General features: G+C 36.8%; 1 pseudogene; it reads right to left on the bottom strand.

The window, feature by feature from the left end:
• Nucleotides 1–21,582: 21,582 nt before the first annotated feature.
• Nucleotides 21,583–62,283, bottom strand: LOC125930493 (protein FRG1-like; annotated as a pseudogene).
• Between the last annotated feature and the right edge of the window lie 9,806 nt (nucleotides 62,284–72,089).

Below are 72,089 nucleotides of genomic sequence, written 5' to 3'. Positions count from 1 at the left end.
AAACTTCAGATCACCGAAACAACAATAGCCGCAACAAACAAACTAACAAACAAACAAAATCAGAGTGACTAGGGAGAAAAGCTAGATTCCGTACACAGAATTGACAACTGCAGACAGCAGACTTCAATGGACACCAATGAAGCCATGAGGAAAGCCAACACCAGAAGCCGACACACTGTATTGACAGAATATAGGTTTCAAGCCAGCACTGTTGTTTAAGAATAAGTGTGAAATAATATTCTCAACATATATAATAAAACTTAGTATTACATTTAGAACATTAATAATTAAAGTTCAAAAATAACTTCAAAAAAGTACTTCAAAAGGAAATGTGAAGCAAAAATAGAAGGTGAGATGAGGAAAAAATGGTTGGAAAACCTAAAAAGGGACTATATAAAATAATATCTACCTGAAATACAGGGAAATAATACACACATGAACACATTTCAAAATGTCAGTATTATATAAACAGGTGTTTTAAAAAACATGTAAAGGAATTAGAAACAAAGTTAGAAATTATAACAAAAAATGCATGGGGGAAAATTGTATGGTGCCGCTACATCACTTAGACTTCAAAGATTAAAATGGCCTTATAAAATTACTAAAACAGAATTAAATAGTATGAAAATATAAATGTTCATTTAATATTTCTAAGTTTAAGTTATAGATGTTTCTTAATTTTATGCATTTTAAAAGCCTAATTCAGGCATTGTGTTTTCTAAATGATATGTAAGGTAAATAGAAGTGTGTTTACATATGTCTACACATGTAGATTTGGGATATTTCCTTTATATGTTATGAAAAAATAATTTCCTTTGTTGTATACGTTTTCAGTGTGTAGAGATACCACTTTTTGCTTTCCATGCACTTTCCTAGCTATTGTTTAAAAAAAATTTTTTTTAATGTTTTATTTATTTTTGAGACAGAGAGAGACAGAGCATGAACAGGGGAGGGGCAGAGAGAGAGGGAGACAGAATCCGAAGTAGGCTCCAGGCTCTTAGCTGTCAGCACAGAGCCCGACACGGGGCTCAAACTCACCAACTGTGAGATCATGACCTGAGCCAAAGTCGGACGCTTAACTGACTGAGCCACCCAGGCACCCCTCCTAGCTATTGTTTAAATAATTTTTTGGGATCTAGAAAAACATTAAAGCTATGAAAAGATAGATGTCTAGAAACTGAAGAGTTCTTTGATATTTTGCTCCTGGTTCCTATATGGAAACTCTTTAACAGTGTTCAAGTAATCTCCATTACTTTAGGCACTCAAAATAGAATTTTGCTAATTAACATGTTTCTTTTATACATTCAGGTATTATATTTTTAAAAGGTTAAACAAGTAGGATACAAAGCCAAGTTTCCTGTTGTCTGCTTTTCTCCCTAGAGTTTTGATTTTAGAAAGAGAAGGTTAATGTTTACAATTACACAGATTAATTTCTGTTAGAAGATTTAATAAAAACCCATTTTCTAAGAAAGTTCTAATAAAGTTAACAGTGGCTAACATACTTTTAGCCATAATATATTTCGAATGTTTTAAGAGTCTTATATCTATAAATTGATTTAATTCTCAAAATACTGTTAGTATTTCCATTTACAAGTGGAAAGGCATTTTGGTGATTTAAAGTAATTAGGAACACATGTGTTCGAGTTGATGTTCAGCAGACAATTTAACAGCACAGCCTGTGCTCCTTATATTATTGCACTAAACAGGAATCAAAAAATATACATTTTACGACCCTGTTACTCTGCAGGAAAAAGTGTAAAGGAGAAAAAGAAGAGGACCAAGAGAAGGTATATTTGAATATGAATAAGGGTTGACCTGTTTTTAAAATTCTGCAACAGAATCCAGGGGCTTACAATAGAACAGACCGTAGAACAATGAACAGAACGAAATCCTTGAAGTCTGAAGAATGGAAGAATCATTGAACACAGTGCACAGAAGAAAATCCTTGAAGTCTGAAGAATTAAAAATTGAAAATGACAGTGTTTTGCTTAACAAGAGCGTTAATGAGGAAGGGAGGATAGAGATGTAGATTTGTGTTGCTTAGGAATGAAGAGCAGTGAAGGAAGTCTTGAATACACGCTGTTTTCTTAAAGTAAGTTTGAGTGAGTAGGATTGATAGGAAGAGAACAAACACTTGTTACATGAATGACAGCAATGCAGAATTAGCAAGAAATCAATAATTGTAGGCTATGGAAACTAATTTTCACTAAGAGAAGGAAAACATTTAGAGATTAATTGGTAGAAAAATACGTTGGAGTGATTGGAGCCATTTGGTATCATTATACTAGCACATTTTTTCAGAGCTCTGAAGCCCAAAGGAGGCAAGATATAGGAGCAAAATAGATTTATCAGGGTCTAAACGCTGTCAAGAATGATGCCGAAGAGATACAATATAAGACTTCACTCGTTTAAAAGTCTAAAGTCAAAGAAATCTTAGTAATAAACTATGGCCAGAAAATGTAAAATGAGTTTTCTCTTATTTACTTCCAGGTAATATTTAATAATAGAAAATCTTCAAATTATCACACAGCTGCACAAGATACTTTTAATATATAAATGTATATACACATATACCTATATACAAAGACAGATATATACATACGTATATATTCCCATACGTATATGCGTGTATACATACATATCTACGTATATGTATGAGAGTTACAGAGAATTTCTGGTGATTAGAAACCAAACCAATGAACCTAAGGAACAAACGGGATTGGACCACTTTCTGGCTGTTGTAAAATGTGAACTGCATGTGTTTGTTGTTTTTATCCTCTCCTGTAAGTATATTTAGGGGGTTTAGGATTTGGCATGGCTCTCGAAAAAGTGTGATTGTGGCGTAACTGGAGTACAGACCTGAGTGGACCAGTTTATTTGGAGCATAGGAACTTGCTAGCAGCATCAAGCTGCCTCATGCAATCACATTCCTTCCACCCAGCCTCCCCCACTGAAGGTAGACATTCAAGTGTTACGTTGGAAAGGGTTGAACTTTGGCCATGGTTACTTAGAAAGTGAGTCTTATTTTGGAGTGGAAACAACTGTGTAAAAGCTTGACTGAACTTTGCCTGAGACATAGTTTGCATCCATAATGTGGAGGGGAGGAAAATCGTGTGGTCTTTAAAAATCTCCCAATATACTTTTCACAGATTATGTCTCAATTATTCTTACCATAAATTTTCTATCAGCACTGTTGGAGTTGGAGTACAGGTCATTGGTATTGGAAAGAACAAAACCGTAAGATTAAAACCAGTAAATACTCTAACATAGTGAGAAGAAAGTTGATGTTTCTGATCATGTAGCCCAGGCTAAGTAGAGAAGCATGTGCATATAGCAAAAAGCTGATGAAGGGAGAAAATGGCGGTGGTGCCCAGAAAAACAAAGCAGTAATGATTGGAAAAGTATACATGTCATCGTCTCAGAAGAGTAGAAAACTTACAAGGTAGCGATTTGGGCTAAAGTTAAGTTTTCATTAGGAGATAATGGCATCAGAATATGTTTGAGTTGAAATGCTCTTAAGGGGCTACCCAGCCATTTACCAATATTTTCAAAAATTACCCCTCAACCAATGACCAGCTAAACTTTTATTAATATGTCAATGGATGAAACCAACTGATAGAAAGGTTATCTCACAGATTTTCAATCCTAATTGTTAAGGAGCTAATTGATCATTATACCAAGCTATATTTGTTTACCTATAACTTAGATTCACTAAATCCACTTTAATTATCTGGGCTAACCTAGAATACATTACTCTCTTTCCCATGTTGAAAAGATTTAAGTATTTGTCAGATCTTTGGCTTCCTTCTAGTGTTATTTTCTCAAGATAAATCTTTCCCATTTTGTCAACTATTTTTTAATTATGTCATTTCAAACAACCCAAAGTAACTCATCTTCTTTGTCTAAATCTTGTATATTTGTCGACAGCTAACAGGTATGACCTCTAAGCCTAAACAAACTTACTAAACAGTACACTCTCGGGGCACCTGGATGGTTCAGTCAGTTAAGCACGGGATTCTTGATTTTGGCTCAGAACATGACCTCAAGGTTCATGAGATCAAGCCCCACGTTGGGCTCTGTGCTGATGGTGCAGAGTCTGCTTGGGATTCTCTCTCTCTCTCTCTCTCTCTCTCTTCCCCCTGTCTCTAAAATAATAAAAAATAAATAAATAAAATACGGTCTAATTAGTCCAAAGAGAAGTGAGGATGATTTCTCTTCTTGTATACATTATAATCTGGAAAGTGTTCTAAACTCTATTTTTATCACTTCTATAATATTTTGACTCATATTTAATATACAGTGAATTAAACTCCCTGTATTTTGTTTTCATATATCATGGTGTTAAGTCGTGCCTTACCATCTCACACTTGACATTTATATTTGTGCTCCCGTTAAATGTCATCTTATTTCAATCTGTAATGGATTTTTAATTTTTTTATTCTTCCTATATTTATGTCATATAAAAATTAGTTAAATGCACAATCAGCGTTATTCTAGAATGAATTAGATAAAAAATTATTAAAATTATGGTCATGGTGAAGATAAAATCACTAGAATGTATTTGTTGTCATGAGAAAGAAGGTGAAATAGGGAAAAATAATGAGACAGAATAATCTTTTTTTTAATGTTTATTTATTATTTTTGAGACAGAGAGAGACAGAGCATGAACGGGGGAGGGTCAGAGAGAGGGAGACACAGAATCTGAAACAGGGTCCAGGCTCTGAGCTGTCAGCACAGAGCCCGACGCGGGGCTCGAACTCACGGACCGCGAGATGGTGACCTGAGCCGAAGTCGGCGGCTTAACCGACTGAGCCACCTAGGCGCCCCTAGGAGACAGAATAATCTTACTGAACCAAAATTCTGCTCTCTAACGGGGTATTCTGTAAGACACGCATAACTTCTTTAGAGAGGGTACTGGAATTAAGATATTTGCACCAGCAAGATTCAACATGTTGGTACTTTAACAAGAGCAGGTTTCTAAGAGGAAGGGAGGAGGGAAAAGAGGGAGGGGGTGGGGAAAGGAGCAGGGGAGAGGGTGGAGAGGAAGAGATAACCTATGAAAAATATGTTTTAAGCTTACTTCTTATTGATTTTTCTTTTCCAAGCTAAAGATTATTATTTTCCTAATGGAAAAATTTTACGTAGTTAAATCCAGGCAGAGTTTGAACTAAGTGGTGTGATAAACCAAAGACTGCCATTAGGTACTATACCAGAATTGAAGCATAAATCAAAAGATTTCCTTTCCTAAATAATTGAATTCATAACCCATGGCTTTGAATTTCAAATTTTATTAATTCATTTTATGATGGCTTTCTAAATTGCCTTTTTCCAGCTAATATGCCAAATTTGGTAGCCCCAATTTTCCCATTATAGAACAACTTTGATTAACTTTGAAGTCAATAGGATCGTTACAGGCAGAAAGGAGTGATTCTGCAGTGCTTGCAAATTTAGGTCAAAGTACAAAGATTATCTTAAAAAATATTTTGTAATTGTAGTGATTTTCATGTCACTGTGCTAATTATTAAGAATACAAAAAAAAAATCAAAGTTCCAGAGCTTACCCTTAGTGTGTTTGAAATCTCATAAGGTAGAAACGAAATGTCGTATTTATTTATTCATTTATTCAACAGTTTATGTTGATAAAATACATTCCCTATGCCAAACACTCCTAAGCATTAAAGACACATCAGTTAACAAGGCAAATATTCTTGCCTTCAAGAAGGTTATATTGCAAGCAGAGATAGACGATAAATAGTATGAGAATCAATCCATAATGAAATGATAGGCTAGAATGTAGTATGGCTATGCTGGGTGTAGAATAAGAGCAGGAAAAGTAGTGCTTGAGATTTTAGAGGTGAGGAGGGATGCTGTTTTACATGGAAAGGTTAGTGCAGGGATTACTGAGAGTGATTTGAAAAGATTTGAATGCAGTGATGGAGTTGTCATGGCTGGAGACCATTTCAGACAGAAGGATAGTAGGTAGAAAACCCCATGACAAGGGCATTCTTGGTGTGTTCAAGGTGTATTCAAGGTGTGTCTCCAGTGGGGGAACCACTGGGACAAAAGTAATGTAGACAATAGAGATAGAATGGGTGATAAGGAAAGAAAAGGCTGGATTGAGAGAGAGAGAGAGAAAATCATTGTGGTAGCTGGCAGCTTCTAACGTGGCTCCAGGGATTCTCCACTTTCTGGAGTTCATGCCTTGTGTAGGGCATGAATCCAGTGAGGGATGAGGGATGGATCCAGTGAGTTGCTTCTAGCAAGTAGAATACTCTACACTTGATGAGGGATCATTTCAATGATTATGTTACAAAAGACTGACATTTGTCTTGCTGGTGCTTTCTCGCTTCCTGGAACGTTTTCTTGCTCTCCTGCTTACTTGCTCTGATAAAAGCCAGCTGCTGTGTTGTGAGATGCTCCATGGAGAGGTTTAATGGCAAGGAATTGAAAAAGGCCATTGGTCAGCAGGTCATGAGGAGTCAAGGCCTCCAGCCAACACTGCACTAGGAATTAAATCCTGTGAACGATCTTGTGAGTGGTCTAGAAAACAGTGTCTTTCCTGTTGAAGCTTGAGATGGTTTAAGTCTTGTAGAGTTGCCATATAAAAAGATCAGTTAAATTTGAGGCTCAGATAAACAATGAAATGTTTTGTAAGTATACATAAGTGGGACATACGTTAAAAATTATCGGTTGTTTATTTAAAATAAAAATTTATTTGTGCATAGTATATTTTATCTGCCCAGTCTAGGAACCCTATTTGTGAGTAATCCAAAGCCAGAGGACTCAGCTAACCTTTCTGATTCCTGATCCATAGAATAATAAATGGGTGTTTATAGCTGTTTGGCTTGGAGACCATTTGTTACACAGCAATAGCTAACTGATTTAAGGCAGTTTTTGATGAATGTCAAAGAAGAGGGCTCACCTAGCTTCGAATAAAGGTCAGGGGACTAGTGAGGAAGAAAGTGAGATTTGTGCTGTTTGTAAGAATGGTAAGACAGGCTAGAGTATGCTTAGAAGGATAAACATCTTGTTTCTTCTTTTAATCTCGCCTAGATTCCATAATTTATTCATCAATAATAAATAATTATAAATTGTCTCTTTGAACATATTCTTAAAGTAGCTTCATTGTGTCAACTTTTAAAGAAATGGACAAAAAGGAGTATATGATAGATTCTTGCATCTCTGTATTATAGCAAAACTAATATATAAAGCACTTTCTATGGGCCAGGAACTTGTGCATGCATTATGTATATGAATTTATTTACTTTTCATAATAACTAAAGTAAATGTGTAGATGAGGAAATGGAGACAGATGGTAAAGTAATTTGCCTAAGATTATACAGATAGGAAGAGACACAAAAGTCTCAGCAGACACAAAAGTCTTTGATTTTAATGAACTTAAATTGTTTTCTTTCTGTTGGATGTCATCTGCCATAACCTCTAGGTTCAACACTTGCTATTTAGGCTACTAATATTTTTATCACAAGAATATACATCTCATGTCTTAGAAGCTTCATTATTTTTCCCATGAAATCCATCCCTTGCAAATCAAATAGTCACAGGCAGTTTCATGTTAAAAATGAGCCTGACTTTCATTTGATTCATTTATCCCTTCTGGCAGATATTCAATCAATTTGGATTTAAGTCCCGGTTCTGTCACATAGGAACTTCAAATCCGTTAGCAATTTCGCTAATTGCTCTCAGCCTCAGTTTTCTCAAGTATGAAATGGAAATAATAATTATTATGACAGGAGACAGAGGAGATTAAAAAATATATCGTACCTCAAATGTCTGTACGGTGTCTGATCTAAGAGATGCATGCTAACTGCTAATGTCATGCATCTCCCATTTTTCACTTTCCTGAGTATCCAGTCATTTCTTTCTTAATCACCGGAAATCTGGCCAGAACTCACAAGTAACAGAGGAGACGCCAGTGATTTATTTCTGTCCCAAACCAGAAGCATTTCTTCAGTCCTAATTCTCCTTGTTGTCTTTAGAGTTTTTGACACTTTTACTGTCCCTTGCATTTAAAAATGTATTGCTTCCCAACTTCTGTGGCACTTTTACCGGTCTCTCACCCTTTTCTCTGACCCTTCCTTTTTTATTCTATTTTAGTAGCAGTATTGAGATGAATCAATTCATGTCCAAGTAGTATTAAGCATGTCCTATGTGATCATCAGTCGTCTAGGCTTCTCACATCGGACAGCCATACATGTTTACTTAGTTTCTTCTAATTACATTCTTTCTGAAATTCTTTCCTTAATTAATTTTTTTATTATGGATTTTTAGAGTGAGTGAAAGAGAGAGAGCATCAGCAGGGGAGAGGGGCAGCGGGAAAGAGAGAGAGAGAGAATCTTAAGTAGGCTCCATGCTCAGTGCAGAGATCAGTCCCACGACCCTGGGATCATGACCTCAGCTGAAATCAAGAGTCAGACGCTCAACCTACTGAGCCACCCAGGTGCTCCTCTTTCTGAAATTCTTACTGTGAGTAACCTAATTTTTTTGTGCCACATGTGAATTTGTCCCAATCCAGCCTTGCTTGCCTTGCTTGCCTTGCTTGCCTTGCTTGCCTTGCTTGCCTTGCTTGCCTTGCTTTGCGATACTGGACCTAGACTCTGTGAACATTTCTTCTTGGCCAGCTGAGATGTTACGTTTGGTCAGTAAAGGGAACGGGAGGGAAACTGATGGAGAAGAGGATTCTCCTGGTTCTGGTGTGCTTTTTCCCTTCAAGCCCTGGCAACGTACACGGAGCCAGCCTTGGAGCCAGCAGCGTGCACACCGAGGGAGTGCTTGTCCTCTAGCACGTTTCCTTGCCCATCCTGTCCCATGGTTTCCTACTCACCAGCCTCAACCTACCAGCGGTCTGGCAGGAAGCTTCCTGCTCATCAGGCTTTATCTAGTATCTGTGGGCCAGCTCTAGCAGGGGACCACCTAGATTCCATCTTCCCATTTGGTTTGTTTCTTAGTTCCCAGCCTTGACCCCACAGCTTTGGACGAACTCCGTAACCTTCTCCAGCATCAATGGGCTGTAGCCACACCCTGCCCAAGAAGGCTTGAATCTCAGCTTTGGGCAGGTAGTCCTTTTCCTTCTTTGCTGCTTCTTTGCCTGTGCTCTCTCAGGCTTAGGCTTTTCTCGAACACTCTGTTTTAATCAGCCTTTCTAGGCATTCCCCTATTCATAATTAATATTATGTTTTCTATGAATGATTTCCTTGTTCAGATTACTGGTGTTTTTGTGTCCTCGCTGTGTTCTGATGCAGGATAGATATGGAGAAAGTTTCAGGAGATAACCCCTAAAATAGGGTATTTTGGAATTAGCTTAATCATGTGTATGTGCTTGAGCATAGCACTGGGCTCCTTGCCAATGGGAAGTGAGATGCCAGCAAATCCTAAGTGTAAGTTCGACTTAGTATGTTAGGCCAGATAGTTGTCTGAGCTGGTTGTACAAATTTACACTGTGACTAGCAGTGTCTTTCAGCGCCTGTTTATGTTCTTGCAAACATTCGCCGCCATGTATCTTCCTGACTTGACTAATTCTGGCAAATGTGTAGGGTTATCTATGTTTGGTTTTCATTTTAATTTTTATTTATATTCAGACTAATAAGGTTGAACACCTTTTTGTATGTGTATTGGGATATTTAGAATATCTTTTAAAACGTGTCTTGTTTGAATAACTTTTCCATTTTTCCCCATTGACTCAGCTACTTTTTTACTTATTGATTTATGGGAGTTCTTTATATACCATAAAATGCAGATTTTATTAGCTATGTGTGTTGCAGGTATTTTTTTTCTCCCAGTCTGTGGAGATACTATTTAGAATAATAAGAGAATTCAAATGCTAAGGAACAAATCCTAAATTTATAGGACACGACTGTAAAATTATAAATTGGAGAAAATAATATAATTTATATGAGATATGCTATGTTCTTGGACTGGAAACCTGTAAGACATAATGTTACCAATTGTCCCCAGTGTTATCTGTAAATTCAGTAAAATCTCAACAAAAATCTAAGCCAGTCTTTTTTGGAAATTGAAAAATGAACTGCAAAACATAGGAAAACATGATAATCTTGAAGTGTTTACCAGATACCAAGACCTACTCTAAAACATCACTTATTTACACAGTGTGATTTGGACAATAATATATACAAATAGAACAGTGAGAAATGACAGAGTTAGGACCACAACCAACATTCTTTTCCTTGGAGCACCTTGTATGGTCCTAAAGATACCTGACTTGTAATTCTTTGACCTTTATGTATATACAAATATTCGCTCTACCGACTTCTTCCAAATCCTTTTGTGTATTGGCATCTTGTATTACTGCTTCTTCCATTATGTAATTTTCCCTAAATATGATTCATGAAGGAAATTTTGAGTAGTCGTTTGCATGTAACTGACCCACCACAAGGGATTCCCCCTTTGGAATCTACTGTACAAGATTTTATTCTTAGAGGAATTTTTCATGTATTTTATTTCTTAAATTGTTTCAAGATAACATTCAACATGTTAATGTCCAAAATACAGTACATTCCTTCTTTTTCCTTGTAAGTAAATCGATTCCTTTTTTAGTAGTGATCGTGATACTTTAGCAGAGGTTAATTTAACATCTCTCTGTTAGTTTAGTGGCATAGCTGTGAAGGTTGAGGGGGAAGGGGGATGATCTCATTTGATTAGCAGTGTTCCTAATAAAAAAGCATACTATTTTGACAGATTTGTGTGTTTTCAATGAAAGATACTTAATTTCTGAGGGCTAGTTTAATAGAGAAGATTATTGGTCCTTCATAGAAAACAGTAAATGTCAGTGTTAACACAACATGCTTACCTTTTGAAGATGCTGTTGACCTTTAGAGCTTACTTGAAAAGATCATGCTAGGTTGGGATGACATTCCCAATAATAAAAATTGAAAACTCTGTTAAAATCATCACTCACATTCATGTCAATTTTGATCACATTTTCTTCCTAGCTGATTAAGGTAATTAATCTTAAAATAGTTTCACATTTTTCTACAATTCAAGGCAATGCACTGCTCAAATCTTACATGCATGATTTTTTTGGGTATGCTAGATGCTAGATGTTTTTTTTTTTCCTCTCTTTCACCTCTTCCTTGTTCATATTAATCTGAAATAATTGGGATTTTTCAAGACATAGAATGAATAGAAGAATAATAGAATAGGACTTCAGTGGGTGAATGTAGGAACTGAAATGAAGGATGAGCCATTCTGAATTACTTAAAAGTGAAAGGATTTTTTTTACTAATGTTATTGAAATAGGTATTTAAAGGATGGCTTTTTTGTTTACAAATAAAGGGTTACTAAAATTTATGGAAATATTTTCTATTTATATTAAGCCAGCTATAAGAAGGGAGGGGCTAGCTGATAGCCCCCAGCTGTTAACTGCTTTAGATTTTGCTTCAGTTCTTACAGGCTGAGATCTTAACTTTGCTTACAGCACTGCCAATGACTGAGCAACATGGCACAGTGGAGGACTTGATTTTCCAGGATGGACTGCACTCAGTATTTGAGCAAGGCAGTTGTAAAACGTTCTAGCCATTTGCATCCAACGTGGAACTTGTTCATTGGGTAATATTTACTCTGGAGCTCAGACACATAAATTAAAACCAAATAGTGCTGCACTTTTATATATGAAAATAAGTAGGGTGAAAACTTCATAAAGAGATGACTATGGGTCTTGTTAACTATCTTTGGAGTGCTTTGTGTAAGAAAAATAGAAAACAAGGAAATTTTTCAAAGCAAACACACGTACATGCTGACTACACAATTCAATATCAAACATTGATCGCTATGATGAAGAGATATTGAGTGACCATTATTAAAAATTGCCTTTAATGTTTGTGTTGTGTTTGTTTTTTTTTTGAGAAAATACTCTTTTGGAGAAAAATAGTTATCTTACTATCAGAACAGAAATAGACAATTTCATTATTATGTTTTAGGAATGACTGATAAATATTATGATAAACATTAGCAGGGAAAAATACTTGTCAAACGCCCCAATTATTTTTCTTTATTGTAATAATAAAAAAGCTTTAAAAATTTTACTTAGAGGTTTGCCATACTTTTGCTCAGTAACAACTATTACTATGGAACTTCATTTGAACTATGCAAGCATATTTCAATTTAATGATTCTTGTTTTAATCTCAAGGCACCGAATTCAGAAATTACATAGATAAGTCAATATCTACTTCTACATTATAATTGAATTACACAAAAGATGTTGATATACTTGCTAATTGCCCTCTTTAACATGGATGTTATCCATAATTTGGTTTTCAGAGATGGGATCCCAGAAATCTTCTAATACACATAGTATGTGGGATGCACATATATCTTTATGCAAACATTGCTGACCTAAAGCTCTCCATTTGTTTTGTTTTGAGGGAGTTGAAGAGAGTCCCCTGTTGGATGCTGGGGTTATACCCTGCACACATTACCACTGTTTTCCTTCTGTCCTGTATTCCAAATTTCCTAACATAGTATAGAGGAGGCCCACCAGGGACTGCTAGAAACTTGATGCTTTTAATAGGGTTTCAGAAAGTAAGTTTGAAAAGATGGCTTCTCACAGTTAAAAATACTCCCCTTCTCTGTATGTGGCCCAAGATTTATAGCTCTGTCTCCATTCTTCAACCTCCTTAAAACTTATCCTAGTTCTCTACCTCCTTCAGGAGGCTTCCTCCTGTAACACAAGGCCCCATTGAGATTCCTTGTCGCTATTCTTTGGATTACTTGATTTTTTTTGATATTTGATTATATTCCATTTAGCACTTTCTTGCTGTAATTTTGCATTATTCCCTAATTTTTACATGCCTCATGTGCCATTTTTTCCCCCAAATCTTGTAACCTCATGCAGGGATGAACAATGTCAGGTATTTGTTTTGGCTCCATTTTTTCTCCCACAATATTGTAACTTCTAGCAGGGATGAGCCATGTCAACCACTTAAACATCTGGGAGAATGTTTAAAGTTTCATAACACTTTTATTAAATTGAGCTGGCAGTAAATCTGCTGTGGGTAATACTGTTCTTAGTGCTATCTTCAGTTATATGGCTGAATGAATGGAGTGAGTCATTCATGGATACTGAATTTTGTATGTATGTTTTCCATGAATAAAATTCACTATGAGAATCACTCTATTGGGGGATCTGAAGATTAAATAAGAGAATCAAATAAAACACATCTGTTTTCTCTTATAGTATTGGGATTTAGTTATGGCTCCATGTGAGAAAACATTACAGATATATAGTTTTCACTTAAATATAATATGGTTTCTTTGTCTTTGATCCTTCTTTTACTGCTTTAAATTCCATTGGTGATGTAAACTCCCCACTCCCGTTGTTGTATCTCAGATCGAAGAATCCAGGTATATTTGCATAACCTTAAGTGAAGTGAAGATGGGACTAGTCTGTACAGTGGCATCATATCTTTGTACAATCTACTTAGTGGGTGTTAAAGAAGTTTCACGACCCTCAAGAGTTAATAAAGAGACACAGGGGCATTAAAAACCAGTGGCAATTTTACAAAATCAATCATGTTTATAATACATAATTAAAAATTTAAAAAGTATATAATTATATATATGAATTACATATATACTTATGTGTAATTGAGTCAGCATTGTTTAGAATTCCCTTCAATATTGCGTTTTATTTATTTTCATTTGTGTGCAGTGGTATAATACACACATATAAATTAATGATAAAATCAATTTTCACTTTATACTTGCTCGAACTCTTGTGTGTGTTCACTGAGTAAATATCAGTAAGTCCTTACTGTGTTCCAGGCATTGTAAATAAAAGAGAAAAAAAAAACATTGCTGACCTACAGGATTTAGATTGTTGAGTCCTTGAGAATCCAAATGATTACATTCTTGCATATATGATAAATACTTGTTTTATTTAAAAAAAATTTTAATGTTTATTTATACCTGAGAGAAAGAGACAGAGCGAGAGCAGGGGAGGGGCAGAGAGAGAGAGAGAGGTAGACACAGAATCCGAAGCAGGCTCTAGGCTCTGAGCTGTCAGCACAGAGCCCCACAAGGGTTTGAACTCACGAACTGCAAGATTATGACTTGAGCCACAATTGAACCCTTAAATGAGGGAGCCACCCAGGTGCCCTGAACGTTTTTTAAAAATATTTACTTACGTACTTCTTTACTTATTATTTATTTAGAGAGTGTGCAAGTTGGGGACGGGCAAAGAGAGGGAGAGAGAGAATCCCAAGCAGGTTCCATGCTCTCAGCACAGAACCAGACATCACAGGGCTCGATCTCATGAACCTGTGAGGTCATGAGCCCTGAGTCAAAAATGAGGAGTCGAGACACTCAACCGGCTGAGACACCCAGGTGCCCCAGAAACAGTTCTTACTGTTATAATTCCAGGTGAAATTGACCTGCCCGAGTAACATTATTTCTATACTGCAAAACATTGCTAGTCTTACATGTGAATTATTTATCATCACTCTGACATGGTATTTAATAGCTTAAAATCCTCATGCAAATCTGTCTTTGTGGGTGGTATTTGTGGGTAACACCAGTAGGAACATTAATACATAGTCAAAAACACTATAGAAATTTATAAGCGCATTTATACCATATTAAAAGTACAGATGTTCATAAAAAAGAGGCTAGGGGCACCTGGGTGGCTGAGTGGTTAAGCAACTGACTTCGGCTCAGCTCACCATCTTGAGGTTCATGAGTTCGAGCCCTCCACCAGGCTGTGTGCTGACAGCTCAGAGCCTGGAGCCTGCTTTGGATTCTGTGTCTCCCTCTCTCTCTCTGCCCCTTCCCTGATCGTGCTCTGTCTCTGTCTTTCTCAAAAGGAAACATTAAAAAAAAAAAAAGAGGATAGATTCTGTACTCACAGACACATGTGCACGCATACACCTCGGCGTCTGTGCTTGTGTGTGTCCCACAAGCTGGTTGTGTAAGTACAGAAATTAGAGACTTCGTAACTGTCCTTTTTCTTAGGGTACCCTCCACTCATCACCACACAAGAATACTGGCTAAGGCAGAGCATGTCAAAGAGAACTGCAATTCCGTTCCTGAAGGCAGATGTATGACAGCTGAAATGGAAAAAGATGGATTTCATACAAATAATTCAAGAAAGTTGTCAGCTGCTCTTACTTTTTTCTGAGCAGCCTCAGGGGGAAAAAAAGAGAAATTACCAACTAAGATTAGGTGATGGGAATCAACACAAAGGAAACAAAAAGGATTCTGCTAATATGATAGAACTTTCATCTAAACAAGTGCATTAAAGAGAAAGTAAAGTGCTCAGTTAGAGAGGGGCAGTGTATTTTGGGGGGAGGAGATAATTTTTGCATTTAGATTTTTAATTAGCTCAACTGTTCCATTCCTTAAAAAACAAAAATAATGGAATAATTGAACTACCAAAAGCAGTCTTGTAAGGCTTTTGAAGCAAGGTGATAATCCATTACGGAAGGAAATTTAACATTCTCTAGCTTTGTTGAAACAATGGCTAAAAGATCAATTAGTACATTAAATTCATCAGTCAATATTCTACTTTATTTTAAATTATCTTAAGATCAATTCATATGCTGTTTCTTTTTAACATCCATAACTCATGGTGTACATCCTCACTTGGACATATCAAAACTTACTAGTAACTTGAAAGCTGTAAAAACAAAAAACGGCTTAGGTTTTGAGTACCCACCTGAGAAGAATACTCAGTATAAGATTTTTAGATGATAACATACCCACAAGTATCTGTTTTGAGCTCCAGTGCATCATGCAATGGTGAGAGTTTAGGAATTATATTAGAATTTCTGTGTTACATTTACTGGTAGTATGATGCTGCACAATCCTATTTCAATATTTAAAATAGGAAAATAGCCATACCTACCTTGGAGTATTTTCCCGTTTTTGGTTTTCTTTTAATGTTTATTTTTGAGAGAGAGAGATAGAGCATGAGCAGGGGAGGGGTAGAGAGAGAGGGGGGGGACACAGAATCTGAAGCGGGCTTTGGGCTCTGAGCTGTCAGCAGAGAGCTTGACACAGGGCTGGAACCCAGGAGATCATGAGATCGTGCCCTGAGCTGAAGCCCGACACTCAGCCAACTGAGCCGCCCAGGCACCCCCAGCTATTTTTTGAATGGACTTTTAAAGTATAACATTTCTATAAAAGTGCACCTATCATTAACATAGAGCATTTAAGAAATTGACTCCTCTGAAAACCAGTACCCAGTCGAAGAAATCGTGCGTTCACTCGGAACCCAAAAGCCCTTTTGATGCTCCCTGCCAGTCTCTACCTCCTCTCTCGTTTAGCTGCTATTATTTCTTGCCTCGTTTTAAAGTTGAGGTGACATCTATATCATGTAATTAACCATTGTAAAACATACAATTCATTGGTAGGTAGTACATTCACAGTGTTGTGAAGTCACCTTTATCAAATACCCAAACATTTTTGTCACCACCCCAAAAGAAACCCCACACCTGTTAAGCAGTTACTTCTTACTCTCTTCTCCCTCCAGCCTCTACTAACTCTGCTTTCAGTTGCTATGGATTTACCTCTTCTGGATATTTCATATAAATGGAATTATATACTGCCTGATCTTTTGTATCTTTCTTCTTCCTGTATCTTTCTACATCCTGTTGTAGCATATATCAGTACTTCATTCATTTTTATACCTGGATAATATTCCAGTGTGTGTGTGTGTGTGTGTGTGTGTGTGTGTGTGTGTGTGTGTCTTACGACTCAAAAAAAATCAGCTATAAATCGACAAAGAACTTGAATAGGCATCTCTCCAAAGAGGATATACAAAGCTTTAATAAGTACGTGAAGACTTGCTTAACGTTATTAGTCATTAAGTAAATGGAAATCAAAATCACAAGATAGCACTTTTTGATGATTAGTAAAAAGTAGAAAAGAGTGAGTAGTAAAAAATAGGCAAAAAAAAAAAAAGGAAAATAACAAATGTTGGTAACGACATGGGGAAAATCGAACCCTCATATATTGTTGGTGAGAATGTAAAGTGACACAACTACTGTATAAAACAGTTTGGTGGCATTTCGTCCTTGACTATTAAGTGTGCTGTTAACTATAGGTTTATTGTAGATGTTCTTTACTAACTTGAAGAAATTCCTGGCTATTCTCATTTTCTGGGATTTTTTTTTTTTCATGAATAAGTGTTGAATATTGTCAAGTACTTTTTCTGCATCAATTAACATGATCTTTTTCTATCTTCTTTACCCCGATAATATGGCAGGTGTATTACAATGATTGCTTTTCAAATGTTGAACCATCCTTGCATCCCTGGAATAAACCTTACTTGATATTGTGTGTGATTATTTTTATAGGTTGCTGAAATCTATTGGATAATATTTTGTTAGAGACTTTTGCACCTATATTCAGGAAAGATATTGGTCCGTAGTTTATTCTAGTTTATTCTTTGGCTCATTTGGGTTTTAAGGTAATGATCACTCATAAAATGAATTAGGAAATGTTCTCAGTTGTATTGTTTGCAAAAGACTGAGTAGAATTGGTGTTAACATATTGGTAAAATTCTTCAGGTATATTATCTGGACTTAGAATTTTTTTAGGAATTTTAAAATTATGAATCCCAATTACTTTAGTAGTTACAGAGCTTTTAAAAATATCTATTTATAATGGATGACTTGGTATAGTTTTTTTAAGGAATTCATTTCATTTAAGTTGTCAAATTTACATATGTAGGATTGTTTGTATTCCCTTATGCTTTTAATATTAAAGGGTCTGTAGTGATATCCCATTTCATTCTTGATATTTTTGATTTCTGTATTCTCTATTTCTTTGTCAGTCTGGCTAGAGGTTTGTTAATTTCATTGATATTTACAAAGAATCAGCTCTGTTTCATTGATTTTTTTCTCAATTCTTTCATGTTTTCAATTTCATTGATTTGAGATCTTATTCCATTCCTTCTGCTTGTTTTAAGATTTATTTTTCTCTTCTCGTACTGGTTCTTTAGATGGAAGTTTAGATTATTATTTAGAGACTTTCCTTTTTTGATGTAAGCAGTTAGTGCTAAAAATTTCCCTTGAAGCACTGCTTTATTTGCGTCCTAATTTTTGTCCTATTTGTGTCCTTTTTTGATAGGTTGTGTTTTCATTTTCATTCAGTTTGATGCAATTTTACAACTTTCCTCTGAGACTTGCTCTTTGATCAGGGGATTGTTTTTCTAATCATATTGTCCAATGGTGAAGGGTTTGGGATTTTTCTGTTACTGTTCTCTAATTTATTTCTAGACTGAATCATTTGTAGTTGCATATACCCCAAATGATTTCAATTATTTCATATATATTGAGGTTTGTTTTATGGTCCAGGGTATGATAGTTTTTGGCATTTGTTGAATAGGAATTTGAAAAGAATGTGTATTCTGATGTCGTTGGGTGGAGTTTTCTGTAATGTGTATGACATCCTGTTGGGTGCATACACATTTAGGATCGCTATATCTTCTTGGGAAATAGGTTCTTTATCATTATGTGATGTCCCTCTCTGTCTCTGGTAATTTACTTTGTTCTGAAGTATAATTCATGTGTCATTAATATAGCCACTCAGCCTTTCTTTTGGTTAATATGTTCATGATCTATCCTTTGCCATAGTTAGCCTTCTTGTATAATTTTATTTGAAGCGAGTTTCTTATATAGACAACATTTAGTTGGGTCATGTAATTAACCATGCTGCGGTTCTATGTCCTTTCCCTTCTGTATTTAGACCATCTATATTTAATATTTAATGTAATAACTGATAATTTTAGGACTTACGTCTACCATTTTATTTAAAAAAGTTTTAAAGTTCTTATTTTTTTTAACGTTTATTTATTTTTGAGACAGAGACAGAGCATGAACAGGGGAGGGGCAGAGAGAGAGGGAGACGCAGAATCTGAAACAGGCTCCAGGCTCTGAGCCGTCAGCATAGAGTCTGACTCGGGGCTCGAACTCACAGACGGTGAGATCATGACCTGGGCTCGAACTCACAGACCGTGAGATCATGACCTGAGCCGAAGTCGGACGCTTAACTGACCAAGCTACCCAGGCACCCCTGTTCTTATTTATTTTTGAGAGACAGAACGCATGCAGGGGAGGGGCAGAGAGAGAGAGAGAGAGAGAGAGGGTGACACAGAATCTGAAGTAGGCTCCAGGCTCTGAGTACAGAGCCCGACATGGGGCTTGAACTCGTGAACTGCGAGATCATGACCTGAACCAAAGTCAGACACTTAACCAACTGAGCCATCTGGCATGCCTATTTTTTTTTTTTTTTTGCTTTCTATTCCTTATGTATTTTGGTTTCTGTTTTATTGTTTCTGCCTTCCTGTGGGCTCCTTGAACAAATTTACAGTTCCTTTATTTATTATTGTTTTTGAGTGTATCTCTTTGTGTAGTATTTTTAGTAGGTGCTTGAGGTGTTAACATGCACACATACACATGCCTATTTAATTTATTTATATATTGTATATAGTATATTTTTCAAATATAATTTAGGAACATTAAGACTTAGGAAGTCTGTTGCATTTGTCCATGTTTAGTTGCTCTGGATGTTCCATTACATATGTGTACGTATGTGTATATACATGTAGAAAATATATTGGGGTGCCGGCGTGGCTCAGACGGTTAAGTGTCCAACTTCAGCTCAGGTCATGATCTCGTGGTTGACAAGTTTGAGCCCCGTGACGGGCTCTGTGCTGCCAGGTCAGAGCCTGGAACCTGCTTCCCATTCTGTGTCTCCTCTCTCTGCCCCTCCCCTGCTCATGCTCTCTCTCTGTCTTAAAAATAAACATTAAAAAAATAAAATATATTTACATCAAGTATAATTTGGGAATATCAAGAATACTTAGAAAAAGTATTGCATTTATCTATATGTTTATTTACCATATTCTTCATATTCTTCTTTTTGATGTTCTAAAGTTTGTTCTTTAATGATTTCCTTTTTGTTGAGAGAACTTTCTTTAGCCAATCTCTATCTCTCTCTCTATATCACAAATTCTAGTTTTCCTTCATCTGATTATATCTTGATTTTCCCTTCATTACTAAAGGATATTTTCACTGAATATTAGGTTCTGAAATTGTAGTTCATAATTGGGAAATAGTGTGCCTCTCCTTTCTGTCCTTCGCTTATTCTCATAAGAAGTCTATTTTCATTAGAGTTGATTTTCTACTGTAGGTAAGGTGTTGTTTTTTCCTCTGGCTGCTTTCAACGTTTGTTTTCTGTCTTTAATTTTTCACGAGTTTAATTACAATGAATCTGCCATGGTTTATCCTTATTGGAGTTTGCTCAGATTCTTAGATCTATAGGTTATGTTTTTTTGCCAAATTTAAGTAGTTTAAAAGTTTTTAGCCTCATCTTCTTTTGGGATTTTAGATCTTTTGTTATAATCCCACATGTCCCTCAGTCTCTGTTTTCTGTTTTTGTTTTAGTGTATTTTCTCTCTGTTGTTTAGGTTCAGGTAATTTCTATTCTGTCTCCCAGTCTAATATTTCTTCTGTCCAGTTCGTTGTGTGAAATACATCCATCGGGTTTTAAAATTTTTGTTACCTTATTTTTCTGTCCTTAAGTTTCCATTCGGTTCTTCTTTATAGGTTCTTTTTTTTTTACTAAGGCTTTCTATTTCTTTTATGATACATTCTAATTTTTAAATCACTTCTTTGAAGAAGGAAGAAGAGGTCTGTTACTTTCACATGGGAATGGAAGTCCAGGCTTCCTATTCAGCTTCCACTGATACCCTGAGGTGGAGGGAAGAGGACTATCATTACTTGCTGACCCAGGAGTAAGAGTTCAGACCCCCTGCTAGGTTTCTCTTCATACCACATCTATGAAGGGAAGAGGTCCTTTGTTACTGTTTCGGGCACTGCTGCCACTGATGTTGTGTGAATGGGGCTCATTTTTCCAGAAATGTGGGGAAAGTCCTGCCTCTTTACTCGGCCTCCTTGCTATTACCCCAGTGGGGGAGAGAAGGGTTACTTTGTTACTGTTGCGTGGGGGTAGAATCCAGTCTTTCCATACTACTCAAGTAACACCATGAGGAATTGCTTTTATCTATTTATCCTTGATTTTTCTATGTTGCCAGCTTTCCTAGAAACCAGCCTTGTTTATTTATACATGTTGTAATGAGAGCCCAGTCAAATCATCACATACCATTTATCAGGGTTCAAGATTCCTAGCCTTTCTGCCTTCTTCTTTCCACCTTTCAAATTCTTCTTGGGTTTCCTTTATATTTAAAGATCTATGTAAACCCAGGGAAATAATATATGTGTCTCCAAGGGCTTTAGTGGTAGTCGTCAGGAGAAATAGAAACACATCTACTCTAAGAGTCGAAATTCTCATAAAATAGATCTTAACTACCCTTACTGAAGAACCCTCCGTGGCGGGGAAGAAAGAAAGAAAACATGTAAAGTTTTGAACTCTGAATTTTATTTAGGGTAACTTAAAAAAATTGGTGGCCCAACTAATAAAATAAGGATGCATATAAATAAGTGTTTGCATTTAATTTTATATGTTATATATATTTTGCAAAAACACTTCATTCCACTGACTGTTCAGAAAAAAAAAAATAGGAGAAGTCAGAGACACAAATTCTGGTCATTTGCTGTATCTATCAGCTTTCAATTTTGCTCTCCTGTCCAGAAGTGTTTGATGCAAAAACCCATCTCTCCAGGCCTGTTTGAGAATCTCACTGTCGTCTTTACTTAAGTTTGTGGGCTTGGAAGCTCTGAAATTTCTTTACATAATTGATTTCACACTGCTTAACATTTCTTTTGTCTTCTTCTGGAATATCATCCTTTTTCTTAATTTCTCTTTCAGCCCAGGATCTAATCTTTATCATTTCTTTTTCTCCTGCTGTTTTACTTTTTTTTTTCTATATTGCCTGCTTCATTGCATCTGAGCAGCTATTTGAGGCCAATAAAGCCATTTTCTCCTCTTGAAAGACTAGTTCCCCTTGTTCTCTTGGTCTAGTTGCTCCAAACACCCCACAATAAGTCCATCTGCTTTGATACCAAGGTATTTTCCATAGCCAGATTTCAGCACAATTCTGGAATCAGGCAATTAAACAGGTGTAAAGTGCTCTGGGGTACTAGGGCCCTCCTCATCTTCTTTATGTGGAGCTCCCAGTGTAAGAAGTCCATTGTCAAGTGCATGTATGTAGGTTCCTTTATCCATTTCAATTGCTATGGTTCCTGGTATTTCACCAAAGGTTGTTACTATCCACCAGATTATAAGATGAAGTTGTTTCTTCATCCTCTCTCTTTTCTTCTTCTGTTTACTCTTTTTCTTCTTACTCTTAGCCTCAGTCCTTGAACATGAGTCTGGTGGACTTCACATAGGGGTATTCAGCCTTGGTTCTAGTGATACTCTATGAAAAGGTGGGGGATGACTAAGGGCAAAATACCTCCCCTGGAGTAGAAACTGATGAAGGAGGTCCCAAAATGAAGAAAGAGCACAGACTCCCTGAAAGTGCATGCAACAGCAGGAATGGCGTGTCCCTCCTGGGTCCCTGGTGTTTTTCGCCCTGCATTTAATTATATTTTTAAATTCTCTTTATTTTTCAAACTTTCTTTCCAAATTTACTTTTCTTTAATAAGACCCTGTCTCAAAGACAATATTTTGTTAGTAATATTTAAGTTATTAAAGATGGGAGGTTGCTAAACCAGAATTGCCATTACTGTTATGGACCATGTGTATAATATTTCTAACTTAGATAACCCAAATAAAGACCAATATAACCCATATCCAGTGCCATCCTTTATCTGTTAGTAATAACCAAGGAAAGAAGGAAGCCCTGATAAATCATGACATGACTCATGATTAGAGGAGACCCCTCCCAGAACATACCTTAAAATTTATTTAATATGATGGACGTATTTTTATTTGCCGGATAAATGAGAAATTGACAGTTGGTGAAGTGTGTGTGTGTGTATGTGTGTGTTTGTGTGTGTGGTTTAGTGTTATAAAAGTTGTACTTAGAAATGGGAAACTCCCATGTAATGCTAGAAAATAATGTATTTAGAAATTTAGGATCTTGGGATTTATTTAACTTAAGATGGATAGTATCTAGTGCCTGTAACTTAACATCATTTCTATTTTACACATTCTGCTGGAAGACCACAATTTAAGTAGCCTACAGTTTTTCACTAGAAGCAAGTTGTAATTCCCCACCTGAACATATGTGCAAGTTTCTCTTAGGAGTAACCTAGAAATAAGATAGTTGACTAATGGAAATTGGAGCCTTCAACATTCTTAGGTAATCCCAAATTAGATTCCAAAGTACAGCAATTTAGTGTCCAAAGCCTCATACAAATTTCCCTTTTAGTGCTATACAGACTGTTTTACATTGGTCAATATGATAGGCATGAAATAGTATATGGCTTTCTAGGAAAATTGCAATTCTCTACTTATTGCTGAGATTGAGTATTTTTCATATATGTATAAACCATTTCAGTTTTTATATAATTTCTCTTTTTACATGATTTTCTAATTTTTTCTGTTGGATTGATTTCTAATGAGTTGTCATTTTTAAAATTTATTGTATTATAATTAAATGATCATTTTAAGTAATATATGTTAAAAATTATCTTCTTGCAGTGTATAATTTGTCCTTCTACTTTGAATCTGCAAGTTTTTTTTCTGAGATTTTCAGTGGATCCAAATTTATTGTTTTTATTACTTTTTGTGTTTCCTATTTTTTCTTTTTACAATGTCCTTTTTTTGATCTCAGGTCATAAGACATTTTCCTGTATTTAAAAAAAAATTGGAGCTTTGTTTTTCCCTTAGGTTTCGAATTCATCTACAGTTTATTTTTATATGTGAAATGAATCTGAGGCCTTAGAAGTGCTGGTAGGTTTCCATTTTTGCAGGACAAGTTACCACAAATGTAGCAGCTCAAGACAACCACTTCTTGTACACTTCTGTAGGTGAGATACGGGCATTACTGGGGGTTCTACCTAGTGTCTCACAAGTTTGAGATCCAAGTGTCACTGGAATAGCCTTTTATTGGAGTCTTGGGGAAAGAATCTACCTTCAGGCTCCTTCACCTTATTTGGCAGAATTCAGTTCAGGCTGTTGTAGGACTAGGTTTTGATTTTCTTGTTGGATGTCAACTGGGATCATTCTTAGCTTCTAGAATCCTCTCATGTCCTTTCTAAAAACCTTCTCCATCTTTGAACCAGCAATGAAATCTCTCTCCCTCCCTCTCTGCCTCTCTCTCTCTCTTTCTCATAATATCCTTTTTGCATTTGGATCTCTCTGATTTCCTCTTTTATTATCATCCTGAGAAAACACTGATTTATTTATTTTTTTAATTTACTTTGTAAAATTTACATCCAAGTTACTTAGCATATAGTGCAACAAAACACTGTTTTTATTTTTATTTTTTTAAATCTTTGTTTATTTTTGGTTTTGAGAGGGGGTAGGGTAGAGACAGAATCCGAAGCAGGCTCCAGGCTCTGAGCTGTCAACACAGAGCCTGATGCAAGGCTCAAACCCACAAACTGTGACATCATGACCTGAGCTGAAGTCAGATACTCAATCAACTGAACCACCCAGGTACCCTGGAAACACTGTTTTTAAAGGACTCACCTCATTAGGCTTGGTTCACCTGGATAATCTACTGATAATATGGTCAATTGATTAGTAACTGTAATTACATCTGCAAAATATCTTTTATCATGTAGTGTATCCTAGTTATGGATGTAATAACAGAGGTTGGGGATCATTGGGTTATCTTAGAATTCTGCTTGCCACAGAAGTGTACTGTGGGATGTGTTTGCTATGCAATTATTTTATATTTTCTTCATGGCTTTGTTTGAATCTTCCCCTTAAAGAGCTGAGAGAGAGAAAGAGGCTCTGACCGAGTGCTTCCGAAAATCATTTAATATATATTAAAATAATCATTATAAAGTCTATATTTTAACTTTATAATACAGTCAGGGATACAATGCAATATTTGTGTTTACACAGTTTTTACCCCAGTTAAGAAAATGTCCTATCTATACATGTCTATTTTTAATGTATTTAACTTAATAATTGACAAAGAATTATAAGATGTATATTCTATCCTTCTGTTGAAGACACTTAGATCACTTTTCATGTATATACATGCCATATTGAATTTGAGGCAGTAACTCAATTATGACCATGTTGATAGGAACAGATGTATGTGTGCATTTGGCATTTTCAGAAATTAAAGTTCTGCAGGAAGCATTAACTTTCTCTCATTTTTAATTTTAAGGAATGCAGCCAAGTGGATTTTTGTAATGGACTCACGTACCTTCTGGAGCTCCTTAAATTATTGTTTTGGTTTCACATAAAGTGAACATTGTGTGCAAGAGTGCCCTTGGGAGAATTGCCCTGACCACATAGCCATGATTTAATAGAAATAATGGAAATCCATGATTTAATAGAAATAATGGAAATAAGTGAGCTGCATTTTACTTTCCAATTGAATTATGTGGCTTTTCAATCGAAAGATAGGGATGGATACAGATAAAGGTAGATACAGATATAGATCTTCTTTCTTTGTTCTCAAGGCCACTCTTTCTACTGAGCTGGGTCCTAGAGATCAACAAGTCAACATAATCATCTCAGTTGTAAAATCAGTGAAACCTATGAAGATAAAATAACTTACTTGCCTAAAATTTCATTGACCTGAGTCTCAAATCTAGGCTGTGTGTCTCAGTTCATCCAGTCATTCAATTTTGTAACTATAGCTATATAGCACAGGTTATTTGAGGGTTATAAATCATGTGCTAAGTTCTAGGACACTGAATGGGTGAATATTTGGGGCCAAAAAATGTCACGTTAAGAAAAATCATCCACTTGTTGAAACCTGATTTCTTTTTTATATAAATAGAAAGTCTGTCTGTGTCTAAGTTGTATTTCTTACTTCATTTTAGGTTTTCTTTAGACATTGAATCCAAGTTCAGTGAAATTTCAGTGGAATATGACAATGACACAACTATGCCTTTTGCATTTTAGACTATTCACACATTTGATATTTTTATGTCTCTGACATTTCAAGCTATGGGATGATATATATAATGTATAATATATAATGTGTAATATATAAATTATACATTATTATTTATGTATATATGTATATATATAATGTATATGTGTGTATATATAATGTATAATATATAAGTTCATCAAATCACTGCAAACAAATATAATCCAATCTTTGTTGGAAAAAGAATTTGTCTTTTATTCCGAAGCACCTGGGTGGCTTGCTTTCTTCGGTTTCCCTGGAAGACGATGTTGTCGCCTTTTGGGGGTATTGCAGCAACCTTTACTCCCTAACTTCATCTATCATGCGAATTCCCCACCCTAAGAGTCCCCTCATCTTTACAAACTTGTCCTTTAAATAAGGTCATAAATCAGGTTTCTCATTACTTTTTCTGCTGCTTCAGTCAGCACTAGAAGGAGCATTTTGGCTTAACGGTATTGGAAAGCCACTAAAAATACCACGCTGGTGCTTGTTAACATATACTTAGTCCCACTTGGAGCCAGGGCTAAATTACTACCCAATTAATATGGGACAGACAAGGAGGGGCCGAGGGATGGAGAGATTCAAGAGCTGCTGTAACTCCATCCACCAGTTATCGATTTGTCCTGCTAGAACAGTTTAATGGAGAATTGCACACTCACCACACTTAATTTGACAGTGGTATAAAAAGTAGGTTAGAAGCCTTCACGTCGCCCCCGAGCTGAAGAAGTAGAACTGAGAATGGAAAGACTGTTGAAAGGAAAAGATGAGCAAGTCTTGATGATTCAATAGATAAGAGGAATCAGGGAGACAGAAAAGCAAAGGACAACTATGCTGTTCCATTCTTATGTGACCATCACTAAATAAGAAATGCTGAAACAAAATAGGTTTGGGAGAGAAGAATGTAAGTTTGATTGAAGATAGTATCAGTTAAGAGACCTGATGATGTGAAAGAAAATTATATCAACCCCTGGTCACTTATGGAAAAAATATCAGACACAGGTTCTTGTAAGATGTTGGTGTTTTATAAGCTCTATGAGACAAACAAAATTAACTATTAAATAATAATTTAAAAAATGTATAACTGATTAATTTACATGAAAATATATTTCATTCAACATCTTCGCAACTAAGGGAAAGATATCAGAAGATTAAAAAAAATAGAGAAGTTCCTGTATGATTGCCCCCACTCACCCAACTCCAGCCACATAGGCTTCCTTGATGTTCCCTGATTATGTCATGGTTACTCTTGTCACAGGGCCTTTGCACTGGCTTTTCCCTGTACTTGGCATATTCTCCACATGCCTAACACACTCACTACCTTTGAGTCTGTGCCAATGAACCTTGAAGATGTATTCACTATCTTTTTTTAAATTGTAGCCTAACTTCTGCCAGTATTGAACCCTCAGTCCTACTCCATTTTAATGTCTTTTGTTTTTTATATAGTACTTGACATCCCCTAACATACAATGTAACTATTATGTTTATTGGTCACTGTCTGCCTCATCTACTAGAAGTCAAACTTTATTCTTAGAGGTTTTTTGTGTTTTGGTCACTGAATATTATATTATATTATATTATATTATATTATATTAATATGTATATATTATTTATATTATATTATATATTATTTATATTATATATTATATATTATTTATATATTATTTATATTATAAATATATAATATATATATTTGTGTTGGCCACTGAATTATACATAGATAATTGAATTATATATATAATTATATATTATATAATTATAATTATGCTATACTATATTATATAGTATACCATATATAATATATATTTTAATATATATCCTATATTGTGTATAAATATGATTGAATTATTGATAAATATTATTTTACATATAATATATATATTTAGTGAGCAAAACACAAATATATATAATATATATTTATATATTGTTATATTTGTGTTTTGGTCACTGAATAATCTTATATATATAATACAATATATATATATTGTAATATATAATATATATTGTGTGTATATATGATATATATATATATCATATATATATATATGATTGAATTATTGAGCTGTTGGTTAACTTGACTATCTTCTAGTCATTTCTCATCAAAAGAAAATTTGCCTCCTGAAGCACCGTTCATATATAAATGCAAGGCATAAAACGTAACTTTAAATTGTCGTCAAAATTATTAAAACTAACCTATACCAAAACTTCTGATATGTGCCAGGCATTCAGTTAAGAGGTTTACAAGTAATACTTCTTCCTCAGATATGTTAGGTATATCACACACTCACTTTTCATTGAGGTACTTGAGGCAGTGAGGGCTTCCACAGCTTCCCTGGGGACATTGGGCAGGACCAGACTTCAAAGCCGGCTCCTAGTCCATGGTGAGTGTCCTAAGATTTCCTTAAAGGAGTATGACACCCATTACCTACAAAGACTCATTTTGGTTTGGTAGCAACATTTGGTCTTACACCGTACCGTGTAAGTCGAACGGTAACTTAATTTTTCTTGAGACATAGACCTAATCCAAAGGCTCTATTCACTTCATTGCTTTGAGTTGTGAGGTATTCTGAGAGCAGTAACTATGGAACATCTCAAATTTTCACCTAGAGCTCAGTACTGATCTTATACCAAGGGAAAACTATTTCTATCACTGTTTGGAAAACTGTGATGCTTTTAAGAACGCATCCTTTCATTGCTTTAAACATTCACATTTGTTCAATAGATATAGGTATTAAGTGTCTGTCACGTTGTAGGCACTGTGTCACGCACTGAGTTTATGATGGACAAAATGACTATGATCCATATCATCAATGATTGTATGGAAAAAGAGATGTTAGGCAAGTAGGCACAAAAAACTAACTTAAAATTATAGGTGTGACAAGCGCGATGAACAGACACATACATGTTACTAGGTGAAAAATATTAAAGAGAGCTAATTTTTAATGCATAACTTTAAAGAACATCTTTAGGGCATTATGATATAGATGATCTTTATGTAGTTAGTAAACTGGTTTAATACCTAAATCCCAAGACAGTATTTCATGTGTGGGTCTCTGGTGTGTGTGTGTGTGTGTGTGTGTGTGTGTGTGTGTGTGTGTTCATGTATTTATGTGTGCAAAACTTTTCAGTGCTAGGCTCTTGGGCTCAGCCAGTCTTCTCTTTCCTATTAATCATCCCTTTGCTGTGAAACACAAATGTGATAAAGAAACTTCTCTTTCCATATTGACAGAAGTTACAAAATTGGATATAGCATTTTTTATTTTTAGCTAATTATAAATCAATCCCTTTTTATGTAATACTCCAGGTGGTTTTTTGTTTTGTTTTATATTATCCTACTTCATAAGGATTCTATGGGAACATGTACTAGCTTATTTGTAGATCATGATTTTCAGAATGTAATGCAGAGAGATTTTGTGAGATGAAGGTAAACTATTTTTGAGTAATCCACTTTTTAATGTATGTAGGTAAGCAGCATAGTAATTTTCATAGCCATTTAAATTTGTTTCTCTATGTTTCCCTCTACCTCTTTATGCACTACCATCACCATTATTAGTGTTATCCTTTTTTGTCTTCTTTGAAAAATTCATTATTAGACTCGTTAAAATTAGTATAATAATGCAAGGGCAAAAATTAAATCTCCACTGGTCTAAGATTAGAAACTAATATTCATAATATTAAATAAATTTTACATTCTATTTTGATGAGACAAGAAATCACATTACAAAATCTGTCTTCAGGTGAGGAATAGCTTGACATAGAGGGTGAAAAACATCCACGTATTTGCCATGTATTTTTGCTCTTCTATTGTGATATTAACTTTCTTTTCTTGGTAGCAGAATGCTCAGTGTCTATTTAGATTTCATCATTAGTTTCAAGGGAAAGATTAACATATGGTTGGATCATATATTTAACTCATGTGAAATACGATGCACACTGGGAGGGAAATTAATAATAAAGCCATATTCTAAAAATATAAAATACATTCATTAATTATCTTCTAGTTCCTTGAAAACATTTAAAAATTTTCCAATTTTTTAAAAGCTTTTTCTTTGGAGCTTTTTAAAAGAGCTCTAACATATAACTTATTCACATGACAAAGAAACATTTTTAGTTCTGAAAAATTGATGCAAATAATGTTTGTGGTGCCAAAAAAGTTAATTTTCTCTAAAAATCAGGAAATTTATTTGTTTTTAAATCACAGAAAGTTGAATGATAAAGGAAGTGAGATCTATCCCTTCCTCCCTGAATGATCAACTGCCAATTTCCCCTGTGACTTTAAACATACTTCATTATCATGGAAATGCTTGATTATGTGAGCAATAAAATAATCTTCTCTTAAAAGTTGTTGATTTACTTTGTAAACTAAACCAAGCAAAATAAAATCGGTACTGTTCTTAATCATCTTATAAATGAGTACATTACAATCATATCATGATTTTAGGCAGAATGTAGATGAAAGGTATAGCCATAATTTGGTCATATTTTAATGAATTATTGTAGTCATACACTATTTTAAATTAGAAATAAGTGGGATATTTTCTGAATCTTAAAACATTCATTTTAAATGAATCTTAGTTTTAAATAAAAGTTCTACATTAACTTTTAATGTAGAACTTTACCCAAATAATTTTTTTTTTAACTCTAAAAATTTATTTTTGTTTCCCATTCTTTATTTTACCTAACTTCAAGAATAGAATTATAAAGCTCAGACAATCCATTCCTGGACCTTTCCAGATCTGCCTCAAGCCAAAATGCATTTATAGCATTTTGAGAAGTTATTTTCTCAGAAAACAATAGGACTATATTTTCAAGGCCAGAGAACTTCAGATAAAGAGTTGAGCTCTGAGCCTCTTGTCTAAAAATACAATACCAAAACTCATATTTATGCAGTTAATCTCATAACCCAAGAAATTCATAGAAAATATGGTATTTTCCATGTGCATAACCTTTTTCTGATCTAGCTATTTATAAGTGAATTTTTTGGAATGAGATTTAAAAGAATTTTTTTAACATTTATTCATTTTTGAGAGTGAGAAAGACAGAGAATGAATGGGGGGGGGTGGCAGAGAGAGGGAGACACAGAATCCGAAGCAGGCTCCATGCTCTGAGCTGTCAGGACAGAGCCTGACGCACGGCTTGAACTCGTAGACCCCGAAATCACGACCTGAGCCGAAGTCCAACGCTCAGCCGACTGAGCCAGTCCCTGGAATGAGATGTTTTTAAGGTTTGTGCAGTATAGTTAAATGAAATTCTTGTTTAACTTAGAAACATCTTTTCTAAATGTCTTTGTACATGGATAATTTTAAACAAAAACATATAATTCATGACAGAATTTATAAGAAATAGCAGAGGGAGGGAGGGAGGGAGAAAAGAAAGAAAGAAAGAAAGAAAGAAAGAAAGAAAGAAAGAAAGAAAGAATGAATCACAAGAAGGTTCCATGCTGTCAGCACAGAGCCTGATGTGGGGCTCAGTCCCGGCAAACTGTGATATGGTAACTTGAGTCAAAATCAAAAGTGAGACAAAATGGAGCCACCAGGTGCCCCCAAAACAAATGATTTTAGAACAATGTTAGAAAGATAGCTTACTACCTTACTGCTGATACTAAGTGAAGTCCTTTCCACCAAACTTGTTTTAAAAAATGTATTAGAATTATCCAGAATATGGCAAGTTGTTGCATGGAAGAAAGGGTAGGTTTCTTAAGCAGTAGAAATTATACACAGAGGTTATACATTATGCCTCATAAAAATGATTTTCCTTCCTTTAGAGAGGGGGAGAGAAATAGAAAAACTAAGTGCAAAAAAACAAGCAAACATACATTAGATCTATGAGTACATTTATTTCCCAGTTCTAGGCATGACTTCAGCTCCGTGAGGACAACTAAGTTTTGACATGAGGTGAAACACATGTGTCTTATTTTGAGTCCCTCTGGAATATCGTATTAAAAAGACTTTAGTGATGGTGGTTTTATTTAGGAGTAAATCCCAGAAAGATGTGCAGAGTAGAGAAAGCAGGAGAAGGTGACAGGAAAGTATGAAAAATCAATAAAGGGTCATTGAGGAGTGGGTATAATGCTGTGGGCAGTAGGGGCTTAATGTTACTGGGGTCCTCTAAGAAACCATGTGGAATAAGTTTCAAAATCGTCTTTCTGGGTACCCCTCCCATGAACGGGGTGGAAAGCTGATAACACCGGCCGCTGCTGTCCTCACAAGAAGGAAAAGCTGGATAAACTACAAGAGCATACGTTTTCATAAATTTTCTTCAGGTTATTGAAGAGAAGAGTTTGCAGGGCAAGCAAGTAGCCTGAACTCTTTGGAAAAACCAGCTCCTCCAAAGAGAAATGGAATACAAACCCTGGGTCACCTTGGCATAACATGAGCAAAATGGACACCAAGCACCACATGAGTGGATAAAAATAATTGAGCTACAATACTTAAAAATGTGCTGAACATTGAGCGTGCGCTAGGGGGAGTGTCTATGGCCCCTCTGAGCTTCAGACACAAAGGGAGTTAGGATGCATTTACAGACTTTCTTCAGAGACCTCTACTGGCTACGAAGATGATTAGGGGTGAGGCACATACTGAATAAAGCCTCCATGAGTGGTACAGAACTGAAGGATAAAAGTTGCTGCCATCGAAGGAAGAAAAAATGGTCCACAAGGACAATTTTTTTGTTCTGCAGAACAAGCATCTTAAGCTACTGGAGAAGGGCGGCAATCTTTGTGAGCACCTGTGAGCATCCTGTGTGGCTAGTGGAGAGGAACTAAAGACAAAACAAAAAGGAAAAAAAATCTTTACAACAGGCCAATGGTGGGAAAATTTAGAGATACCCTACTTCTGAAGAAAAGACAAGAAATCCTCTTCCACAAAATAGCTGCCAAAAAAGGTAGAGTTTGGCCTCCATAGGAGTAAGAGTAGTATCACCACGAAAGACACATCTCTGAGACCCCAACCTAGACTCCCCTGGCACCTGACTCCACTGGCATGGCAGCAAACACTGAGTAATAAGCAGCCACACACTGCCATTGGGAGAGGGACACATACATAGAGCTTCCCTCTTAGGCACCAGTCACCAGGAAGTTTGAAACTTAAACATGGAACAGCAGCATTGAAGAAAACCCCTACAGCAACCAAGCCAACATCCTAACCACAGGTAATGCAAGAGACAAATGGAAGTGGATGCGTAGAAGTTACCCAGATTAACAACACATATCAAAACCAGCCCAACTCTGGAAGAGGTTGATTCAACTAACTCCAGCTAAAACTAAAAATCTAGCACAGGAACAGGTATGTCCATTTTCAGAGGTAAATGCTATATAACTCAGTGTTCCTGTTTTCGCATGATGACCATGATTTGATAAAAAAATTTGAGGCAAACACAAAATCACAATGTCAAGAGACAGAACAATAAACATATACTCAACCGAAGAACCAGATGTTGATACTGTCAGATAAGGGTGTTAAAATAACAATGCTTACCATGTAAAGGCATCGAGTGCACAGGATGGACATCCTTTACCAATAACAGGAGCAAGATGGAAAGCAGAGGAAAGAGTCAATGGAAACAGTAACAACAATAACAGGTAGAAAGACAAAAAAGGTTTTGGCAGGCTTGTCAGTAGATATAAGACATCCTAGGAAATGACACAAAATGAGAAAAGAACTAACAGTAGCAACAGTCAACCCTAGAACATCCAAAAGCTGTTGGACAATATCAAACGTCCTTACATGTCTGCGATTGGACTCCTACTTGAACTTGGAGGGTATTACACTAAGTGAAATAAGCCAGACAAATATGTGGAATGTAAAATTGTTGAACTTCTGGAAGCACCTAGAGGAATGGGGCTGCCAGGACTTTGGGTGATGAAGAAAATGGGGAGATGTTTATTTAATGGGAGAAAGTTTCAGTTATGAAAGATGAATAGGTCTGGAAGTCTGACATACAGCATGCTGACTCCAGTTAACAATACTGTATTGTATACTTGAAATTTGCTAAAAGGGTAGATCTGAAGTGCTCTCACCATAAAAAAAAGTTATGTGAGGTGATAAAAATACTAGGTAGCTTTATTGGGGGGATCATTTTATAGTGTCTACATATACTCAAACATCAAGTGTACATATTAAGTATACACAATTTCTATTTGTCATTTATACCTCAATAAAGCTGAAAACATTTTGAAGTTAGAAGAAAAAAATTATATAGAGAAGAATAGGGATTAGAATTACAATGGTTTTTTTCTTTTCAGAAGCCATGGAAGCCAAAAGACAATGGAATTACATCTTAAAATTCCTGGGGAAAAAATAGTTCAACCCAGAATTCCATACCCCAAAAATAGCAACTCTCAGGAATGAAGGCAAAATGAAGTCCTTGTTGAAGAATTCTTGTGGAGACGTGTCTGAGAACATCCCCAAAAATCACAGATGCATTTGTCTTTTGATAGTCTAAGACTGAAAAGATCAAGCAAATTTATTTTATTCTGAATACTGGGTACCACAGTGAGAGAGAAGCACAACAAATAAAGCAAGGGGGGAAAATTAAATGAAGCTTTTAAATTTGAACTGAAATTGGAGTTATTGGTATGAACTCGCGGTGTTGAGTATTGATGAAGAGATAGGTAAGTATAGATGTCTTGTATGTACAAATGTGTATTTCCTAGCTCTGTTTGCTGAGAAGGTTAGAAGCAGTTGTATTCAACAACATTGAGCACATCCAGTCGCCAAATACTTGTTTCTAAACACTATTGTTTTAGATAAAATTCACCAGGGCTCTTCAGTGAAATACCTTTCATTAGAAATGCCACTGGTTTTAAAAATTGCATTTGTTTTTTGTCCACAGTTGCTTGAAGGATATATGTTTTGATAATTCAATTATTTCTTTATAAATGGACAGATAACAGACATAAACAGAAAGCATTTACAATGAAGAAAGCAATATTAAGTAATAGGTGTCCAATAATTTATTTTGTAAATATATATATGATTAAGCTAGATGTAGCATTTTACCATGTATATGATACATTATATTTTTGTCACAAAATTCTCAGCATATTTTCTTCAAGCAATTTTAAATTACCATACATTATAAAACTCATCTTGTAAAAACAATGACATTAGATGAAATGGATCATTTGAAAATAATATGATATGAACCCTCCAGAGAGAGAGAGAGAGAGAGAGTGTGTGTGTGTGTGTGTGTGTGTGTGTGTACAATATATATCATATATATGGTTACAAAATTGTGTAGACTGTTCAATTCCAAAATGAAACGCAAAACGTGCACAACATGCATCTCTTCAGAGCCACCAAATCGAGTAAAACCTTACTCTTTTGAAAATTGATTACCATCCTCCATTTGCACAAGATTATATTTACATGGCTGACTACCATTGATTATCATTGATGGAGTCACCAGAATGCTACCCTTTCAAAAACTGACTAGATTCAAAGGTTTGATTTTGTGTTTAAGTTTAGACCTACGTCTAACAATAATTTTTAATCTAAAAATGTTCACACCTAACATTCATGAATGATGAGAATTTAAAAAATATCTTTCTATTCTCACTTGGTTTTGCATAACAAATATATTTTCTAGTAAAACATTTTAACATACTTTTTAGGTCCTATCACTTTGAGCAAGATCACTCACTTATTTCCAACAAAAATGGAGTCAGTGATTCAGGTCTCAGACTTTAAAACAAAAAGTCTTTATTTTACCTGAATTTACGTGAATTTCATGAACACATGCTTAGTAAAGATCAGTCATAATGTGATTGTGCCAGAACATGAATTGACCTGACATTCAAAGAATGTATATTCCTGCTTACGCTACCTTGCACTTAGTGGGTTCCTTGAGTTGCATGGATTCTCAGACTCTTGAATATTAAAAAGGGATTCTTCTACTTTCTAGATATCGTTACTGTGAAAGAATATTACATGATTTTGCCAAAATCAGCTGGGAGTTAGGGTATTAAAGTACGAAACAGGATGAAAGAGGAAATTTGGATACACAGACAGGTTCACATCAGTGGATGGGGTTTCAGAATATACATGAGGAGTCATGAAGTGGTCTGTGTAGTAGGAGGGATGGGTATTAATGGATAATGTACTATCTATGACTAAAACCACAGGTCTTCTCACAACTGAAGAGTTTGCGATGGATATCTTTCCTAAACCTCTTTTTCTGACAGTGTTCTCAGTAGTGTTGCTAAAGAGCTGTCCTTTTGTGCAATGTAACCCTAGCCTTAGTTGACTGATATATAGAAGAAGAAGCATAAGATTGACCCCTGGGTTCTAGTAGTTCCTAAGGGGCTTTCATCATTGACTTTCCTGTAGCTGTCCTGATGTATTTCACTAAGATTACAATGATTTCTCCCTTTTTCTTGGGTTTCTTTCCACCTGGATCAGTTAGCTTTTGCTGCTTACCAAGCACCACAAAACTTAATTGTCTTAAAACATTTTATTATTGCTTAAGAGTCTGTGAGTCAACTAGGCAAGTCTGCTGATGTAACGTTAGGTAGGTGCATGATGTTGGCTGCACTGCCTTGCACATCTTTGTAGTCAGGTACCATACCAGCTAATGCTCAGTTGGACTAGGAAAACTTCAGGTGGGTGCCTTTTCTGTGCACCATATGGTTTATCTACCTTCAGAAAGCTAGTCCAGTCTTGTTCAAATGGCAGCCAGGTAGGTCTCCAGGAGAAGGAAAGGAAGAGAGCAGGACCTTCTGCAGTCTAGGCTTGGAACTTCTACACTATGCCATCTGCCACCATTCTCTTGGCAAAGGAAGTCACAGAGCCAACCCAAATTCAAGGGGTGGAGAAATAAGTTCCGTTTCTTGATGCAAAGAACTGCTAAGTCATACTGTAAAGGAGAAGACTGGTGGAGTGCTATGGTCGTTTTTGCAATTTGCCACACTGTCAACTGCAATCTGACTAGTCTGAACTGATAGAAAATCCACATTTTCTGGAGAATTTTGTCTTACAGCAGAAGAATGTTGAGACTACTGCATGCCTGAGTAGGTGGAGCATCCAAATCTTGATTTCGGCTGAGGTCATGATCCTCATGGTCATGGGATCAACCCCGTGTCAGGCTCTGTATTTGAGTGTCAAGCCTGCTTGGGATCCTCCCTCCCTCCTTCCCCTCCTCCCCCTCCTCCCCCCCCCCTTCCCTCTCTCTCTTTGCCCATCTGCCCCACTCATGCTGTTTCCAAAACTAAAACAAAAACAGAAGAGTCTTTCATTAGGGGTCAGGCTTACTTAAGAATACTTTTTATACAACAGTGACAATTTACTAATCCCCTGCTTAATTAAATTGTTAAATGATGATATACACCTTTGTAGAACTGTTATATCTAGTAGTAACTACAGGAAACTTTTGGCTAAGATCGTTTAATTAAAGTAATATAATTCTTAAATTTGAAATGATGGTATTGCTGGTTAATTGAAGTTTACCAAATTGTTCTGAACTGTGAGAAAGGCAATTTTTGTCCCTCTGTTGTTATCGATATTGAGAGAGCAATATTAAACTTTTTAACAGGTTGTTTAAACCATAATATGCGAGGAAACAAGAACGTTTAAACTTGAGGGTGTTAAATCCAGGAAGCACAGATGGACTGAGTAGATGAGGGAATTAAAGAATTATTACATGATTAGTCAACGGGGGAAGATAACAATGAAGATATCTTCTCCATTATAATGCTTTATCATCATAAAGAAAAGATAAAACCCCAAATGTAATAGATTTGAATCCTGTTTTGATCCATTGAAGTACTGATTCCCATTTTGATGATGGTGATGTAGGTAAGAGTTCAAAGGAAGGTTGAATTTTTTTAATCCTAAAATGACCTTCTATAGTCTTTGTTTGTAACAATGTTAAAATATTATTCTTTGCTATAAAGGATGACTGCAAAATCATACCGATCATCAACAGGAAACACTAATAAGTCCTTACAGGGGACACTTCTTCTTGATGGTTGGGCCAATCTAGAGTCTTTCTGAAATGCATTGTAATCAAGACCTAAGTATTTCTGGGACTTAGACCATCTCCCTCCTCACTGTCAACATTTCTGAAGGTTAGTGTATCTCCTGCCTTTTTTTCATATTCTCCTGAGACTCCACGTAAGTTTTAATTGACTGGTAGATGCAAACTAATTTTTTCCTCTTAGCTTCTGGCTGTTGATTTTCAGGATAAGTCGTGAATATTAGTAGCACATCTATGTAATGGAATCTATTTAGCAACATATCTTCCCAGTGAGTATAAAATGTAACTTTAAGCAGGTCTTCATGAAAAATGTTACAGATCAGAAAGAAATTGAATAGCTTGGACACATGGCTGTGACCATATATGAGTTTTTTTAATTTTTATTTTTGAGAGAGAGAGACAGCATAAGCAAGGGAGGGGCAGAGAGAGACTTTGGGACAGAGAATTTGAAGCAGGCTCTACACTGACAGTAGCAATCCTGATGTGGGGCTAGAACTCACAAACTGCAAGATCATGAGCTGAGACCAAATCCAAGGCTCAACCCCCTGAACCACCCAGGTGCCTCATGGTTATGACCATATTAAAGAAAAACCTCAAAGGACACCAGGTCTAATCCAGCTTATTTCCCACCTATAACAGGAAGGGGAAACAGTTCAGCCCGTTAGGAAAAACAATTAGGTAAAATGATGCTTATTTTTAAAAATAGTAAGATACAAAACTTGTCTGAATTACCTCATTTCAATGGAATGTAGAATTAGGAAAATGATTATTACTGATGAGAATGTCATATCGTTTCATGACTTAGACTACTAACTCTAACAGCAGACATCATTAATTTAGTTTGAGCCAATTTTTACATATTCAAAATACAACTAGTGTATTACAAAGTGTAGTTAGCATAGAAACGTGAATATTGTGATGATTACCCATGAGTTTATATAGTTATTTGCTTAGCACCTGGTACTACATCTTACATTTAGTATGTGCTGAGTTAAAAATGTAGTGCCTTTCAGGGCACCTAGGGTGCTCGGTTGGTTAAGCATCCAACTCTTGATTTCAGTTCAGCTCATGATGAGATGGAACCCCCCCACCCCCCACCGCCCCACAAGGCTCTTTGCTGACAGCTGAGAGAGCAGAGTCTGCTTGTGATTCTCTCCTCTCTCTGCCCCTCCTTTACTCGTGCTTTCTCTCAAAATAAATAAACATTTAAAAAAGACATAGTGCCTTTCTTTGAATATTGATAGCAAGATTAAGATCCTCAAGAAACTAAATATCTTGGATGCATAGCTATGTTATAAAAAAGCTTCACAAAACACCTGGTATAATCCAGCTCATCCTCTGACCTACAGGAGGAAGAGGAAGTACTTGGATAAATACTGATCCTAAGTTACTTACCTCTGAGTTTTTCTTGATAAGATCGAACAATTATTTCCTGGTTAATCAGTCCTGTAAATTCTAGTTCTGATTGAATAATGTGCAAGGTGAGTTTACTATTCAAATAGAATTTAATAGTTCTTAGGAAAAAAACTTACCCCAAATTTTATGGTTTTCGTGTTTGTTTTTTGGCTATGAAGGAAAGACACATTTTAATAGCTGTACGACCAAGCACATATAATTTCAAAGAGTTAAAAAAAAAGAAAAAGAAAAAACTAGGGGAAAATGTGTTTTTCCCCCATTGAATGTGGAACAGAGGCTGAATAATAAAATAATTATCTATTGTTATACTAAAAAAGAAAATAAGACGTTAAATTATTCATAGTAAATTCATTTTTGAATATTCAAACAAAAAAGCCTTACTTTTAAAGATAAGCACAAGCTATACAGCTTTGTTGACATGCATTAATAGTATCTGATGAGTTCAGCATTGATTGCCCTTTAAGGAACTTTCAAAGAATGGGAATGGATGTTCTATAGTCTACTAACTGCTTTTACACTTTTAAGAAAAGGCCAGAGAGTAAAATTACAAATACCTCAATCCTTACTCTAAAGCCGATTAAAACCATTGTCCATTCATTGTGAAAAACGAAGAAATTAGAGTAAATATAACCCCATTTATAGCAAGGTACTTAAAATATATTATTATAGAAACCACTAAGCTTTCTCTCCCATAATGGTCTCCCCTATCCCTGGCTTTATTGAGATATAATTGATAAAAACTGTATATGTCTATTTTATTTTTTAATGTTTATTTTGAGAGAGCACATACACGAGTGGGGGAGGGGCAGAGAGAGAGAATCCCAAGCAGGCTCTGTACTGTTAGCACAGAGCCCAATACAGGGCTCAATCCCACAACCCTGGGATCACGACCCAAGCTGAAATTAAGGGCCCGAACCTCAACCGACTAAGCCACCTACGTGCCCCAAACAACTGCATATATTTAATCTCTACAGTTTGATGAGTTTGGACATATGCATATAATGGAGGGAATCATTACCACAAAGTGATAGACCTATCCATCACAACAAAAAGTTTCTTTATAGCCCTTTGATTTTGTTTGCTTGTTAACGCTTAACATAAGACTTATTCTCTTAATAATTTTTTAAAATGTTTCTTTCTTTGAGAGAGAGACAGAGACAGCACAAGTAGGAGAGGGGCAGAGACAGGGAGAGAGAGAAAATCCCAAGCAGGAGCACTGTGTCAGCTCAGAACCGAGACTCAAGCTCATGAACAACGAGATGGTGACCTGAGCCAAAATCAAGAGACACTCAACCCATTGAGCCACCCAGGTGCCCATCTCTTAACAGTTTTTTTTTAAGTGCAAATGGAGTATTGTTAACTATAGATATTATTTTATACAACAGATATTTAGAACTTGTTCAGGATATATGTCCACAGGAATTGAAATCAGGATCACGAAGAGATAGAAAGTTGACTGCCAGGGGCTGGAGGAAGCTGGAAATGGGGAGTTACTGTTCAACTGATGTAAATTTTCAGTTATGCAAGATGACTAAGCTCTAATGTTCTCTTGAATTCACTCTATTCAAGCTTTGATTCTGATCACTAAACTGAAATTATTTTTGTCAGAGTTGCTAAATCCAATGTTCAACTCTTGGCCCTCATCTTAATTGGTCTGTCAGCACATGTAATATAGTTGATTAGTCGCTCCTGCTTGAAACTCTTGCTAATTTTGGTTCTAGGTGAATACATTTTATTGGCGTTTCATAAATCTCCCTGAATCTGACTTCTTAATCTCTTTTTCTGGTACTTCTTCCTCTTTTCAAACACTAAGCCTAGTAGCATTGCATCCAATCTAAACTAAATCTCTTAAGAGAGATACTCATGGCTTTAACACCATGTGTATGCTGAAAAATCCCAATTCTCTTATTGAAATATAATTAACATACAATATTATAAAATTTTCAGTTGTACAATGTAGTTATTGGGTAATTCTATATTACTCAGTGCCCATCAAGAGAAGTATAGTTACCATCTATCACCAAACAACATTTTTACAATATCATTGACTATGTTACCTATGCTGTACTTTTCATCCCTGTGACTTACTTGATAACTAGAAATTGGTACATTTTAATCCACTTTATATATTTTGCCTGTCCGCCTCACAAAACTTCCCTTTGGTGACCCCCGGTTCTCTGTATTTAAGTGTCTGGTTTTCTGTTTGTTTCTTTGTTCATTTGTTTTTTAGATTCCACATATAAGTGAAATCATAGGGTATTTGTCTTTCTCTGTTTGACTTATTCCACTTAGCATTATAACTCTCTAGATCCATCTATTTGGTTGCAAATGGCAAGAATTCATTCTTTTTTATGGCTGAGTAATATTCGTGTGTGTGTGTGTGTGTGTGTGTGTGTGTGTGTGTATCTCCCATCTTCTTTGTCCATTCATCTATCAATGGACACGGGTTACTTCCATATATTGGCTATTATAAATAATGCTGTGATAAACATAGAGGTGCGTATATCTTTTCAAATTAGTGTTTTCATTTTCTTTGGGTAAATACCTAGTAGCGGAATTACTAGATCACAAAATATTTCTATATTTAACTTTGAGAGTAACCTCCATAGTTTGGCACAGTGGTTTCACCAATTTACATTTTCACGTTATGTAACGTATGTGCACAAGCATTCCTGTTTCTCCATTTCCTTGCTGACACTTGTTACTTCTTGTCTTTCTCATTCTTATGCAACTCAACTCCCCCCCCAATAAAATAATCCATTTAAAAAAGGAAAAGCCATAAATAGGCATTTCCCCCCCCCAAAAAAAAAGATATGCAGATAGCCAGCAGACACATGAAAAGATACTCCACATCACTAACTATCAGGTAAATGCAAATCAAAACCACAATGAGATATTATTTTATACCTGTCAGGATTAAAATCCCATTTTATATCTTAATATATTTTTCATTAAGCTTCAGTCTTGTATAACTCTCAACCTACATGATATGTATATTTTTTTTCCTTTATGGGAGTCTAGACAAGAGTTGATACTCCCTGGATCATGTTACTAGAGGTATAGGGGGAGTCTGGTCACATTCTGGATATATTTTGAGGATAAAGCCCAGAGAATTTGCTGAAGGTTAAGATGATGTGGAGAGAGAGAACTAAATGAGCAAAAACGTGCTTTATATATTTCTTGCCTGAACAGTGAAAAGAGTCTCATTTATGTAAAATTTTAACGGAGGTGAATATATGGATGTCAGTTTTAAATTCATCAGACAATATGAATCGGTGCTTGTGTAAGATTGCATTTATTATACTTAAAAGGGAATACCATGCATTAAATCACACAAAGATATTTGCTGAGGGCTTACCTAGAGATAGAACAATGAACAAAAACAAACACAACTTGCTGTCGTGACACTTGGATTTTAATGGGGGGGAGGAGGCAGTAAACCAGAGATAAACAAGGAAATGAGATAAACATAGATTAATAATGATAGATCTAATCTAAAAGGTTTAAGATATTTAAGATCCATGAATAATATGAAATGAGGTGATTACCTTGGTAGGATGAGAAGGAGAATTACTTTAGATAAGTGGGGAGAGCCTTTCTTCAGAGTTGACAGGCCAGGATCTGGGGACAGCACATTCCAGGAAGGTTCTGAGGCTCATTGTCTAAATAGGTGCCAGTCAGGATAAACCCTGGAGACCACAGGTTGGGAATTTTGTTCTCAGTGAAGCGGGAAGCCACTAGAGGGTTTCATGCAGGAGAGGTATGACTGTATTTTGTTTTTACTAATGATGATGTTACATGGGTGTGGATTTAAGAGGGTCAAGAATGGCAGCAAGGAGAAAATTTGGGGACAGTGTGGCAGTTGTAGATATGACAGTGACTTGGGTGAGTTCTGTGACCAAAGTTCAATGTCCACAAATGTTAATATGTGGTATTGTAAGAGTTATCAATGTATATTTCTGGAGCTTTAAAGATTTTTGAGAAATATGTCTTTGGCTTTATGTTAATTTATTTCTTCAGTAAATATTTGTTGAACATCTACTTTGTGCTGGCAACATAGTCATTTTCTGTCACTTTGAAAAATTTAGGAATACTACAACTGGCAATTTTTTGATCATAAAAAGAACATTTTTTGTTGGTTGGTTGGTTGGTTTTAACTAGGCTTAGAAGAACAGGTATTACCTAATCAATCCTTCCCCCTGATAACTGGTAAGAGCCAGACACAAGTTAGATGGCTTTCTTCTTCCCCTGACACACACTAAATTATTTTTATCTCACTATTTTAAGAAAATGTACAATTGCACCTTCTTAAAACAGTAGCAAATATTTCATTTCTGTAACTGTTTTATAGGTAGTTTTTGCTATTGTTTTGGAGATATAAAGCGTATAGGTTATTATCCCAGCTCCAGGAACCAATTAAAGTTATTATGAGTTCTTCAAGAGTGGGTTTTAGAGTATAGTTATATAAAGAAGTAAGCAATATTTGTTTCTCCAATCCATTGTTACTTATTGCAAAGCCATGGACAGAACGTTATAGAGCAAGAGGAAAGGCACAGAGGAAAAATTTGAAGAATCAGGGTAACTGCCTTTTACTTGCTAGGATTTGATAAGTTACACAATGTTTCTATTACACTGCAGTTTTGGTTTGCAATCTAATACAAAATAGACAATTTTACCAAAATATAAACTCCATTTGATAACTTTTGTTTGTAATGGAAATGGAAATAGTATCATGCCTTGTTGATAGAGTTTTGCATTGTATTAAGGCTTCACCTTCTTTCATTTTCTCCATACCATTATGTCCAACAAAGAAGTCATCAATTATCCTCACCACTTTTACTGTAACTTCCATTAACTTAATTCAAGCTCTCATCTTCTCTCACTGAGATATTGTCTCATCCTTCTAACATGGCATCCAGGCCATCTTCTGTACCACTTCCAGAAAAAAATTTTATTGAAGGCAACAGTAGGTATAGAATGGTTCCCCAAAGATGTACATGTCCTACTCCCCAGAACCTATAAACATATTGCATGGCAAGAGGACGGTTGAGGGCAGAATCAAGTTTGCTAATCAGCTCACCTCGATATGGGGAGGTTATCCTGGATTATCCAGGCAAGCCCAGAGTGATCATAGGATTCTTATAAGTGGAAAAGGGAGGGAAGATGGAGTGTCAGACTGATGTATTATAAGAAAGACTCTTCTAGACCGTGGTGGTTTTGAATAAGAAATGGTACTCGACACTGTGCTGACAGTGCAGAGGTAGCAGTTTTGATGAGCCAAGGGATATGGCCAGCTTCTAGAAGGTGGAAAGACAAGGAAGCCTAGAGTATTTCCCTAGAGTCTCCCAAAGAAAAGCAGATCTGCAGGTACCTTGATTTTAGCCTTGACACCCATTTTGGATTTCTGACTTCCAGAAGTGTATGTTTATAAAGGTTGTTTCAAGCTACCATGATAGCTTGGTAATTTATTACAGCAGCCACAGGAAATTAGATGTCACACCCTAATTTGCAATCTTCTAATGATTCCTCATTACACTTGAGATAAAGTCAGTAGTGTGCTAGCAAATGTTGAGCAACTAGATCCCTGGGATAAAAAGCCCTGGTTTGTAGTGTTTGCCTATTTCAGTGTTATAATTACCCAAACTCTGATCTTCAAGCCACCAACCTGACCTAAATGAAGGCCGTAACTGTACAAATCCCGTCCCCAACGAGGTGGCTTTTAGATAGTCCTTAATCTACCTTCTAAGTCTCCAATTGCAGTTCATACATATTTCCCTGGTTTCTTTCATCTTCTTTGCATGTACTGGCCTTTTCCCTGGGAGACTTCCTTTCTTCTGCCAGTTAGAACTGCACTAATTATTTACAGATCAACAAAGGCGAAGCCTCCCCTACCCATTTTACCTCCGATCTCATTAAATTCCCAGGCAGCATAAAGACCACAGCTGCCTTTTTTGTTTTTCTGATGTCAAAAGTACCTCGAAGCTTCTTTTACTACAGAATGTATCCCAAATTGTGGCAATTTTGTATTTTAGCTTTCTTTCCCTAGTTTGAGACTCCCGGAAGTACAGATATTTCCGGGTTTTTAAATTTAATATGCTGGCATAGATATAGGCTCCTAAGAAATACGTGGAGATGTTGGGTGGATAAAAAGGCATAAATGATCTGGAGGGACTAAGTCACGGGAATCAAAGGCACAGCATAAGGAATACAGTCATTAGTGTTGTAATAGTGATGCCTGAGGACAGATGGCGGCTACCCTTGTGGGGAGCATAGAATAATGTCTAAATGTGTTGAATCACTATGTTGTACACCTGAAATTAATATAACAGGTAACGTGTGTCAACTACACTCAAAAAAAAAAAACAAAAATAAAGGTAATGTACATTAAGCTCACACTCTATACAAAAGAGGAGCAAAAAAGATTAGTTCCATTTGAGACAAAAGTAAAGATGGTGAGGGAAGTAAGACAGATTGAGTATGAGTGGAATAATTTTGGTAAATGAGAAGAGGCTAAGCCCAGAGTTTCTTGACATTCTCGCTGGTGCTGGACACTGTGCTGGCGACACAGTGGTGGCAATGTCTGCCCTACGCAATCTAAGAGAGCAAATATAAACCCGCTCGCTGAATGAGAAACTCGCAGGTTAGATTTCTAGAGGAGAAAAAAATAAATTTGGGGGTCTTTGCAACTGCCAAATGAAAAAAAAATAGATATGGGCGACTCGGTGGCTCAGTCAGCTAAGTGTTCAACTCTGGCTCAGGTCTTGATCTCACGTTGGCAAGTTAGAGCCCCCTATCAGGCTCGGTGCCTCGGATCCTCTGTCCCTGTCGCTCTCTGCTCCTCCCTCGGTTGCTTTCTCTCTCTCCCTCTCAAAAAGAAATACACATTAAAAAAAATTAAAAAAATTAAAAATAGATAAAAAGAATAAGAGTTAAAAATTTGAAATTTGAGCAAATAAAGAAAGCCAGTTTAACAATGTTGATATCATAATATGAAATCTAAGGTGAAGAATACGAATAAAGTAAAAGAATAACAGGAAATGTTCGAAGAATCTGCAAAAACAACAAAATCAGTCATGAACTTACAAGCAATTCAATGAACAAGACAGGATCAACCCATAGAAGGGCACCTGGGTGGCTCATTCAGTTAAGTATCTGACTTTGGCTCAGGTCATGATCTCACGGTGTGTGAGTTCAAGCTCCACATCAGGCTCTGCTCTGACAGTGTGGAGCCTGCTTGGGATTCTCTCTCTCTGTCTCTACTCCTCTCCCACTCATGCTGTCTCCCTCTCTCCCATTCAAAATAAATAAACTTAAAAAAAAAAGAATCAACCCATACAGAGGGAAAGTGTTGATTTTATTAGAACACATCAGCAGGTTCACAACTAATTTGGAAAAATTGAGTTTATCTGTTTGACAATCTTATGGATCAAAAATAAAAAGAAAAGGAGGGAGGAAAGAAACAAAGAGACAAAGTAAATTGTTCTGGTTCCAATAATGTGTGTGATAGTGACATGAATGGGTCCTTCCACTGAGAACAAGCTGATATCCTAAATAAAACATTTGAAAAATAGTAACCTTTAGGACAACTTTGAGAACCTAGTGAAAATATAAGGTATTATTCTTAAGTGTACAATTTACTGAACTTGTACATGTGCGTTGTATCCAAGTACATAATAATACTTAGATTGATTATTCATTATTTTATAATATTTGTATACTGCTAATTTTTAGTGTTAATCATCATATGCTTAAGGGTTCACAGATGTCCTTATTATTCAGTTAGAATCTAGAACTTCACAAGAAATGACGTTATAAAATAATTATCTATTGTGAAACTTAAGTATCCACAAAATCTATTTTATTATCTCTCATACCTTTTCACTACCCAGATTTCTGGTGTAGAGATCAATTTTGTTGTTTCGCTAACATGTAGAACGGATAGTCCATAGAGATTCAAGGAAGGGAGGAAACTTGTTGGCCGATGTCTTTTTCAGTGGCCTCTTCCTAACTGATAATACGCATCAGACTTGAAAGACCCATCAACATGGTAAAGACAAATTCTAGATAGTGACTATGAGGTCTCCCACTGTTCATTATTATTTTTTATTAATTCTTTTGGAATACTTATGATAAAGATCCTGGACTCTGGTATGTTTGGAGATAGAATTGTTCAAAAATGATTTTTTGGCCCATCTCTGAATCTGTCATTATTAGCTCAAAAATTGCTTGAAGCTTACCAGGTAGTCTCTTAAGAATTGTATCAATAGTTAATCATTTGAGCCTTGTACTACCTTCCAATAATGGCGTCCTCAATTAATAAATGAAAAACTTAGGCACAGATAGGCAAGGTAAGTAGGTAATTCTCCCTGATCCACTCTGAGTGGCACAGCTAAAATATGAATCTACATAGTCTGTGTCTACAGTGGGTTCATTTACAGTTTATGCTGATTGATCAGTTCCTTTTACAAACAGAACAGGGTTGTTAGTTAATTGCATGACAGAAAAAAGAACGTAATTTAGCCAGGACATTTTCTTGGTCAGTGTACTTTTTGTTGAAAGTATCATATATCTACATTTACCAGAGAATAAGGAGAGAAATGTGCCACAAGGGTATAACAAAATTTATCTGGTCCCAGAGTACAATTTCCAGTGAAGTTGCATGAGTCACTAATCTCACCCTTTTCCTTTCTTTCCAGGATAATCTGGCTTCTCACATCTGCTTCTCTTGGTTTCTGCTTCGTTTAATTCTTTCTGTAAAACACTTCTCTCTAGTGACTTCAATTGTGATTGCTTAATCAGTCTCACCTCCAAGTCTATTTGGTGTAATTATGAAAGTTTCAGGTTTTTGTCAGACTTTCATAACCCTACTGCTACTAGAGTTATTGGAATGTACCAAAAAAATAAATGCTAGATTCTTTGTAGCCTTCATGGTCAAGTTGGCTCTATAACCACTACTTCCATCCCTGACAGGCATGGCTTTTGTGTAGTTCTTTTTTTAGAGGGTAGGAGGAGAGTGTGAGTGGGGGAGAAGGGCAAAGGAAAGAGAGAGAGTCTTAAGCAGGCTGCACACTCAGCATAGAGCCCAATGCGAGTCTTGATCCCACCACCCTGGGATCATGACTGAGCCCACATCAAGAGTTGGACACATAACACCTGAGTCACCCAGGCGCCCCATGTATAGTTCTTACTTACAAATGTCCAGTGATGAAAATTTGCTTGAGATTCACAAAGCAGAAGTGAGACAGTAATCACTGGGAGGTCCTGAAGCTTAGAGAATTCATCAGTTTGTCGATTTCATTGTTGGCTTCACAAACTCGTATGTGGCAAATGCAGGAGCTTCTGGGACTTATCCCCCAGCTTCCAGTCTGCCTTTGCTGTGAACACTGAAGATTTTCCCACAAACTCCCTTTTCAACCTGCATCCCTATGCTCTAGTCCAAGACCTACACTTGGGTATATCTGACTTTGAGCAACCACTATCCACATCTTCAGAGGTACCTTTCTTAAACTTCATCTATTTTTTAATGTTTATTTTTTATAGGTGGAGGAAGGGCGGAGAGAAAGGGGGGACAGGCAGGATCCTAAGTGGGTTCTTTACTGACAGCAGAGAGCCCGATGTGGGGCTCAGACTCATGAACCATGAGGTCTATACCTGAGTGGAAGTCGGACACTTAACCGACTTGCCCCTTGAACTTCTCTCCAGTTTTTCTAACACTCGTGTAGGATCATAGTTTCTTTTAAACTCTTTCTATTAAGAATACATAAGCTTCTTTTTCCAAATAATCTCTTTTGATATACCCTTGTAATATCTCAAGATATTTTTGTGTTTTTTGTTTGTCTTCTATATATGATACTTACCTGAATTCTAGGCCAATAAATCAGTTTAAAAGTTACTATTCTTAGTACAGTGGCAATATGTTTAAGCTGTGTTTTCTCCTCACTTTATCTGTAATGCAAATTTAATGACTTGAAATACCTACATTACCATGTATGCATATAACCGTACCTCTGCTTGAATGAGCTTTTTTTCTTAATGTTTATTTTTGAGAGAGAGAGAGAGAGAGAGAGAGAGAGAGAGAGAATATGAAGCAGGCTCCATGCTCTGAACTCTCAGCACAGAACCCTATGTGGGATTTGAACTCATGAATCGCTAGATCATGTCTTGAGCCAAAGTTGGATATTTAACTGACTGAGCCATCCAGGCGCCCCTTGAATGAGTTTTTGGATAGCTCAGTTATAGAAAGTAGACAATACTCATCCCTATGAGAACACTAATGCTAGTGTCCCTTGAAACTAATGCACATAGAGTAGACTCGCATTAAGAAAGAATTTAAATGTTTCCATACATAGATTAAAAATTTCCCTTCATGGTTGGAAACGAGAAAAAAAGGAGGGCACAGAAATTTAGAATTCTACCTGTTAAGGGTAACTCCATTCATTTAAACAGTCAGAGTCTGCAGACCTAATAGAACTATATTAGGGAGCCAATATAGTCTGCTATGCTTATCTTTTCCCTCCTAGATTTTTTTTTTCCTGTAATAAACCTTTCAACTCTCATGCAAATGCTATCTCTATAAAGGAAAAAGATAAGCCAGAAAGGGAAGTCAAGCTTACCTCCTAATGATGATAATGGTGTGACCAAAAGGAGAGTGACAGGCGAAGTCTGGAGCCCAATATGAACCATCCTGGCTTCCTTTTCTCGTCGTTTTCGTAAAGAATCACATACAGAGGAAACAAATGGGAGGAAAAAGTAAAGTCACTCAGATAAACAAATCAAAGAAAATGGAATTCACAATGAAAGCGATTTTCTTAGTGTATCACTATCTCCTGGATTTAACCAGACAATTATCTGACCTTAGGAAAGAAATTATAATGTAATGTAATGTAATGTAATGTAATGTAATGTAATGTAATATATACAATTTTATATTCAGTATGATGTAGTCAAAAATTTCAAAATTTCAAATAGATATTGGACAATTTAAGTTGTAGAAGGGCTAGAGAATAAAAGGCAAAAAGACTGGGATGTTATAATACTGGACTTATTTTCATAATTTCAAAAGGGTCACAATGTCTCTGAAGCTGCTTCTAAACCAACTGAGGGTGTTAATATTTAGATATGAAAATACCAAGAGAAAACTTCTGTCACTCCATGGGAAGCCGGCAGCCCTGGTGTCATTCAAGCACGCATATACGTGTACAAAGTCGTCTTTGAACATTTTCTATTCCTTTATGATCATGAATGTGGTAATGCATGCATAACATCTCTTGAGGCTTAGACACAAGACACTGGTAGTTAAAAATATAATATGTTACATAAACTCTATAATGTGAAACTTGAGACAAGGGAACACTCCCCCCTATTATTTTAAATAATCTGATAGGTTTTAAATGTTACATAATAGAGATTGAGAGCCCTATCATGGTAATAGTAATGTGAAATGTAAACCTTTCAAATATCATGATATAAAATGATATCATGAAGTTTAAACATTAGTTCCTGTCTAAGGAAATAATATTCAAATAGCACTATGATTATTTTACTCATAAAACTAGACATCATCACAGGTGCAGGTAAAAGTTACAAGCTATTCTATAGCTAGCACTCTTTTCTGAGTAAAAGGAAGAGTTTATTGAATGGCATAAAATTCAACTTAATTTTAACATAAAATGGGATTTATCTTGTAAATGTAAAATTGCCAAGTATTTTATTATAGGTATACTGATATCGTATATTGTAATTTTAAAAATTATGACATTGTTTTTTTCAATTTGTAAATTCAAATTACCAGGTGCATATTTAAATATGTGTGTGGAGGAAAAACAGGTAGACGTCAAACTTCAGAGCCCTAAAGATAATAAACGCTAATCCCTGAATTTTGCAATGAAATCAAGCCAATTTGTACCTGCTTCATATTCCAAGACTGTGTCTTCTATCTCAGAATACCTCTGTTTCCAAGCAAGAGTCCCTCTTCCTCGTTTGACTATATTTAAATGCATTCAACAGATATTAAGTACTTACTATATGCCAGGTATTGTTCCAGAACCAGGAAATAGACAAATAAAAGAATCGTAGACTTTAAAAAATTGAATTGCACAAAAATTGGCTGCACACTTTTAACAAAACACAGGATAACTCGCCAGAATTGTTTATGTATGTGTCAAGATCTGTTCTTCTTAAGATTGAATTTTTTATTTTTTTTATTTTTTATTTTTTTTCAATTTTTTTTCAATTTTTTTTTTTTAATTTTTTTTTAACATTTATTTATTTTTGAAACAGAGACAGAGCATGAACGGGGGAGGGTCAGAGAGAGGGAGACACAGAATCTGAAACAGGCTTCAGGCTCTGAACTGTCAGCACAGAGCCGGACGCGGGGCTCAAACTCACGGACCGCGAGATCATGACCTGAGCTGAAGTCGGCCGCCCAACCGACTGAGCCACCCAGGCGCCCCAAGATTCAATTTTTTAAAAGTGTGCGGCCAGTGACTATGAAGTTTTCAGCGAGCTCTGAATGAGGGCCGGAGCAGGTGGGGGGTGTTAAACTCAAGCTGAGTGCTGAGAAGTGAATAGGTATCTGCTAAGCAATACATAGCAATACTGTGAATGAGCAGAAGAGTTAGAGCTCAGGACGTGAGCAGACCAGGAGAGAACCAGAGAATGAAGTAAGGCAGATGAAGAGACAGAGAGGTGGAATCACAGATGGCTTTTATTTTGTTTTTAAGCAGTGGTGAATACCTGGTGCTTCAACTTTATTCCTTATCTTACAAAACTCAGTCCTACTCCCCACTTCTAATTGCAGCCCACTCACAAGTATAGGTGATAGGGAAAAGCATTCTACATGAGTCCCTTGAAAAGCTCCGTCTTTATGCAGTCATTTCCATGCCTGTATCTAACTCGGCCAACAGATACACGCTCATCGCTCAGTTAAATGATTAGAAACTTGATGGTAGATTTGGACAGTCCTTTTTTTCTGTCATCTGCCTAGCTTTTACTGCCTTACGTGGCTTCCCTGTACCCTTATAAAAATATTTTTATTAGTTTTTTTAAAAATTTTTATTCTAGAGGAAGTGAGTACAAGTTGGGGAGAAGGCAGAGGGAGAGAATCTTAAGCAGGCTGCACGGGTGGACACAGGACTAGATCTCATGACCCTGGGATCAGGACCTGAGCTGAAACCAAGCGTCAGTCTCTCAACCCATTGAGCCACCCAGGCACCCCTGCCCTGTACTCTTTCTCGATAAGTGAAAACTGCTCTGGCTTCAGTCACTTCATGATAACACGTAGCCCGCTGTCAACATGCTGTCCAGGTCAACAGTAGACGGGTTTTATGAGCTCTTCTGTTCTTTAACCGCTTTATACTTGTGCTTTCAGAAGGAAACCAGTCTTCTTACAGATGTCTCAAATATTGCAAGGTCTTTTTTTTTTTTTAACTTAAGCTGTCAAGATTTTCTTTTCTTTGTCTGTCTCAAGTTTTTATTGAAATTCTTCTTAGTTAACATACAGCGTAGTATTGGTTTCAGGAGTAGAAGCGGGTGATTCATCGCTTACACGTAACACCCCCATCACCCATTTAGCCCATCCCTTGACGACCTCTGCTCCGGCAAGCCTCAGTTTTATTCTCTATGGTTAATAGTCTCGTATGGTTTGCCTCCCTCTCTTTAGTTTTTTCTCCCTTCCCATATGTTCATCTGTTTTGTTTCTAAGATACCACATGAATAAAGTCATATGGTATTTGTCTTTCTAGGACTTATTTTGCTTAGCATAATATACCCTAGCTCCATCCATGTCAAGCCAAATGGCAAGGTTTCGCTGTTTTTTATGGCTGAGTAGTAGTCCATTATATGTACATATATAATGTATATGTATATATAAAATATGTGTGTATACACACACACCCCCCACATCCTTATCCATTCATCAGCACACCAGTGAGAATGGCTAAATTTAACAACACAGAGAACAACAGATGTTGGAGAGGTTGTGTAGAAATGGGAACCCTCCTATACTGTTGGTGGGAATGCCAACCGGTGCAGCCACTCTGGAAAACAGTATGGAGCTTCCTCAAAAAGTTAAAAATAGAACTACCCTATGATCCAGAAATTGCACTGCTAGGTGTTTATCCAAAGGATACAGAAATATTGATTCAAAGGGGCTCATGCACTCCTATGTTTATAGCAGCATTATCAACAACAGCCAAATCATGGACAGATTTTCCTTAAAAATCTTTCAGTTATAAATTCGGAGTGATTTGTCACCTTCATTTATCACATTATTTCAAAGCAGAAGAAATCACATGGTCATAATCAAAGGTATGCTGTTAGTTTCTAAATGGTAAAGACAAAAAAAATTAAAAGCAAGTCTTTAAAATAATGAGTCATCAGTGATGTGTTTAAGTAAAAACAGCTTAATCTAATCTTTTGCTTCTGTTCCTTATAGCATATACAGCTAAGAAAAATAAAATGACAGTGTTCTTGTCTTGTAGGACATGTTATTACAGATAGCCGAGGAAGCTTACATATCTAATGCGAACACATTGCTGATGTCAGTAAAACAGTTTAAAGTGACCTGGAATACAGGCAGGTCTTTCGATTTTAGTAGTAGTGAGTTTTTTGTGAAGTTTTCCCAAGACACCAGCAATTCTTCTATGAGGAGGGCTTAGTAATATTTTCATATGCATTACTCTCTACGTGATAATCTTGATGAAATAGATTGAAAGAAAGGTACTTTCTCTTTCCAAGTTCAAGTCTTGTTTTCTAATAATTGCTACTTAATATATCTGTTGGTTGTTTATCCTTAACAGATATTGATAGTGTTATTATCCCCAGGTGTGCAGGTGTTATTATGCAGGGGTGGCTTTCCAACTTTATACGATTCTCAGAGATTACACCTATTCCTCCAATAAGTAGGAACGGGCTTATTTAATATATAAATGCTTTGTAGAGATGAGATATGGGAAAGGGAGAAATTAAAGGTGACATGAGATTTTGTGTCTGAGTAAATGGAAATAGGAAATCTTCATTGGCAGAGAGATTTTCTGTATACATATTCTATCAATTAGAGAGAGAAAAAGTGTTGCTGTCTCTGACTATAATTATGGACAGATATATTTCTCCTTTTAGTTGTAGCAAATGTTGCTTTGTATAATTTAAAGCTCTGTGATTCGTGCATACGTGTTCAGAGTGTTTAAGTTTCTTGGAGAGCTGACCCCTTTATAGCTGCATAATATCCCTTTTTAGTTCTGGTAAGTTCCTTGTTCTGAAGTCTATTGTGTCTGAATTAAGATAGCGGTTTTAGTTCTTTTGTTAACAAAATTGTGTTGTCACGTTAGATCATTTCTATCAGTTTTCTTTTAACCTATTCATGCCTTTATTTTTAACATGAGTTGCAGACCGCCTAACGTTGGGTATTCCTCTTTCCTCTTTCATCTCACTCGACCAGCTCTGTATTTTCATTGGGCCTAATAGATTGTTTAACATCATTATTGATAAGGTTGGATAAAAATACCAGTTGGATAGCTGTCTCCTGTTTTTTTCTATCTGTTCTTTGTTTCTTTTTCCTTGTCTGCCATGTTTGGTTAATAAGACTCTTAAAAATTCAATTTTATGTATACTATTAATTTATTTTTAGCTTTAAATATTTTAAAGGTTTATTAATAAATAAGACCAGGGATTATGGTCTACATCTTTATAGACAATAAGAATCTACAAATAATGTTATACTACTTCCTATGCAGTGGTAAGGGCCTTACATTAGTAAATTCCCAATGCCTATCTCCATCCTACATACATTTCTTGTTATGTGTTTTATTTTCCTTTGTGCTACAAGTACACAGTACATCTTCTGTTTTAAATAGTTTCCTTTTAGGACAGTTAACATGAACAGAATATGTTTTATTTTTATTTACCTCATTTCCATATTTTTGTGTGAATCCTAGTTTCTGTCAAGCGTTTGCTAATACATCTGCCCGAGAGTCTCCCTCAACGTTTCTTTCAGGGCAAATCTATTGGCAATTAATTCTCCGTTTTTGTCTATCTGAAAATCATCATGTCTCCTTCAATTTTGGAGGATATTTCCCTGAGTTGCTAACGAACACTCTGGAGCAGGAGTGCGGAGAAGGCACACGAGCAACTGTCAGTTTGCTGTTATTACGCGAAGGTTCTGATTAGCAAACAGTAATCATGTTGTATTGAGCATTGCTAATCCAAGGATTAGTAAATATCGTCTCAGTTAGCAAATTAAAATGGTTGAGTTAATGAGAATTAGGCAGCTACTTTTAATGACTTGAACTTAGGTGTAAGTAAGCCCATAGAAACATAAAACCTCATCCCTTATGTCAATGATCTTGGAGCAATGGTAGGAGGGAGGGGTAAGAGAAATGTTGGACAAGAATTGATTCCTGGTCTGGGGAGACTGCTGTGGTATCGTAGCCTGCCTGCTTTTTATAACATATTTATCGAGCTACGACTGAACTCCTTGGCTTCTGCCTCTGCCCAAACAACCAAAGATGGGAACCTAATCGTGATTAAGCCATGGTCCAAAAGGTGCCACTATCCACGGCCAGTCACAGTCATTAGAAAATTAAACACTCATCCTGGTTTTAAGGAGGGGAATCTGGAGGGACACCACTCTTTATTCTACTAATTCACCTAAAAATAAGCATTTGTTGTTGTCGTTGAGAGGAAAATACTGATTCATGATTTTCCATGTGTGAAGGGTAAGAAAACTTGGAGTAAGGTCTGTTGCCTGGTCTTAAATCACTCTCGCCAATTCAGGGGACAAATGGGAAAAATAAGTTTTATTCCTCAATGAGCAAAGAGAGCTAGGTCCTATTGTAAGTTCTTCCACATGTTTTTAGTGAATTTCCTGTATCTGTGATTACTAGTTTGCTCGCCAAGTAATTTACTCCACGATTTTATTTCATTTTATTATGTTTTTAATGTTTGCTTATTTTTGAGAGAGAGAGAGAGAGTGGGGAGGGGCAGAAAGAGGTGGGGGGGGGAACAGAATTTCTGAAGCACACGCTGCCCTGACAGCAGAGAGCCCGATGCAGGGGTCAAACTCACCAACTGCGAGACCATGACCTGAGCTGAAGTCAGACGCTTACCCACCTGAGCCACCCCGGTGCCCTTTCCTCCATGATTTTTAAAAAGTCAGATCACTGCAAAGTAGCAGTTTCCAAAGTTACTGGAACAGCAGTAACAGCCGACGGGAAGAACAGCGGCTTGCACGGATACAGAAAAGGCAATTCAGTAGCTACGTTTGTAAAAGAAAGAGAAGACAAACAAAATGGCACCAGTGTGTGTGTGCTCGTGTGTGATTTTAGAGGATTTCAAAGAAAATTAAAAGGCCCACTTCCCCCTGACTTTCTACTGCCTTAAAGTCTGTCATACACAAAGTACTGGGGGCGCCTACCTGTGCCGCACGTCCTTACGTTACCATGTTGCTACAGTCTCTCTCTCTCTCTCTCTCTCTCTCTCTCTCTCTCTCTCTCGGTCCTTGTTCTCCAGGGTTCTCCTCTCCCGGTGACTGACAATCTGTCTCTTCCCTCACACCTTGTGTTCCTCACTCTGCCTTTGGCTCCCACTGGCCTGCTGACTAGGCAGACAACCCTCCGGGTGGTTGAATCCTCCTCCTTAGCTCAAGGAAACACAAACAAAGCCAGATGTTGTAACCGTGAACTTTCTGTTGAGACACAGCTTGTCAGTTTTTGTGAAAGCATTTTCTGTCAAAAGGCTGTCGTAGGCTTTTGCAAGAGAAAAGAAAAGAGAATTTTGAAAACCGCAAAAACCAGGCTTGCATGATTGACGCCAGGCTCAAAGACAGGAACCCCCACGACCTTGGTAATGAGACAACTATAATCATGACGTAATGTGTTTGCTTCTCTGGTTAATACCCTAGGAAACTGCAGCTTAGCGCCGTTAGGTAAGTAAACTGACCCCGTGTATGCATTTATGAAAGAGCAGAACCCAAAGTCGGTGCCTTCAGGAACATCAGGCCTACGTCCTTTCCTCTACAAAGCAGACTTTGGCCAGTGCTAGAGCACAGGGGTAGCTTTTCCAGACTGTGAAATGTCCCGTGTATCTTGGCCATCTAGGAAACCTGTTTGGGAAAGACACTTTATGTGAAAAATCATAAGTATAATCTTAAATTTGGAATTTAAGCGGTATATGGAATTATATCACCAGTTTAAATATTATGGGAAATAATTTTCAAAAATATGTCTGGAAGTGGGTGGGGTGATGGCAGAATTAGATGAAAGGAGCATAACAGGTCAGACGGCGAAACACAAGCACCATGTGATTTTACTCCCGTGGACTCTAAAACAAAACAAAACAAAACAAATGAATAAACAGAATCCAGAATCAGGCCTATAAATACAGAGAACAAACTGATGGTTGCCGGAGGGGAAGGGGTTGGAGGGATGGTCAAAATGGGTGAAGGTTGAGTGGGCGGTACAGCTTTCTAAGTTGCGGACTGAGTAAGTCGTGCGGCTGAAAGGTACAGCACAGAGAGTATAGTCCATGATATTGCAATAGCGCCATATGGTGACAGATGGTGTCTACACTTGTGGTGAGCACAGCATGATGTACACAGAAGTTGAATCACTGTCGTACATCTGAAACTAACGTAACATTTTGTGTCAGCTTAGCCAAACAAAACATTTTTAAAAATATTTTCAAAATAAGAGAAAACTAAAATTATTACATTTTATATTATTTATTTTTTAATGTGCACTTATTTTTGAGACGGGGGAGAGAGAGAGAGAGCGAGCGTGCAAGCAGGGAAGGGCAGAGAGAGAGCAGGAGAGAAGACCCAAAGTGGGCTATACGCCGACAGCAGCGAGCCCGATGTGGGGCTGGAACTCGCAAACCATAAGACCATGACCTGAGCTGAAGTCGGACACTCAGCCAGCGGAGCCACCCAGGTGCCCCTAAAATTACTACATTTTAAGTGTGTCAGTCTTTTATTATGGAAGCATAAAGTAGAGTGGGATTTATCCATAGTTAGATAATAATACTTTCTCTTCCATAAAATATACCAATGAATTCTAAGGAAAAATAAATCAGATGATTATATCCCTAGGTGCTGAAAAGCATTTGAAAAAATTCAGTATTGTTGATTTAAAAAAATCCATCAACTGTATGTATTTGCTTATCTATTTCAGATCATTTTTTTAAATTTTTTTCTTAATTTTTTTCACGTTTATTTATTTTTGAGACAGAGACAGAGCATGAATGGGGGAGGGTCAGAGAGAGAGAGACACACACAGAATCTGAAACGGGCTCCAGGCTCTGAGCGGTCAGCACACAGCCTGACGCGGGGCTCGAACCCACGGACCGCGAGATCATGACCTGAGTGGAAGGCAGACGCTTAACCGACTGAGCCACCCAGGCGCCCCTCAGATCATTTTTAATGGGGAAAATATCTGTCATTCACTTTCAAGTTAAGAAAAATGCCCTCTGTCTCTGTCAAAACTACTAACAATTCAACTGGAAGTATTAACACTTAGTTGAACACAGAAGTAAAATGAAACATTATAAAAGGTAAGAAATAGAAAAAAAATTGCTAGTGATAGTCATTTATGTAGAAAACCCTAGAGAGTAGGAGATTTATCTTAAAGGCAGTACAAAGAATAATTGGATGGCACACAGTGACATGCGAAATTTATGAATAGGTAGCAGCCGATTTCGCATTACTACCAACCTGATGGAAAAATATCACTGATGATAAGACATGTTTACAACAGCAAAACAAAGTTAGATAATGTGGGAATAGGCTAACGACATGCATGCCCTATGTAAGCAAATGTAAAATTTTAAATTGGACATAAAGGGAAAAGCAAACCAAGATTTGGTAATAAAGTTACTCAACATCATTAAGACATTGGGTGTCCCTGGTCTAATTCATAAATTCACGTGAAATCGGGAAAACTTCTCAAAGTGATTCAGTCGGTAGTCTTTTCAGCAAGTGGTGCTTGGGACGCGTAAATATCCACAGAGAAAGAAAAATTAGCTTCGTGCTGTACTTCACATCAAACCCATAACTCCGTTTGTATTTTCTCAATTACTGGGCAATTGTTTTCATACGATTTAATTTTACATCTCTTGTAGACCATACATTATAATACTTGTTTATATAGCCATACTTCAAAGAAATATAAATAATAAACATAAAATTTAACCACAGATGTAACCAAACTTTAACCAGATGTCCGGTGGTTCCCATTCTTTGGGGAAGATTCCTCTTTCCGTCTGGTATCATTTTTCTTCTGCCTGAATGACTTCTTCTAAACTTTTTCATAGTGCAGACCTGTCAGGAAAAAAAAATCTGTCAGTTTTTTTGTATGTTTGAAAACGTTTCTGCCTTCATTTTTGAAATGTATATACGTAGAATTGTGTGTTGACATTTTTTTTCTTTCATACTTTAGAGATTTTCGTATCCTGTCTCCTCACTTACACTGTTTCCAGTGAGAAATCTGCTATTATTCTTCCGTTTGTTCTGTATAAGTAACATGCCTTTCTTCTCTGCCTGCTTTCAAGACTTTATCACTTTATTTTGAGAAATTTGGTACGTTGTGTGGTTGGTGTAGTTTTCTTCATAGTTCTTATGTTTAGAGTCCACTCAGATTTTTGGATCTGTGAGGTCACGGTTTGCATCAATTTTGAAAATGTTTTGATCGCTCTTGGTTCCAATACCTTTTGTTCCTTTCTTTTCTTTCCCTGCTGCCTGAAAATTCTCAAAAATTCGTGAACTGGGCAACAATAGAGCCAACCTCATCTGTTCCCTGTCTGTTGGGGATTAGTGTCATTCATTGCCTGATGTCCTCTGTCTTGAAAGCTACCATTTCATATGGTTTTGTCTGGTTTTGTTGCTGTTGTTGGTAGGAGGCTAAATTTGATTTCTGTCGCTACACATTGGCTGGAGGTAGAGTGTCAAGGTTGTAAGACATTCCCGAGGGAATACAACTCATTTGTTTTACATGTGACCTATGTAGAAAATTAACTAATGCCTATTTTTATTTTTATTTAAAAAATTTTTTAATGTTCATTTTCTTTAAAGAGACAGAGCGTGTGGGGGGGAGGGGCAGAGTGAGAGGGAGACACAGAACCCGAAGCAGGCTCCAGGCTCCGAGCTGTCAGCGCAGGGCTCATGGCGGGGCTCGAACCCACGGACCGTGAGATCATGACCTGAGCTGAAGTTGGGCTTAACCAACTGAGGCACCTAGGTGCCCCAACTAATGCACATTCTTTACGTTTCCCTTTAAAGTCAGAATATATTAATTTTTATTGATTACATTTTTCCTAGTTAGGTTAAAATATGCTTTCAAAGAAAAATTATATTGATTTAGCATGTGACATATAGTTGATGTTATAAGAAAAGAAAACTAAAATATGAATATTCCTTTTATACTAATATTTTTAAGTGTAGAAGTGATAATTTTGAAATTTGTTCTTATTTAAATAAACATATCAGGGGCACCTGGGTGGCTCAGTCGGTTGAGCGTCCGACTTCCGCTCAGGTCATGAAATCGCGGTTGACGGGTTCAAGCCCCACGTCTGGCTCTGTGCTGACAGCTCGGAGCCTGGAGCCTGCTTCGGATTCTGTCTCCCTCTCTCTCTCTCTGCCCCTCCCCCACTCACACTCTGTCTCTTTCTCTCTCTCAAAAACAAAAAGTAAACATTAAAAAAATTAAATACACATATCATACGCACTTTAAATGGATGCTGGGTACAATTTCACACAGCAATGATAAATGTAGGGCACGCAGCCGATACATAGACATGGACATTTTGCCAGCAAAATACATCTGTATTTTCAAAAGTAGCCCTGCACCAATGGGACACAGAGTAAATCACCATATTTGTGTGATACGCGCTATTCTAATTCCCAGCTTGTTCGTCCACATTAATTCTGTAGTCCTTTCAAGGTTTCCAATATGTAAACGGTCCCCGACATGCTGGTGAAAATGCATCCGGAGATCAGCCTATCTGTGCGTACTTGAAGATGCACCTGTCATCATCACTCCCCCGATTCCAACATAAAGTACTGTTTTCATCACTTCCTTTAGCAGACGTCCACTGACGTGGTTGGAAGAAACAATCCTTTGCTGTTACCGTGTGCCGCTCATTTTCAGGTGAAGCAAACAAAACCTACTGTCCCTGTTTCTGTACAGAGAAATAACACTCGATGTCTCTAAGGAGTTGCCGATAAACAGAAAATATAGCCAGTTTACTCTTACACAAGTTTTGAAATGGTGTCATCGCCAAGTATATTTGAAAACTGACTCACTCCCTACAAGAAAAGGATTTTTGTTAGTCCAGATGATTATCACAACTGTGGTAAGCTAAGACTGAGGGCTCACACCGTGGCCGTTACTTACAGGTTTTGCATATATTAACTGATTGACACTTCAGAAAATTCTATTATTGTTAGCTCCATGTTATGGGAGTAACAACTGAGGCACAGACTGGTTACAACACATGTCATCGATCGCGCCTAGATGTGTGAAGCCAGGATTAAAAACCAGAAACATGACAAAGAGCGGAACTGTTTCTCTACTCTCACCCTTACCTTTTATGTATCCCTACCTTAGAAAATCAATACATGAGTTTCGCTTGACAAGTCAGAATCATCAATAACATAACTCTTATCCACTCCCTGATTCTAATTACTGTATTTTTGGAACTTCAACATGTATCGTTTAATCCAGAAATCTTTCCTAAAATACCTCCAGCATCTCCAACTCATCTTCACCATCATCATGAAAGAGCTTTACTATTTTCACCTGCCGATGATTTGTCCTAATTTTTATATGCAGGTTGCAACTCTTCCAATGAGTATCTATAGTTGCAATTTCTAATTCCTGCCAGTTTTTATTTCCACTTTTACGTGAACTTTCCATTAAACTTACCATGGAGTTGCTGGTGTAATACCAAAACAGTTTTTTCCAGAACCATTTGATAGTGACTTGCTGATAGGAGGCACTATCTCCTCTACATAGTTTACTGTGTATTTCATACAAAGCAGGATATTTTTATGCATAACCACAAAACCAGGAAATTTACCGTGGTGCGTTATTACCCTCTAATTTTCAGATGCCGTTCAATTTCTACCAATAGTTTTGTTTTATTTTTATTTTTTAAAAATTGTTTAAGTGTTTATTTTTGAGAGAGAGAGAGAGAGAGAGAGAGAGAGAGACAGAGAGACAGACACAGAATCCAAAGCAGTCTCCAGGCTCTGAGCTGTCAGCACAGACCCCAATGCGGGGCTCAAACCCATGAACTGCGAGATCATGACCTGAGCCAAAGCCAGATGCTTAACTGATGGAGCCATGCGCTCCAAGTGGTTTGTTTGTTTGTTTAAATGCTTACTTGAGAGAGAGAGAGAGGGAGAGAATCCCAAGCAGGCTCCGTGCTGTAAGCACGGAGCCTGCCATGGGGCTTGAACTCATGAACTGTGAGCTCATGACCTGAGCTGAAATCAAGAGTCAGATGTTCAACTGAGTGAGCCACCCGGGCGCCCCTCTACCAGTAGTTTCAAAGTGCCCTTATAGGAAAAGTGTTTAATTCAGAATTGCAAATATTGCTCAGTGTTCCTGTCTCTAGTTTTCTCCAATCTGGATCAGTTGTTCATTCTTTCTTTAATATTGGTAACCTGGGCGCTTGTGAATGAATAGGGGAATTATCTTATAGAATGTTTTTCAGCATGTGCTTGTGTGATGTTTCTCCTGGTCAGTTGCAAATTGTATTTCTTCAAGTTGGCTACTTCCACTGTGAAAGTGATACTGTTTTTTTTTTTTTTAAATTTTTTTTTTTAACGTTTATTTATTTTTGAGACAGAGAGAGACAGAGCATGAACGGGGGAGGGGCAGAGAGAGAGGGAGACACAGAATCGGAAGCAGGCTCCAGGCTCTGAGCCATCAGCCCAGAGCCCAACGTGGGGCTCGAACTCACGGACCGTGGGATCGTGACTTGAGCTGAAGTCGGACGCTCAACCGACTGAGCCACCCAGGCGTCCCAGTGATACTGTTTTTATCATTACATCCTATCAAGATGCACATGAATTTGATCTTTCCCTTTACTGGTTACACTATCCTTTGTCAGAGATCTCAGCTGTCAGACTTTTTACTTGTCAGTCAGTAAGTATTTTGTGGGAAACTACACTGAGACTATGTAAGTATCTTGTCTCTTACAAATGTTCAATATATTCAACTCAATACAGTCACATTAACCCAATTCTTCCTATTTAAAAAAAAGGGGGGGGGGTTGTGATTTGTTACTATCATTATTTTTAACCTCAAATTGTCCCAGATCAGCCAATGAGAGCATGTTCAATTTGGCTTCTGTGTCCTTTTAACCTGTTCCTTTCCTTCTTTGAGTGATACTTTTCCTGTTCCAGGTTCCTCTTGTCCTTCAACTGGCCTGGAATCCTTTTTCTTCAAGGTATCTGTTTGCTTTTCAGTACAAAGTAATGTTAGGAAACCAAGATCCAGGTGCTAGTTTTGCTCATTGCTATAGGGGTGTTTCTACCTGAGCCCTCTTAGCAGACAGAACTGGTGTGGGGGGGGAGGGGGGCGTGTGCGCACACATACCTTTCTATGCCTGTTTATTTCACTAATACCTCCCATTTCAATCTAATACCAGGGTTTATTCTAGTGTTGCTTGTTACTCCTTTTTCTGATAGAAACCTGGTTCCCATGAGCATTAAAGTATTTTTTAGGGGGTGCCTGGGTGTTCAGTTGGTTAAACATCTGACTCTTGATTTCAGTTCAGGTCATGACCTCATGGTCTGAAATTGAGCCCCGCATCAGATTCTGAGTATGGAGCCTACTTGAGATATTCTCTCTCTCTCTCTCTCTCTCTCTCTCTCTCTCTCTCTCTCTCTGTCTCTCTCTCTCACACACACACACAAATATAATTTTAGCAGTCTCCTTGTATGTGTCATATCTCTCATAACCATCATTATCTCTTCCCCTGCATACATGCCCTCCTCATGACATATGACTTTAGGCTGCCTGGACTATTTCTACTGTCACACATGTAAACGTTTTTGTCATCCACCCTGAGGCTGACACTCAATGCTTGATGCCTTTTCTCAAGAATGCCCTCCAAACACTACATGTGCTTCCATGCCCTTCTCCCTTCTCCATCTGATCGGGATCGACCACCCTGCTCTGAGCCATTGTAACCGTCTTCCCACCAGTGGAGATACCTTGTCAAGCCCCTCCTGATGACTTCAGGTTTGAATTGTTCAGGAAGGGAAGGGGAAACCTCTCTTTATTTCTTAAATCCAAATCCATAATATTTCACTCATGGGATTCCACCAAAACATGCTTTGCCAGGGGAACAAATGACTTCCACCTGCTAAATCCAACTGTCAGAGTCCAATCCTTTTCTAGTTGGATATATTAGCAGCATTCCTTTCTCTTTCATACACATTCCATAGTCAACTTCTAGGATATCACACTCTTGTGGTTCTTTTCCTGTTATTCCATTTGAGACTTATTCACTGGATCTTCCTCTCTTCCCTGACCTCTTCATGTTGAGGTGCCTAGTATTCAGACCTCGGTTCCATTCACATTTTTGTCCACTTCCTTGGTAATGTCATCAGCCTTGTCATCCATGTGCATATAACCCAGGAATTTCTATCTCCAGTTCAGATTTCTCTGGACCTCTATGCATTGACATTCAAGTACCTATTCAGTTTTTCTAATTCCATGTCGGATAGATCTTTGCAACTTCATGTGCCCCACGCTGATATTCTAACTCCAAGTGGATTTTACTTGCAGACATTTCATACTCAATTAAGGCAATTCCATGCATTCATTCGGAGGTGCTCAAAAACCTTGTACTCATAGGCACTCTTTCTAGTGCCTAACACATCACATCCAATCTAGAATATATTTCCGATTCAACCTTCTAAATGGGGCAGAATCTAAACATTTCATGTTATCTCCACTGTTAACACCCTGGTCCAAAGAGACCATCATCTCCCCTGAATTTCTGCAAAAGCCTCCTAAGTGGGCCCCCCCCCCCCGCTTTTAGAATTGCTTCTCTATGTTGGTTTTTAACATGGCAGAGTAATCCTTTGAAGTCAAAAGCTAAACATGCTCTAGTCAAAATCTATAACAGTTCCCCATTGAATTTCAAATGAATTCCTACATATCTACCATTGCTTACCAGATCCCACAAGATCTGGCTTCATTGCTACTATTAAGACAGATTACTTCATACACCACACTCATTTTGCTCCAGCCACCCAAGCCTCCTTGCTGTCCCTAAAAACACACCAGGCACGTGCTGACCTTGGGGACTTTGAACTTGTGTTCTTTGCAGTATGCCCTTGTTGCTCTTTCTTTCTGGAATACCGTTTCAGCAGACATTTCCACAGCTAAGCCCCTCACTTCCTATCAGTGGTCAATGTCACCTTGTCAACGAGACCTGCTTTAATCCACCTTCCGACAATTTTAATGTGTACATGAAGATTGTAACCGTTAGTGTGGTCCGCTCACCTTTCCCTGATCTCCTTTGATAGAAACATACTCATTGGCCTTCGCCTCCCTCTAGTAGCCTATAGAGTTGCTTTTATGTGAAGTGTTTGAAAATGAAACATTCACACTGAAAACCCCTATCTTGTAATTCGATAAATAACTTTCTACATCACCTTCCTACCGCCTAGACTCCAGGGCAATTTCTTCCTACTTCCATGTCTAATCTAGCAATATTGCGTAATATCTAATTTTCCAAACCTAACAACTATTTATCTTTACAATTTTGCTAAGGCTCAAACTTTTGCACAGAGCTCTCTCCTACGTTTCTTCTCCCAGATATATTACTCAGCACAAATTAATCTACGTAAATTAATCAATTGGCACAAATGAATTAAGCGGCACACATTCTGAATTTTGGTTGTTCATCCATTCTTGCCCATGAAATACTGTTTTATAGTTAGTTCAAATATCTATTGTTTCTATTAAAAATACATTAATTATTCATATAGTTACATTTCTTTTATTTACTCTAATATATGCTAGACTTTTTAGTAGGAATCAGCACCAGGAACAAATTTAGCTCAATATTCAGCTTCAATTCTTATAATAACTTGTTAAATTTGTCAGAGACCATTATAATATTGTGAAACTTTGAGGCAGTTTTATTAAAAATGGAAAAAATTGTACTTCCATAGCTACATATGTGTTATTGACATGGATATAAATAATCACCTAAATGAATATACTTAGGGGTTTGTAGTTTTGCTGTGCCTACTAGTAATTCACATTTTCACTGATAACTGAGTTTTGCCTTTTTGATAAAAAAGTAATCAAACACTGAAAAACTTACACTAACATAGTAAACTAATAATATTTGCCTGATGTGTAATAAAAAAATAGGGAAATTTTCTTTAAGACTCCTCAATCATTATAAATTTCACTCATTCATTATCACATGATTATTTAAGACCTGCTTTTTTTATTATTTTAAGTAGGCTTCAGGCCCAGCATGGAGCCCAGTGCAAGGCTTGAAATCATGACTCTGAGATCAAGACCTGAGCTGAGATCTAGAGTCAAACACTTAACTGACTGAGCCACCCAGTCAGCTCCATTTAGCATCTTCTATCCACCAGACATAGTTCCAGAGTCTGGAAATGCATTAGAAATAAATAACACTGGCATTCATGTTCCTTACAGCATATTCTAGAATATCAAGGATAAAAGTCATTATATTCGATGAACTAAAAACTTACCAACGTAGGGGCACCTGGGTGGCTCGGTCATTTAAGTGTCTGACTCGCGCTCGGGTCATGATCTCACAGTTCCCAGGTTCGAGCCCTGCATCGGGCTCTATGCTGACAGCTCAGAGCCTGGAGCCTGCATAGGGTTCTGTGTTTCCCTTTCTCTCTCTCTGCCCCTCTCCCGCTTGTGTGCACTTGCTCACTCTCTCTCTCTCTCTCTCTCAAAAATAAATGAATAAACATTAAAAAATTATATTGTAAAAATTTACCAGTATAATACAGATGCACTTGAAAAGTATCAGAGCAGATTATTGGAAAGAGGTTTGAACAAATGATTAAAGATAGATCCACTCAGGACTTTGATACTCTGCCAATACAACTTGGTTTTAGTTTTTCTCCCATAAAACAATGTATGTAATTGGGCATAAAGACAGATGCACCATTAAACTCTTCTATTCATCTTCACCATTTTGTGGTCATGCTTAGTTTGGCTGAAAGAAATAGGGAATCATTTTACATTTACTTTATTTTATCCTTACCCTGAGAGGGCCCACCTAGTTTATGAAAGTAAAACCACGCTCTTTTTCAACTTCTGTTTGCATGGGCATTTCCCATTTCCACCGCGAATCATTCCAGAATAAGATATGGGTTCCATTACCTCACAGGTTTTGCTTATAATTTATGAAGCAGGCAAGATTTTGTTTGATTTCCCTAAGCTTCACTGAACCTGTAGGCTTGAGAACAACATTTATTTTGACTGGAAAGCTGAATAAACACAATTTTACAGTTTTAACGGAGAACATTTATCAAATCCATCAAGTTAAAATAGTGGGATAATTCCACAGAATATTTATGTGTTTTCTTCTTTCTTTTAATGTTAAATGTGTCAATAATATTTCACAGTATGGATTGGGCTACAGACACTAGACTACACAGAATAAAATATGATTATGCATAGATTCTGAGATATTCCTTTTTTTTAGTCTGTACTACATATTAAGTAGCACGTTTATGTTTCTAGCCTCCACTGAATTTACTTGGTTAATTTGATTTTGGTCTGTCATCTTGAATGTTATAATTTATAGTTTGATCAAATAGATCAGAGAACTAATTTAAGAGATAAGAATGTAGGGAAAGTTCTGTCATGACTTGATTGTTCTTGAGTCAAAGTTGTAGTGTTTTCAGAGAATGTTTCTGTGACTTCAAAACTGTTCGAGAACTTCCTTGTATAAAATTCTCAAAATATGTACCATTTACATAGAGTATGCTCTGATAATATGAAAATATACTGCAAGTAGATTTCAACCAACTCTTTAAAATGTAGACAGTCCAGGGCACCTGGGTGGCGCAGTTAGTTAAGGGTCTGACTTTGGCTCAGGTCATGACCTCATGGTTCGTGGGTTCAAGCCCCATGTCAGGCTCTGTGCTGACAGCTCAGAGCCTGGAGCCTGCTTCCAATTCTATGTCACTCTCTGCCCCTCCCCTGCTCATACTCTGTCTCTCAAAAATAAATAAATGTTAAAATAAAAAAAATAAATAAAACGTAGACAGTCCATGAGAGTAGGTCATAATTCTTACCCTGGAACATTAGCTTCTTTGACATGAATAAAATGCAATGACTATTTTTTTTTCTGATAAGACAGAAACACACAGTAATACATGCAACAGTTTTTAGTGTCTGCTTCTTTTTTAATTTTTGTGTTTTTCTTTTTTAACTTTTGTATCCTGCCCCAAGTGAGTTGATTTTTGGATACAGGATATAGTGAATTAGTTTGGGCACTGGATAAAATTTGTTATAGGTGGAATTATTAACGTATTCAGAAACTGATAAAAATTCATCTCAGATTTAAAACTGTACTTAATATCGATAAAAGCAAATAATAGGAGCTATAATTAAGTTTTAGTTTGGGACAATATATGGATCCAATGGCACTGGAAAGATGAGCAAGGATCATGTAAATGTGAGCCAAGTTGAAGAAATAGGCTAGGGGCTGGTCATGGAATTAGCTGGGCTTGAGAGCTCAGAATATGGGTTAGGACATGGTCAAGAGTATGGAGACACATCAATACATGACATTAATCATAGATCCACATTTTCATTAATCACATAGGACGTCCTCTGTGCTAAGTACTCTTCTTGGAACTGGCACCCTGAGGTGAAATGTGTGAATAAGAGTGGCTATCAAGACAATGACATTTTATGGACTAGGGAGTTTTCACCTCCTGGAAGAGGGTAATAACCATGGCACATGTCAGAATCTGACCATATCAAGCCTCATGATAAAAACAAAGTTAGACATTAGTAAATGATAGCTCACATTTTGAAAATGAAACTAAAATAGAATAAACAAATGAAAAAAATATCTTTTTTTCAGAATGTTTATTGATTTAATAAGTTTTCTTTCATTTGCTTGGGGTAAAAAGCTTAGCTCATATTTTTATTCCTCCTTCATCTCCTGGGAAGTCTGAATTAATAGCTTCTATTGACTCTCTCTCTCTTTAATATCACTATATTCAGTTTAGTTTTTCAATTAAATGCAACCACACCGTCTTCCTGCCTCCAATCTTGTCCATTCTGTTTGATTCTATAAATTGGAGCCAGGCTGTTTCAAACACACATAGCTGATCTGAAAAGACAAGTCGCAAACTTAGAGAAAGTTTTGGCTGAAGGCAAATTTGAAAAAAGGGTTTGCATCCAGAATATATAAGGTCCCCTAAAAACTCACTAACAAGAGGGGCGGCACCTGGGTGGCTCAGTCAGTTAAGCTTCTGACTTGGGCTCTGGTCACGATGTCACCGCTCATAGGTTGGAGCCCTGCATCAGGCTCTGCACTGACAGCACAGAACCTGCTTGGGACCCTCTATCTCCCTCTCCCTCTGTCCCTCCCCCACTCGTGCTCTCTCTCTTTCTCTCAAAAATAAAATAAATAAATAAAACATTAAAAAAACAGAAAGTCAGTAACAGGAAATGCAAAGAACCCCATAAAGTACGCAAAAGGTGTGGAGATACTTCAGCAAAACCCTATGTGGATGGCATATAATAGCATCCACATTAATAATGGTAATATCGCAACTATACATGGAGGGAAAATGATAACAAAATATAGCTGCTCGATATCATTAGTCATTAGGAAAATGCAAATTAAAACCGCAATAAAATACCTCTACATACCTATTAGAAGACCTAGTACCTAAAATCAAAAACACACCCGAACAGCACGGATGCAGGGCAACTGGAACTCTCATGTACTGCTGGTGTAGATGCAAACTGGCACAGCCACGTCGGGAAATATTTCGGCAGTTGCTAGTAAAAATAAATATATAACCAACCTATGACCCAGCCATATCAATCTATTTTAATAAAGAGACATGAAAATTTGTGTCCCCATACGTGTTTATAGTTATGTCTGGTCTACCACAAAAACTGGAAACAAGCTCATGGTATATCAATACACTGGAGAACGACTTGGAAGAAAAAAGAAACAGACCAGTGAGAATACACACGGCAGCATGAATGAATTTCAAATGCGTCAGGCTGAGTGAAAGCAACCTGATTAAATAGTCTACATAGTGTACGAATCCATTAACAAGACATCTTGGAAAAGGCAGAATTCTAGTGACAGCAAATGGGTCACTGGCTACTAAGACCCGGGGATGGAAGAGAGTAGGAGGGACTTCCTGGGTGATGGAATTCTTGAGGATTGTGGCTGGGGGTATGTCTGACTCTATTTGTCCAAGCTCATAAAAATGTACAGTAAAGGGTAAAATGTGGTATTATGGAAGTTATATCTCCATAAACTTGGCTCTTAAATAATGTGGTTATTCCACTCTTTAAAATCCTAAATGATTCTACATTGCCCAAAGAATGAAATTCATATTCCACCATATAACATACGTCTTTTATTATTTCCTCTGATTAGTTTTTCTAAGCTTGCCTTCTTCATTTATTAACCAAATCCCGCATTCAGCTCAACTTAAATAGCCAGTTTCCACACCAAGCATTCACACTCCACTTTTTACGTGAGCCATGGGTTTTAAATTTATATGCTACATCTCTGATGTGCAGAACTGCAATTTTCTTAGTTTTTTTTTTTTTTTTTTCCCCTATGATTGCAATCAACTCGCTCCTAAATTCTTATTTCCACTCAACGGAGGAAAATAGAATCTGGCCTCTTTAAGGAAACTCTATGCCATTCCAGTTAAAACAGTCTCTTAAGGTTAATTTCTCAATCAGTATTGCATTTAAGCTTAGTCAATTTAAAATTTAAGCTTCCTATCAGGGATAGTGTCCCCTCTTAATAGGCTTTCTTTTTATTCCTCTGTCTGAGCTGCAGGGGAAATGTTTATAACCTTGTGGCATTAGAAGGGGGTATAGAGTTCTGAATTGTCACCAAGGGCCAGTGGTGGCCTCTCTAATGTATCTTGATAAATTTATTTTAATCTCTGGTTCATCTTCTGTCCCATCTGCTGGTGCTGTGTCTTGCTGTGTCTGTTGACAATAGGCATATATTGCTGTTGTCCTGTCCACAGCATTAGCTATGACATCCAGTTACATGGTCCACAAACTGTGTCCAGACTTCAGGCATCTTCTTGATAATTCAACAACATAATCGGTGTTTTCCACTGAGTCATGACTTACAGGGGAAAGAAAAAAACACGTTCAATATTCTGAGGATTGAATTTTACTGTTTGAGTTAATATTTAGAATAAAGAATGCATTTTAACCTTTGAATGCTTAGGTCTTGTAATCTAAAAATCTAGTTTTTAAAACTTTTTTTTTTTAATTTCCAAGCAGAAACAAAAAAAGAAGTTTCCTTTTTATTCCAATCCTAAAAAATTTGATCTTCCCCAATAAAAGAATTGTTTCTGGATGAGAAAAAAAAAGAAAACAAATAAAAAGCAAGTAAACAATAATTTTGCCATATATTCTGTATCATGTGCCTTATAAATGTTCCACCCCTTTCCTGAGCAATCTCTACTCTTCCTTTG

Source organism: Panthera uncia, chromosome A2 (assembly GCF_023721935.1).
Source record: "Panthera uncia isolate 11264 chromosome A2, Puncia_PCG_1.0, whole genome shotgun sequence".
NCBI lineage: Eukaryota > Metazoa > Chordata > Mammalia > Carnivora > Felidae > Panthera > Panthera uncia.
The sequence above is the reverse complement of the archived record's forward strand: the minus strand, read 5'-3'. Positions and strand labels throughout refer to the sequence as shown.